The 72,089-nt window shown below is 42.7% G+C and overlaps 1 protein-coding gene across 2 annotated transcripts; it reads left to right on the top strand.

Moving 5' to 3' along the window:
• The first annotated feature begins 26,369 nt into the window (after positions 1 to 26,369).
• IYD (iodotyrosine deiodinase) lies at positions 26,370 to 64,452 on the top strand. 2 transcript variants are annotated; one of them, XR_010662465.1, is made up of 6 exons: positions 26,370 to 26,615; positions 41,730 to 41,921; positions 45,357 to 45,516; positions 50,930 to 51,086; positions 53,529 to 53,922; positions 64,231 to 64,452. XR_010662465.1 is itself a non-coding variant. In XM_065931126.1 (5 exons), the coding sequence occupies exons 1-5, from the start codon at positions 26,444 to 26,446 to the stop codon at positions 53,709 to 53,711; spliced, it is 864 nt and encodes a 287-aa protein (XP_065787198.1). In that variant the 5' UTR covers positions 26,370 to 26,443; the 3' UTR covers positions 53,712 to 56,806. The 2 variants fall into 2 exon arrangements, 1 of the variants encoding a protein (XP_065787198.1); XM_065931126.1 differs by lacking the exon at positions 64,231 to 64,452 and having other exon boundaries at positions 53,529 to 56,806.
• The last annotated feature ends 7,637 nt before the right edge of the window (positions 64,453 to 72,089 follow it).

The raw sequence follows: 72,089 nt of genomic DNA, 5'->3' as shown, positions 1-72,089 counted from the left end.
TAAATTAAGCTTTATTGAGACACTGCGGCACCCACTAGTTCATGAATGATCCACGGCTGCTTTCAGGCCACCACAGAAGAGCTGGGCAGTGCAACCAGAGAGCCAGTGGTGTGCAAAGATTGAAGCACTTGCTATCTGGCCTTTTAAGGGAGTTTTCTGACCCGTGATCTGGAGCAATGGCCCCTGGACCAGTTCTTTTCAAGACCATTGACCCTTGAACAACATGGCTTTGAATTGCATGGGTTCACTTATACATGGATTTTTTTCAGCAAATACATTGGAAAAGTTTTCTGAGATTTGCCACAATTTGAAAAAAATCACACAACCTAGAAATGTAAAAAAATTAAGGAAAAGGTATGTCATGAATGCATAAAATATTTGTAGTTACTAGTCTATCCTCACATTGGCATAAGTGAGTGATATTTAATATAAAATTAATACTGTGTCCATTTTTGTACTGTTTTATCACTTTGCTTTCAAAGAATTACATTACCATACAGTTTATCTCACTTTCTAATAATTGGAGAAATTGTGAATTGGTCTATCATCACAGGTAAGTTATTTTCAAAAAATGTAACAATGTTTCTAATACTATGGTATGAATATGATTGTAATATTGTTTGCCATAAACATTTTATAGCAATTCATTCCTTATTGTAGAGGCTAGGCTACCGTGAAGCAGTTGTATTGATTATACCAGGTAACAATAGGGCAGTTACATTGCTGCTTCTTCATAGTCAGGGCATGAATCATTGTTCCTGTAAATAAATATCTGAGTTTCTTTTTCACATTATCTTTTCATTTTGGATGTCTAGTGTTGGTAATATGTATAATATCTGCAGCATTTTGTATCATAAGACAATATAGATGTCAATATATACTGACAGATGGACAACTCAAACAGATGACATAAATTTACAGTTTGAATAAATACAGAGCAGTACTGTATTTTCTCTTCCTTATGATTTTATTAATAACATTTTATTTTCTATAACTTATTTTAAGAATGCAGTATATAGTACATATATATATATATAATAATAATAAAGGGCTTCCCTTGTGGCTCAGCTGGTAAAGAATCTGCCTGCAATGAGAGAGACCTGGGTTTGATCCCTGGGTTGGGAAGATCCCCTGGAGGAGGAAATGGCAACCACTCCAGTCTTCTGGCCTGCAGATCTCAAACCCAGAGCTTTCTCTTGCAAATGTCTGATTTTTGTCTACTCTTGAAAAACTGAGCAATCTGGTTGGTCACGTTCCTGCATGGCAACCATAGGCTGGAGCCCAGCAACTGCAGCCTTCTTTAGAGGCGGAACATCCTGTTCTACAGACAGTTTCCTACTGTCTCCTTCACAGAAAGACAGTGTCAGCTTCAATTGGTCATGATTCTTGCTCTGCTGGGTTCACACCCCTGGTTGCTTGATTAGGTATGACCTGCTCTTTAGCATGTATTTACAACCCCACATCTAAAATCAAGATTCTTTGCTTTGGGCCTGAATTTGGGTCATGTTATTCTCAAGTCCTGGTTGTGTCATGCTGGTCAGACGCTCTGTTTAACTATTACATTAAAAAATAATACAAATGATACTTCATAATGAAAAGCTGGGGAGCCATCACTGTAAAACAGCTAAGAAAACAAAGTACATTCTTGTGTAATTGAAATCTTTTTTTTTTTTTTTTTTTTACCAACTAAAAGTAAAAGATCAGGGTGAAAAAGCCGACTTAAAACTCAACATTCAAAAAACTAAGATCAATGCATCCCGTCCCATCACTTCCTGGCAAATAGATGGGGAAACAATGGAAACAGTGATAGACTTTATTTGCTTGGGCTCCAAAATCACTGCAGATGGTGACTGCAGCCATGAAATTAAGACACTTGCTCCTTGGAAGAAAAGCTATGACAAATATAGACGGCATATTAAAAAGCAGAGACATCACTTTGCCAACAAAGGTCCATGTAGTCAAAGCTCTGGTTTTCCCAGTAGTCATGTATGGATGTGGGAGTTGGACCATAAAGAAACCTAAGTGCAGAAGAATTAACTTTTGAACTGTGGTACTGGATAAGGCTCTTGAGAGTCCCTTGGACTACAAGGAAATCAAACCAGTCCATCCTAGAGGAAATCAGTACTGAATATTCATTGAAAGGACTGATGCTGAAGCTGAAGCTCCAATACTTTGGCTACCTGATTCGAAGAACTGACTCATTGGAAAAGACCTTGATGCTGGGAAAGATTGAAGGCAGGAGGAAGAGGGAATGAGAGAAGATGAGATGGTTGGATGGCATCACCAACTAGATGGACATGAGTTTGAGCAGGCTCTGGGAGTTGGTGATGAACAGGGAAGCCTGGCATGCTGTAGTCCATTGGTTCGCAAAGAGTGGGACACAACTGAGCAACTGAACTGAACGAGTAAACCATCAACTCCAAGAGGACAGGAGGTCAGGTTGCTTCTGATGGTTTGTCCTCATCCAGGTGATTCATCTGGTTTGCTAGCATTTTCTCCCAGGGATTGCTCTGGATGGGTCCCCCCTCCCCCGCCCCAATACAGATGCCATGTGCCTGCATGGGATTACCTGGATGCTTGTGAAGATGCACACTCCTGCAATCACAGTCTGTTATGACCATCACTAATGCACACAGGATGGAGAAAAAATTAGTAACCCACTCCAGTATTCTTGCCTGGATAATCCCATGGACAGAGGAGCCTGGAGGGCTACAGTCCATGAAGTCACAAAGAGTTGGACATGATTGACCATGAGCACAATGCATGATGCCTCCTATACATGGAAAGTACCCAGAGAGTAACTCCCCGAGGTGGCTTAGAATTTAGACTTAGATCAGGAAGAGAATTTGGGTTTGATCCCTGGGTCAGGAAGAACCCCTGGAGGAGGGCACAGCAACCCACTCCAGTATTCTTGCCTGGAGCATCCCATTGATGATAGGAGCCTGGTGGGCTACAGTCCACAGGGTTGAAAAGAGTAAGACATGACTGAGGCGACTTAGCACACATGCACATGATCTTAATAAGGAAACGGGCGAGGGTGTAGGTTTCTTAAGGAAGAGTAATTTTTAGGAGAGATGAGAAGACTCCCTGGGAGCTGTGGTTGTCTGGGACGAAGTTCAGGTGTTGTGTTAACCTCTAACCTCCTCTCCTGTGATGACTCAGTCCTCTGTGGTCGATAAGACTCCCTAAGAGGAGAGGTGTTGACAGCTGAGTGTCTCTAGACCAAGAAGGGGACCTGGCAGAGAAAGCCTCATCCTGCATTTGCTGTTTCTCAAGTGTCTACAGGTCAAAATAATAAATCCGTCAAAGCCGAATATTTGGGGATGGTATGTCCTGAATCCCTGCAGTCATATTTTGGGGTGGCACATGCTACTACCCTGCACTTACCCTCCTTAATCCAATTTGACCTCTTTTTTTCAGTCTTTTTTTTTTTTTTTTTTTAACAATTTGGGTCCCTCCATTGTTTTTCCTCACCATCTTCGCCCTGATGCCTGTGATGTAGAAAATGCTATTCCTAGGATTTGCTTCTTCTTCCCCCTCCTGTTGAGCCTTCAAGATTTTATTCAAAGGGAACATAAGGAATGGTGCTGACTTTTTCTTCTGGTAACCCTTCTCTCCTCCTCCCCCACCCCACCACCTCTCCCTCCTCCAAGAATATGGGTGACTGTTTCACTGCTTCAGGTTCACTCTTTTCTACTCTAACATATGCTTCCTCCTTCATGCTGAATTCCAGGACTGAGACCATTTTTCTGTTTATGGCCTCATGACTCCAAAGCACCTGCATCCTCATAGACACCTAGGATATGGAGCCTTGAAACCCCCCAAGGGGTTTTCTCAAAAGAAGTCTAACAGCATCACAACTTGCCTCATGATGGGATCCTGTGACACTTGGAACATTGCCTCCAAGTCAGCACTTTTCCACTCTGCAAAATGTCTACAGCCCCCAACCCTTCTATCTGTGAGTTAACAAAAAAGATGAGTTCAAATATAGAGAAAAGCTGGATTTACTGCTTAACAAGTGAAGTGAAATGAAGGTCGTTCAGTCATGTCCAACTCATTGTGAACTTATGGACTGAGGCCCGCCAGGCTCCTCTGTTCATGGGATTCTCCAGGCAAGAATACTACAGTGGCTAGCCCATTCCCTTCTCCAGGGGATCTTCCTAACCCAGAGATCGAACCCAGGTCTCCCGCACTGCAGGCAGATCCCAAATGAAAAGATCATAACAATTAAAAAATAACAAACCAGTTTTGAATTTATAAACAAAAATCTTTAAAACCTTGCTGGATTAAAATTTTTAAAAATCATGAAAAATCTATAGGTCTCTATTCTGGTTTCAGCAGTGACATGTAGCTCTGAGACCTCAGGCGCTGTGCTCCCTGTCTGACTTGGCGCTTTCTTATGACTGTGAAATGGCAGCTAAACATTCTAAGGGCCAGCGTTCTAATTGCCCGTGAAGGTGTCTGAAGAGGGAATCGATCACCAGGTCACTCTCCGGTCTTCTGCGAAGTAGGAGAACCCCTTCTCTCTGAGTCAGAGCAAATCATTTCGTCTGCTTGGTTTTGGCCTCGGTGGAAGTGGCACCTATCACATCATATTAGAGCCAGCTGTTGGCTTGCAAGTTTTCCCAGCCAAATAATGCTCAAGTTCTACTATTGTGTTGCAAGAAAGAGAAAATACAAATCAAGCAGGCTCAGGTAGTGAAGCTGATTCATTTATGTAACTGAAAAATCCAGTTGTCTGCCTGGCTTGAGGTCTGGTTGGACTCAGGTCCCCTGTAGTGTGACTGGGCCCCACTTTCCCTCCTCGGCTCTGCTTCCGTGATGTTGGCCCCATTCCCAGGTCTCAGATGGACTGGAGGGGGCAGCGAGCAAGTCCTGCAGTTAGATCCACCCTCCGTCCCATCCAAAGGGAAAGAGAGCTTTTGCTCCTGTAGTTCCAGTGGAAGAAAGACTTTTTCCCCCCTTCCCCGAAGCCCCCTTAAATCTCCTCCTGCCATATTGACCATTTAAGTCAAGTATCTATCCCTGAACTGATCACTGAGACCAGGAAGAAGAGATAGAGTAATTAGCATGAACCAATCAGGTGCCCCTGCCTCCTGGGAGCTGACATTGACCACAAAGGGGGCATAGGTGGATGTAAAAATAAAACACCAACCAGTAGCCTGGATTCCTTCTCCCAGTGATAAAATTGCCTGCCCTGAGCTTCTAATAGAAAGAGACGGGTGAAAGACGAGTAGAAATTAGCTTCCCCACCCCCATTCTTGAGGTGCAATCTGGCATTTAGCTGGAGGCAGCTACTGTAAAAAGGTTTGTGGCAGTGACTGTGAAAGAGAAATGAAATGTCAGGGTTTCCTTCCCGGCGGGGCTCCAGTGGGCCGGTGCAGATGGCACCCCACCATGCAGTATGCTGAAAATATATTTTAAAGGCTATTTTGTAGACTTCGCAAACTATGCCACTTGAACATAATGAAATACGAGCTAGCTAATAAGATGCTGTGTGAAAATGTTGATTAATATAGATACAGCATTTGAAATAATGCAAATTTAAAAAAAAAAACAACCCACCCAGAACTGAAAATAGCATGAACACACTGATGATCGCTCCATTATACATGGGTTCATTTTTAAATATTTGAAAGAGTGTTTGGAGTATAGTAAATAGACTTTATGAGATTGGAAATCTTAGTTCATGGTTAACTTTAAAGGAATTCTGCAGAATGGTCTTCTTTGGACAAATTGGTGATACATTTTCCAGTAAATTAATTCTGCGGGTCCCAAACCAGCTGGATGTGGGCAGTGGTTTAGTTTAAAGACGAGGGTGGGGAGTGAGAACAGAGGATCAAAGGAAGGGCAGGAGAAAGGAAAGACTAGTTCCTCCATTTCCTTGACCGACGAGACACAAGTTCAAAATGATGGTTTTGCAGTGTTGCCAGCCTGGGAACTTTCTGAACCTGTGACAACAGCTCAGGGTGACTCCAGACAGATTTACGTCCCTGGTCACTGAAGCCCCAGTCTCAAGCAACAGTGGTACATTTATTCAGGATCTACTGTCAATCCTTTGGTTAATAAATGGTGTCCAGCCATGTAGCTCAGAGCTACAGAGGGGACCACAAAAGTGAGTGGGACAAAATGCCTGTCATTAGTACACTTTCTGTCTCATTAGAGGGACAGCTATGACATATTAAGCAGCTGGGAAAAACACATAGAAACGTGCAAGATGGAAAAGTACCGAGAAAATTAAAAAGTACCATAAATGAAAAGGGAGAGAAAGGAATGAATACTAGAGCGATCAAGGAATTCTCCTGCGAGGAGGGGGCAATTATGTTGGGTCTTGAAATGTAGCTATGATTTGGATTATTACATTTAGAAAAAATTAAAGCTCAAAAAGACGGTGAACAAAGGGATCCCAGGGCAGTGAGTCCTACCCAGCCAGGGTAGGGGTGTGATAGAGCAGAGGGGATGTAAAGCTGGCCAGTGGAGGGGAAGTAGATCCCAGAGGGTCATGGGAGCCAGGTGTTTAGGAACTCAGGTGCGAGTCAGTAGGGAAGAGGTAGTCACTGGAGACTTTTGAGGGATTTGCCTGAAAAGACTTGCAGACAAACACCAGAAGGGGCTATGAGTGAGCTGCAGTGATGAGAGAGCAGAGGGAGGAAAGGCCAGGCAAGACCCAGGGTGAGACATTGGCTGTTTGAATTGTGATGATGCAGGTTTAGTTCTTTCAAACTTTAATTTTCTACCCACTAGACATGAGTGTGGCTTTCCTGGTGTCTCAGATGGTAAAGAATCCTCCTGCAATGCAGGAGACTCCAGTTCAATCCCTGAGTCGGGAAGATCCCCTGGAGAAGGGAATGGCTATCTACTCCAGTGTTCTTGCCTGGGGAATCCCATGGATGACTGGCGGGCTGCATTTCATGGGGTCTCAGAAGTTGGACATGACGGAGCGATTAACACTTTCACTTTCAGACATGAGGGTGATACCTCTGATACCCAGGGCTATGTTTAGACTCTTAATATCACTCGAACACTCCCATCTGAAAAACTCAAATTTCATGTAATCTGAAAGATGATTTGCTCACTGGGGAAGGGGTTCCTGGGCCTGAACTTTTGAGTGGCTTGCTCTGTCTGGGACTTGTGGCCTCAGCAAGACCCCCTGAAGTCTGCAGCTGCTCCCCAGGCCCCTGGCAGCACCTGTGATATAGCAGGCCCTCAGTAAGTATCTACTGAAAGGAGAGGTGGAACACCCTTCTACTTGGGCAGAGTTTTGATTTCTCTAAGACTTTTGTCAGGAGGTAGGGCTGAGTGACTGAGATGGTTAGATGGCATCACCGACTCAATGGACATGAACTTGAGCCAACTCTGGGAAAGAGTGTATCCTTCTGGAGGCCACATCTTCTCAAAGATCACCCTACCTTTGTTTAGTAAGAGAGATATACATGGCCAGGCAACATCTACAGTGTGATAAGTGCAGTACGTCGGTCAAATCAGACTCAAAATAGAGTCTTCAGGGAGATGACCCTGCGGATAGTCTAGGACAAGAAGGAAGTACCTGGTCTAACACGGCAGCCGAGGAGGCCCGACACAGTGCAGTGTCCAGGCAATGAGCCAGGCCGTGCACTGACCCCATCCATCAGGCCCAGATACAGTTTCAGCCCCATCAGCAGTGGCTTCTCTGTGTCTCTCAGCTAATCCTGCTGCAGGCCAGATAGAGCTTGGATGGTTTATGGGCGACAGGAGCATCCAGGGTATCATGTTACAACCCATACCTTGGTTGTGATGTCTTGCAAAGGTGCTGATTTTCCAGGACTAGGAGCCCCTTGAGGGCTCTTCCTGCAATGCAAAGTTGGCATAGGGACGGAATTAAAAGCAGCTGATGTCCTGAGAATTGGTGTCCAGAGAAAATTCACACTGCTGTGTTACTCACCATGCCTGAGGTCAGTAAAAACACAGTCACCCAGCTTCAATGCAAATACCTCAGGTTTTACAGAATTTTAAACCCAGAAATTCAGAGAGCTTCTATTCAGTCCTTCCTCTTTTTTTTTTTTTTGTTTTAAACAGATGAGAAAACTGAGACTTGGAAGGAATGAAGTGATTTGTCCAGGGTCACACATTTCATAGCAAAATCCTGATTAAAGTTTAGAGTTTCTAACTTCAGTTCAACTCTTGGACTGTCTGAAATCTACTCCTTTTAAAAAGTTTTGTCCCCTAATATTACTAAAGATACATTTTTCCCCCCAAGATGCTTGTTTGCATGTTGTTTTGAAATGATAGCTGACTGGGATTTTTTTTTCCAAAAATGAATGTATAGAATATCACCACGATCCACCGAGCTATTGAAACCAAAAACCAAGTTATCCTTCATGCAACCCCTTCCCCCATTCCTGGCCCGGGCAACATCTAATCTGCTGAGAGCTCTTGCTTTTTCTACTTTTAAAATGCATTTCAAATCCTTCTACTTCTTTCTACTTCCCTCTCTGTTCTAAGCCCCAATATCTCTTTCTGCACCTCCTGCAAAGCTTTCCATTCATTCTCCCCGCTGGACTCGGAATGATCATTTTTATAAACTTCTTATTCTGAAATAATTATAGATTCATAAGAAACTGCAAAGAACAGTGTAGAAGGAGATCCCATATACCTATCACCCAGTTTCCTCCAGTGGGAAAGTCTTACATAACTATCAAATAGTATCAAACCAGGAAATTGACAGTGGTGCAACCCACAGAGTTGATTTCAGCACTATTACCTCCACTCTTGTGTGTGTGTATGTGTGAATGTGTGTATGCATATTCATGCAACCACCACCACAATCAAGAATAATCTTCAAAAAAACTATAAATCAGTCATGCTACCTCCTTGCTGAAATCTCTCAATGGCCTCCCATCCTTTTAGAATACACTCAAGCTCCCGCCCAAGCGCCTTCTCAGCTTCCTTGCAGACCCCAGCACTGCTGCCTGGCTGGGGCCTGCAGGCCCTCAGAGCTTCGACACCTGCAGCTGCTTTCATCTGGTTTGCTTGTTCTTGACTATTCCCTCCTCTGCCCACGCTCCTCCTTCAGGTCTCAGCCCGCAGGCCATTCTCGGTGACTGCTGGCTATGTCACAGCACCCTGGTCTTTGCCCTGCAGCACTTGTCACAATTGGCACAGCTCCATACGCTGGCTCACTTTGCTTCTTTGTTCCTCGGGGAAATAAATGCCATGAAGTCAGACACCTTGTCAACAGTTATCCCTTTAGACCTGAACACCAAGCCTGGTGATCAGTAAACATGTTGAGGATGAAGATCAGGGGCAGGTCTGCGTCTTAACACCCAGAATGAGTGAGGGCAACTCAGGGACTAAATTTAATTAATGAGAAAAGAAAGCATATTATATATACAGAGGAAAATCTCATATTTAAAAAAGAGTAACTGCCCTATACTGAAAACAAACAGTACTCAAAGAATGCAAAGGTATGAAACTTTGTAATTTTTTTTTAAAGTTTGTATCCAGTCCTTTTTGAACTATGGACAAGAAAGTTGTACTTGCTATTCTTTATCATATAGGCTTTTTTGGTAAATGTTGAAGACAGTTTGTTTCTTTTTACATGTTATATTAATATTTTGTATCCTTAAGAAGACTATCAAACCCATCTCTAGATATACTGAAAGTAAATAATCCAATAGTACAATGTTGCATTGAATAGGAAGTGTGTGCTCATGTGCCTGGGAGTTTGCAGCTACTTCCCACACAGGAAGCATTGTGATTGGTGACAACGGTTAGGCTCAGTCCTGAACCCATGATTGCAGAGGCTCCCGGGTCAAGCAAAACTCACTGAAGACGCCATTTCACCCCGCCAGCAACGTGACATTCAGTACTTCCTACTCACCAGGTCCTTTATAAAAACTTTCCTTTTTAATACCAGTCTTTCGGATGCATTCATGTCATAATATAGAGGTAAAAATTAAAATATATATATATATATATATAGCAGCCACAGAAGGCAATGGGACCTTTGTTGTCCTCTTTTACTTTGAACTTAGGGAATAATCCTAAGTGACATGAGTCATTGGACACATAGGCCCTTCTGCCAGACGGACTGGTCAAGTCTCCTATGGGGACACTCTCCTGTGTAGGAGCCGCTCTGGACAGGACTGAGAAGTGGAAGGAATTTGCCTTTCCGTTTCTCCATATGTTTCCCATTTTCTGTGTCTTGAGGATGTTTTCACTCTGATTCCTGCAGCCTCATCTCCATCAGAAGCCCGCGGGCAGGGACCAGTTGGCTTGCTCCCATCTCCTTAGGCAATCTAGACTTCAGTGCTAATCCCTCATATCAAACACCCATCAACTGGCACTACCATGGGTTAGGCAGAGACACACAGATAAAAGATATCCACTTTCTGGCCAGCTAGAAGGGCCTGCCGTGAGCATGGATAAGTGGGCAGGCCGTCTAACCAGTCAGACATGAAGGCTGGTGCTGGTTGTGTGTGTTATCCCAGCCAAACCAACTGAGGAGGAAAAAGGGAATGAACTCTGAGGGAGCAGCTCCTCCAAACTGTCCTTTGCACAAGAATCAAAGCTGGCAATTGAGCCCTTCTGCTGGGACAGCAGAGGCAATTGAGCTCTGGGACAAGTGGCAGCTCCTTAATTTGTCCCCCCTTTCCTGATCCTGCAGCAGTGAAGTGACCAGAGGGGATGGACAATTCCTCTACCAAACCTCCTGGGCTTTCCTCTCTCTCTTTTTCTTAGTTTTCATTCTGCATTTTTATTTACTAAAGGTAGCATCCCTATTTACAACAATGATTTTGTTTTATTTATATATTTTTAATTTGTTATTGTTAGTTGATTTACAATGTTGCATTAGTTTCTGCTGAACACAAATGCGATTCACTTATATATAAATATATTAATATATATGTATTCCTTTCATATTGTTTCAATGATGGTTTTTCACAGGATATTGAATATAGTTCCCTGTGCTATACAGTAGGATCTTGTTGCCTATCCATTTTATATATAACAGTGTGCATCTGCTAATCCCAAACTCCCACACCACCCCTCCCTCACCTGCCCTCCTTGTTGGCAACCACAAGTTTATTTTCTATGTCTATGAGTCAGGTTTTTTTTCATAGATAAGTTCACTTATGTCATATTTTAGATTTCACACATATATTTAGATTTCTGTCTCTTTCTAACTTGTTTCACTCAGTAAAATAATCTCCAGGTCCTTCCATGGTGCTGTAAATGGCATGATTTCATTCTTTTTTCTGGTGGAGTAATATTTCATTGCATACATGTACTGCATCTTCTTTACCCATTCATCTGTCGATAGACATTTGGGTTGTTTACATGTGATTTCCATATCTTGGCTATTGTAAACAGTGCTGCTATGAACATTGGGGAGCGTGTATCTTTTTGAATTATAGTTTTGTTTGGATATATACTCAGTAGTGGGATTGCTGGATCATAATGGTAGCTCCATTTTTAATCTTTTTGAGGAACCTCCATACTTTTCTCCTTAGTGGTTGCACCATTCCCACCAACAGCATTATCTCCTGCGTTTCGATTGCGTTTGTCATCTTCTTGAGCAAAGCCCAGGTTGCCTGACAGCGAGAGTGGGAAGCCCAGCACAGCCCTGGCGCTGCCGGCTGCGTCAGAGGAGGCCTGGCAGCGGCCCCAAGCAGAGGCCTCACCGCCTTCTCCCTGTGGCTGAGTTCTACCCTATGAAGGGGCTTCTCTTTGCAATGTTTGGGTCACCCCCAGGTTTATCAGGGTGCATTTCATACTGAAGATTTGACTCCATTCCTAACAATGTTTTCTTTCTTTACTTTTTCCATGCCTGATTTTTATTTTTCTTCAGTACTCTATTGTTTTATAATTGGGATATAATTGCTTTATAATGTTGTATTAATTTCCTAAAAATGTTTTCTTAATTGCATTTTAAGAATTAGTTAAATAGTACCTATTTGTACTCCTCCCTTCCCTTCCCCCCACCCCCTGCCTCCAGAGGGCAAAAGAATACAAGTTCTTTCCTGTCAATTTTCCTGCTCTGTCCTCATCCCATCAGTGATTCTGCTGAAGATGAAAATGTCATTATTTGTCACTAATCCACTCTGAGTTGGGAGCTGCCTCTTCTCCATCTAAGGTCACTGAGCACTGTGAATTGCCCAGCAGCTGCTCAGATCCAGTGTGTGTTTATTTTCCTTCAAGCCTTTCAGAAGGACCAGTAGATGCCTCGTGCTGAGGAAGAAGTGAGAACATGGAAGTGACTGACCCCAGGATTCAGGTGACCCCAGGGATCTGCCCCAGGGCCCAGCACTGCTTCTTGACTTCTCTAAGCTTCAGTTTCCTCATCTGTGGAATGGGTGCCATAAGAAGACCCACCTCACTGGGTTATTGACCTGACCTGTGTAGCAGTAAGCCCAGAGTCTGGAGGGTGAAATCTCCTCAAAGATGGTGATTCACAGGTAATGATTCTCATTAATTTTTAAAATTGAAGTAGAGTAAGTGTGCAATATTATACAAAGTATAGGTACATAATTCACAATTTTTAAAAGTTATATTCCATTAATAGTTCCATTGGAACTATTCCATTAATAGTTATTATAAAATATTGGCTATTCTTTTTATGTTGTACAGTATATCCTTATAGCTTATTTTATTTTAATTCTTATTTTTAAAGGAACTTTTAATTTATTTTGATTTAGCTTATTTTTATTTATTTAGTGAAAGTCACTCAATCATGCCCAACTCTTTGCGACTGCATGGACCGCATGCGACCATATAGTCCATGGAATTCTCCAGCCAGAATACGGGAGTGGGTAGCCTTTCCCTTCTCCAGGGGATCTTCCCAACCCAGGGATCGAACCCAGGTCTCCCACATAGCAGACAGATTCTTTACCAGCTAAACCCCAAGGGAAGCCCAAGAATACTGGAATGGGTAGCCTATCCCTTCTCCAGAGGATCTTCCAGACCCAGGAATAGAACAGGGGTGTCCTGCATTGCAGGCGGAGTTTTTATCAACTGAGCTATGAGGGAAGATCTTACTAGAAGGCAGGTGGTTAGTAACTTACAGGAACTGCCCTTGCTCTTCCATTTTACATTAAGATGCAAGCCTGGCTGAAGGATAAGCAATGGGAATAATGATGAGGAAGATGCCCCTATGTGCTCCTGGCACTTTCTCTTTTATTCTTTGATAGGTGCTGATGAGGGGTCGTGGCTAACAGGAAGAGCCCTCTGAGCTTGAAGGAAGTGGGAAAGAGGAAGTGGGGCCATATTTCTTTTTAATCTGCTGGAACTTATTCTGGTGTGTCTGCTGTCCCAGCCATCGATACTCCTAACTCACCCATGTCAAAAGCTGCACTTTAAGTATTTTAAAAAATTGTCAAGTCCCAAGGTCGATCCCGGAGTCAGGAAGATCCCCTGGAGGAGGAAATGGCAACCCACTCCGGTGATCTTGCCTGGGGAATCCCAAGGACAGAGGACCTGGCAGGCAGCAGTCCCTGGGGTCGCAAAGAGTCGGACACGACTGCGCATGCGCGCACACATCTCAAGGGCGTGGTGCATTTTTGTTGGCATCTTCCTGACAGAGACTTGAGGACCTGTCCTCCTGTCATTCATGTCAGCAGACGGAAGTCCCGCCCATAGAGGGGAAGTCCTATAATGTCTTCCGTTTGTAAACATGTCTGCCAATTAGGAGCACTTTCTTTACACATTTCACTTGAGTTTCACACCCACCTGTGAGGCAGAAAGAAAAGAGTTTGTGGTCCTCATTTTATAGAGAAGATAAAGCGGATTGGAGAGGTTGAGTGACTTGCCTAAGGTCAAACACTCTGTCAGTGGTTGAACAGGAATAGAACTCCAGGCTGGGTGGGGAGAATATTCAAGACATCTGATTAATGTTTTAGATCTGCAAGTTTCTAGATGGTGCAGCCCCTGTGAGTCACTTGTCAACGGGAAAGCAAGAGGCTGGGGTCAGCTGGGTAATCCCTGAGGTTCTTTGATGTTGTCTGGTGGGAAGTGGGGCCAGCCACCTTTTCCCTCCCACTGACCCCCGTGAAGTCGTTTTCAGATGTGGGAATGAGGAGCCCAGAATAATACTTTCCTGTGAGATTTCAGTTCTTTCCTCTGAGTACAGAGAGGCTGAAAAATCACTGGGGAATCAGCAAAATCCCTCAGTACCTCCAAACCTCCTTAAGCAATTTGTGCTGCCTAAATCCAAAATTAAGCTCTGGCTTTGCCATGAGCTACTGGCAAGCTGCCTGTCTAATTACAATAAGGTAGGAAACGCTGTGATATCCTGTAGAACCACGATTATTAACTTAACCTGTAATTGTGTCTTAGGAAGACTGTCATTTTAGAGTGTGAGCAGTGAGAGGGCATAACAGAGTCTGAATTCTGGGTATTGTGGTCACTTTGGATTTTGCATTTCTCCCTGTAGTCATCTCCACATTTCCTTCAGTAACATTCCTGCTGGTGTTTTTGACCCCAAAATTCACCTTTTCCCTGTCAGTAATGAGATTCAGTTTCTGAATAGTGTCTTGATTTCTATGGTAACTATGGTAACACCTCCACACACACTGCCCCCAACCTCAAAGAAGAAACCAACAAAGAAGTAAGTTATCATCATACAAGCTCCACCTCAAGTCCTTGAGAGGAAATGGATCTGTTTGGGTGAGGCAGCCACCACCATCCCTCCCAGGAGCCCCTGGTACCACACTTCTGCTCAGCAATGCTCACCTCCTATCCTGGGGCCAACCTGCTTTCAGCATCGCTCTGTTATTCCTTGTTTACTGCAGAGCAGTGGTAATTGATGTCGATGATCTATTAAACAGATGGCGGGATGAGCCGGAAGCATCTTAGTTAAAAGACAATTCAGTTCTATCATTCTTGTTGAAACACTTTAACCTCTGATTTAATTTTATTCCACTGGGATTGAGGGTTATGGTTTCTGGCTCTTGTTCTGTTGTCATTCACATGGACGCACTCTCCAGAAAAGAGACAAGTCCTCTCTCCTGCCCTTCTTCCCACCCAGATTGAGGGTGTGAGGTGAAAACACAAATAGCATCCTCTGAGGGCCTTCTCTGCTGAGGTCTTTTCTGCCAACAGGCAGATGGGGGTGGGTAGCCTCCTTGGCAGGCAACCAGGGAGGAGGGAAGAAATCATTACTGCCAAGTGAACCTTGAAATGGTGGGGAAGCTTGGTCTGATGCTGTGAATGCAAACCCATGAGCCTTCTGGAGTTTTCTCTGAAATTTGATCTGAGCATTTAACCTCTTCCTTCCTGGTCAAACTCTTGCGTGTAGAATGACATAAACGGTACAGCAAATGAAGTATCCAGGCTAAAAAGAAGATAAAGAACGTGTTTTTCTTAGAAGAGTGTCTTTTAAGTGGTTTTCTAGGTGGTGGTTGTTCATTCCCTAAGTTGTGTTGACTCTGCGGCCCCATGGACTGTAGCTTTCCAGGCTCCACTGTCCATGGGATTTCCCAGGCAAGGATAATGGAGTGGGTTGCCATTCCCTTCTCCAGGGGATCTTCCCCACCCAGGGATCAAACCTGCATCTCCTGATTGGCAGGTGGATTCTTTACCACTGAGTCACCAAAGAAGACCAGTTTTCTATTTTCCTAGGACTGTTGTAACAAAGTACCACAAATTGGGTGGTTTAAAATAACAGATTTCTAGTCTGTTAGACTAGAGAGTGAGAAGTGAGAAGAGGTGAGAAGCCAAGAAATCTGAAATCAAGGGGTGGGCAGAGTCATACTTCCTCTGCAATCTGGAGGGGAAGGTCCCTCCTTTCTAGTCTAGTTTCTGGTGTTTGCCAGCATCTGTGGTGTTCCTTAACTTGCAGACACATCACTCTAATCTCTGCCTCCATGATCACATGGCTGTCTCCCTGTGAACCTGTTTCTATGCCTCCCTTCCTTTAATAAGGACACCAGCCTTGTTGAATTTGAAGCCAACCCTTTCCTGGTGGTTCAGACGGTAAAGAATCTGCCTACAATGCGGGAGACCTTGGTTCAATCCCTGGGTTGGGAAGATCCCCCGGAGAAGAGAATGGCTACCCACTCCAGTATTCTGGCCTGGAGAATTAGACAGACTGTATAGACCATAGGGTTGCAAAGATTCAGACTCAACTGAGCAACTTTCACTTTCGCTTTTCACTCCTCCAGTATGCCTTCATCTTGCTTTACTTCATTACATCTGCAATGGCTCTATTTCAAAATAAAGTCCCATCCCGGGGCACTGGGGTTAGGACTTAAGCATACCTTTTGGGGGGACACAAATTAACTCATAACAAGAGAGGATACGGAATCCAAGATTTCCCCGCTAAGTGTCCAGAAAACGTTTAGACTGAAGAGGATACTGTGGAATCCGTGACCTGGGAAACAGACTTGCGAAATGATGCCCTCAGCCCTGTGGAAACTCGTAGAGTTCTCCATCTCACCCCAAAAATGACCCTCAGCACTGTTCTCTTGCCTTTCAGGTTCTGACACCATTGTTCCTCCATTTCCCGGGGACCATGGCATGCCCGGGAGAGGACGAGCTCCTGCATTTTGAGAAGTCCGCACTGGGGGCCTGCCCTGCCAAACCCAGGCATTGTTCTCAACTGACGTTGAGACTCTCTCTAAGCACACACCTGCCACCTTGTGGTGAGCTTTGCCTTCCCCCCACCACATGAAGACTTTTTTTTTTCTTTCTTAAATTTAATTTTTATTTTATCTTGGAATACAGTTGATTTATAAGATTATTTTAGTTTCAGATGCACAGCAAAGTGATCCAGTTATGTATATACATATATGCATTCTTTTTCAGATTTTATTTTTTCCAAATAGGTAATTACAGAGTATTGGGTAGAGGTCCCTGTCTCTCCACAAATATCAAATGGTATCACTTATACGTGGAATTTTAAAAAATGATACAAATGAACTTATGATAGAAGTAGAACAAGACTCACAAACGTTGATAACATATCTGTGGTTACCGGGGGAAATGTAGGAGGGTGATAAATTAGATGTTTGGGATTAACATGTACACACTACTATATATAAAATAGGCAGGCTTTTTATCAAGTAAAACAAGAGCCTTTTGCCTCTGCTAACATCGATGTTGCCTCACAGCCCAAACCATCAGAGATAGCCACTCCCTTAGCTGTGCTCCACCTCTGGGGCTAACCTAGGTACTCTGGTCTTTACATGGTCTACACAGTGCTGTGTGTCAATTATTTCTCAATAAAACTGGATGTGAGAGTTGGACCATAAAGAAAGCTGAGCACCAAAGAATTGATGCTTTCAAACTGTGGTGCCGGAGAAGACTCTTGAAAGTCACTTGGACAGCAAAGAAATCAAACTAGTTCATCCTAAAGGAAACCAATCCTGAATATTCATTGGAAGGACTGATGCTGAAGTGGAAGCTCCAATACTTTGGCCACCTGATGAGAAAAACTGACTCATTGGAAAAGACCCTGGTGTTGGGAAAGATTGAAGGCAGGAAGAGAAGGGGATGACAGAGGATGAGATGGTCGGATGGCATCACTGACTCGATAGACATGAGTTTGAGCAAATTCCGGGAGTTGGTGGTGGACCAGGAAGCCTGGTGTGCTGCAGTCCACGGGGTCACAAAGAGTCATATATGACTGAGTGACTGAACTGAACTGAAAACTGAAAGGAAAAAAATGCCTATGGTTGGGGTTTGAGTGTAATGAATTAATAATTAATCACCACTCTCTCTGCTACTTGGAATTCAGAGAGACTCAGGTGATAGATAAATGGGAACAAAAATATCAGTTTTATTATTGGTAAATGCAGCTGAAGAATGTGGTACCCATGTTGTGACAATCTAGAAGGTCTATTAGCAGTTTCATTATTATCTTGACCAGAGTTTTCAGAATAAGGATGCTCAAGAGTAAGCTCTCTTTTTTTCTATCTTTCCCCCTCTCACTTTGTCTTTCCTTCCTTTTTTTAAATTTTGATTTCTGATTTTAATGATATTGCCTATAGTGTTTGTCATTAAGAATATTATTGATTCAGTTTAAGGTGAATTTTTAAAATCATGTTAAAAGAAAATTTTAGGACTTCTAAAGAAGTTTCTAAAAGTCAGATTGGGTATTAAAGAATACCCAATTTTGGAAATTTTTGAAGATTATTGCATAATTTTAAAATTTAACCAATTTTTGTAGTATAATATATTTAGATTTCCTAATATTTAACTATTCTGTGTTGCTTGGATAAATCTTTTTTTTTTATAAATCTTATTTGAATGTATTTAGTGAAGATATGTTTAAAATATACTGATTCATTTAAATTTCTAATTATTTCTGTAAAATTTACGAGTGGGATTTATAAGTGTGATTGTTTTTGGGTTTTTTTTTTTTTTTTTTTTTGATCTGCTATCTTTGTTGAGCTTTGTTAGTAGAATTATTCCTATTTTTGCTCAATAAATTGAGAAGATTTACATATACTCTGAGGTTTTTTATTTAGCCTGGGTAATATTGTTCTTTGAGTGTTTGAAAAGGTCACCATCTGAGGTAGGACACATCTTTTTTTTTAAACATAACATTCTTTGACAATGTTTTTAATTTTTTATCATAGTAACTGATGTTTTTTAGTCAGTTTGAGAATTTTGCTTGTTTTTCCCCTGGAAATTGCTGATTTTATTGAGCTTTAAAATTTATCCACACTGAATTGTATGAAGTTTGATGTAATTTAAAATGTCCTTTTGTAACTATTTGAGATACAACCTTAGTTCTAATTTTGTTAAATTGCGTTTTTCTTATTTACATTTGCTAGTGTATGCTGTCTTTTTTCTCTAAAGAATCTGTGCCATTATTTATTTAATAAATAAATTTTTTTAGAGAAACGTTTAAAAATTGAAATACAAGACTTTAAGGGTAACTGTAATGGTGGTGCTAGGGGTAAAGAATCAGTCTGCCAATGCAGGAGACACAAGAGATGAGGGTTCTACCCCAGGTCAAAAAGATCCCCTGGAATGGGAAATGGCACCCCACTCCAGTATTTTTGCCTGGAAAATTCCATGGGCAGAGGAGCCTGGTAGAGTACAGTTCATGGGGCCGCAAAAAGTTGGACACAACTGAGCACACACACATTGCTAACTAGGGGGAAAAAGAAATTCCAGAAATGTGTATCGTATAGTGTTTCATTAAGAATCAGCCCGATGTGTTCTGGGCAACTGATTTTACAGTTAGTTTGTCAAACTGAATCATCAATAGGGTTAAAAAGAATAACATGGTACAACAATGTTCATAGGTGCATTAATCACAATACCCAAAAGGTAGAAGCAACCCAACAGATCCATCAACAGGTAAATGAATAAATGCAGTGTATACACCCATGAAATATCATCTGGCTTTAAAAAGCAAAGGAATTCTGACATTAGCCACAATGTTGAGCTACGAAATAAGCCAGACATGAAAGGACAAATATAATTCCAGTTATGTGAGGTACTCAGAGTAGTCAACTCTGTAGAGATAGAAAATAGTATGGTGGTTGCCAGAGATTAGGGCAGGAGGGAAGAGGGAGTTAATGTTTAATGGATATTTTTAATGTTTACTGTTTAGCAAACTTTCTGACTGGGATGATTAAAAACCACTCTGCAGATGGGAGGTGGGAATGGTTGCACAAAAACGTGAATGTCCTTCTCAACTTCGAACTGTTCACTTAAAAATGGCTAAAATGGTAAAGTTTATGTTTTGCATAAACTTTCACCACCATTTTTTTTTAAAAAGTATATTTTGCAATTAGAATATTATGCAATCGGCTTTAGACTTAGTTTAGATGAATCATTCATAAAACAAGAGTATAGTAGCTCACTTCATCTATTAAGGAATAGAGAAACAGTGATGCCTAGCCTGCAGTATTAAAGAGATTTTAAGTCATTATGTTGCAGAAAAGCACTGAATGCCTTTCTTAGTCTGCAGAAATATTCTTTTATGCTAATATTTCAAGGAAATACTAAAATAGGGATATCATCCTGGATTATAGGATGGAGCCCATGGAATCAGAAAAAGAGCTCCTGTCCTCTCTCCCCCTGGTTCTCCCAGTGGACAGAGAGGGGTAGAGGTGGAAGTCAGAGTAATGCAATGGGAGAAAAACTAGACTGGCTATTGCGAGTTAAAGTAATCAACATTAATATCTAATCAAAAACTTAAATATAAGGATAATTAAAAGACATAACTTTTGGACCTCTAGACTTTCCAGAGTCTAGACATATGAATAAAAGAGGTTTCTGATCTCCCAACATTTGTGTTGAGCAATCTCAGCCTCCCAGCTGGGCAGATGAGTCATTGATTACGGACGGGGTGCTTGCCTTAGAGAGAAATGAGTACAATTTCTCCTGCTCTGCCCACTTTACAATCAGATAGACTAAAAACTTGGAGATGAACCATGATTTGATTAATGTTTCACAGTGAACTTACCCTCACCAGAAGAGGAGGAAGTATCTTCATTTCCATTTTACCAGGTGTTATGGGTTGAGTGGTGCCCCAAAGGGATATGCTCGTGTCCACCAGGACATACTGTCTTTGCAGGTGTAGTCGAGTTAGGATGAGGTCATAGGGTGGGCCCGAGTCTAAAATGACTGGTATCCTGGTGAGAAAAGGAGAAACATACAGACGCAGACTTACAAGGGGAAGAGGAACTGAAAACACACTGGGAGAATGCCATGTGACTCCCCAGGCAGGACTAGAGTGACGTTTCTACCAGCCGAGGAGCATCAGCGCTTGTGGCCTCCACCGGAAATAAAAAGAAAGCCCTGGTCAGATTTCCCCATAGGAACCCCGCCCTGCTGAACCCTTGATTTCAGACTTCTGACCTCCAGCACTGAGAGACAGCACATTTCTGTTCTTTCAAGTCACCCAGTTTGCGGGGCTTTCTTACAGCTGCCTGAGGGCTGCCCCGGTGGCTCAGACCCTGAAACATCTGCCTGCAGTGCAGGAGAGCCAGATTCAATCCCTGGATCAGGATGATCCCCTCAAGAAGCATTCTTGCCCAGAGAATTCCATGGACAGAGGAGCCTGGCGGGCTACAGTCAGTAGAGTTACAGAGAGTTGGACATGACTGAGTAACACACACATTAGGGAAGGAACTCACCAGACCTTCTCTTAAACGCCAAGCAATCAATGCCTCTCCTACAAGTCACCTTGCTTTGTTAACATTCTGCCTCGCAATTTCTTCTTGGAGGAGAAATAAGATGGTGATGATAATTCCATCATCAGATGATAATTTTTTTATTGTGCAGAAAAGCAATAATGAATCTCTACTGGAAGCAAATACAGTATTGATAAATGCTAAGGAATGTGGCTCTGGAACATAACATTTTTCTGTTAAAAACTGTTTCTGACTAATATCACCACAGAGCTTTTGTCTTCTTGTCTAGATTGGATGCCACATCATTTGTGGTTAAGCTCTTTCATAAAACGGCATTGTTTTCAAAAGATGATACAATACAGAGGTTGAGGAATTGCTGTCATTTCTCATCTGTGGGCCCCAACCCGTGACCAGGCAGTACTGTTTGGATATTGCTTGAGTGAGAAATAGAAGCACTCGGGAAATCCCCCAGTCTCAGAAGTCATGTTTTGATAGAGGCAGAGCCAGTCTCACTTGATGAACTACGTTCCGGAACAATCCCCAGCTTTGTGAACTCTGTGTTGTCATTTCAACTTTTCCCCTGAGAGCTCTTTATAGCAGTCTCACCACTTAAATGCTCGTTGGGTTAAATAACATGAAGTCCGTGAAATCCCAAAGTCTTTTCCCAAGAGAATGAGACCAAGTACAGACTGGAATATGCTGGGAGAAGGAGGGATGTCATTTCTGATTCCTGCTCTGTAATACCCCCACATCTGGACCTGGTCACTTCCACCATCTCCAAACTTTATGCCACCATTTCTTCCTCCTACTCCCCAAGTTTTCTTCCCCAATGAGTCCTCAGTTAGCTCTCATCTGAACGGCTGCAGTGGTTCTTTTTCGATTATGGTTGATTTACAATGTTGTGTTACTTTCAAGTGTACAACAAAGTGATTCATATACATGTATGTGTGTGTGTGTGTGTCACACACACATATCCTTTTAAGATTCTTATTCCATATACATTTTTACAGAATATTGACTATAGTTCCCTGGGCTATGGCTTCCCATAGCAGAGACATTACTTTGCCAACACAGGTGCATCTGGTCAAAGCTATTTTTCCAGTAGTCATGTATGGATGTGAGAGTCGGACTATAAGGGAAGCTGAGTGCCAAAGAATTGATGCTTTTGAACTGCGGTGTGAGAGAAGACTCTTGAGAGTCCCTTGAACTGCGAGGAGACCAAACCAGTCCATCCTAAAGGAGATCAGTCCTGGGTGTTCATTGGAAGGACTGATGCTGAAGCTGAAACTCCAATACTTTGGCCATCTGATGCGAAAAGCTGACTCATTGGAAAAGACCCTGATGCTGGGAAAGATTGAAGGCAGGAGGAGAAGGGGATGACAGAGGATGAGATGGCTCAATGGCATCACCGACTCAATGAAGATGAGTTTGAGTAAACTCCGGGAGTTGGTGGTGGACAGGGAGTCCGGGCGTGCTGCAGTCCATGGGGTTGCAAAGTGTTGGACATGACTGAGCGACTGAACTGAACTGAACTGAACTGACCGCTTCTCTGGTGGCTCAGCCGTAAAGAATACATCTGCCAAGCAGGAGATACGGGTTCGATCCCTGGGTCTAGAAGATCCCCTGGAGAAGGAAATGGTGACCCACTCTAGTATTCTTGCCTGGAGAATTCCATGGACACAGGACCCTGAAGGGCTACAGTGCATGGGGTCACAAAAGAGTCAGACACAACTGAGGAACTAAACAAGGGAATATGAGGAGAGAATGTTTCTTGAGTCCAGTGGTTCTCAGACTTCAGTAAGTGTCGGCGCCACCTGGAGTGCTTCTTGAAACGGAGGGCTGGGCCCAGCTCCAGTTTCTGATTCAGTGGATCTGGAGTAGGGCCCAAGAGTTTGCTGTTCTAACAAATCCTCTGGGGATGTGGATGATGGGGATCCAGGACTACCCTTTAAGGACCTTGTTTCCACTTGTTCACGGTGCTTTAGCCATTGTGTACAAGCTTTTCATTTTTCCTTCAGGGTAGAGGAGATTGTTTTTTTAATTAAAATATTTTAGGTACAATATATACAACATTAAGGGCTTCCCTGGTGGCTCAGATGATAAAGAATCCGCCTGCAATGCAGGAGACCTGGGTTCCATCCCGGGTTGGGAAGATCCCCTGGAAGAGTGCATGGCAACCCACTCCAGTCTTCTTGCCTAGAGAATCCCCATAGACAGATGAGCCTGGTGAACTACATACAGTCCATGGGGTCACTCAGAGAGTCAGATACGACTGAGCGGCTAAGTACAGCACAGCACACAACACTGAATGTGCCGTCTTCGCTTTTTTCAGTGTACTGTTCAATAGTATAAGTCCATTCTCACTGTTGTGTAACCATCACCACTATCCAACACCATCCAGAACTCCTTTTGTCTTACAAAACTGGAACTCTGCACCCATTAGGTGATAGCTCTCCTTTTACAGTGAACAGTTTATTTTCTGTCTTTATGAATTTGACTACATTAGATCTCATACACATGATTTATACAAGTTTTATCCTTTTGTGACTGGATGTTTTTCCACTTAGCAGATGGCTTCAAAATTCATTGACGCTGCACCATGGGTCAGAATTTCCCTCTTTTTTAAGGTTTAATAATAATCTAGTGTTTCTACAATATTGTTTATCCATCCATCTGCCCATGGACACTTAGGTTGCTCCCATCTCTTGGCTCTGGTGAAAAATAGTACTGTGAATATAAATGTGCAAATATCTCTTTTAGACCCTGCTTTCAATTCTTGTATATATTAATATATATCAAGTAGTGGAATGGCTGGAACAGTGGAGTTTCTTATCAAGTGCCTGATTCCTGTGGATTATATGGGATAATGTAGATAAAGAGTCAACATAGTGATCACACATAGAAACATAAACTTCTGCGTCACACAGTCCTCTGGTCATTAGATCTATATAAACTAAATATCCTTTGATGGTGTTAAAGTTATTAGTGAATAAGGACTGTGTATAGATGAGGCCAGTTAGATTTTAAAACATTCTAAATTTTTTCCCTTAACCTCACACTTGAACTGAGATAAGATTTTGGTGCAGACATAGGCATATCTTATTGTTTTTGTTTTTTTTAGCCATAAGGTTCTTCTTTAAAAAAAAAAAAAAAAAAAGCTTTTTATTTTGTGTTGGAGCATAGCTGATTAACAATATTGTAACAATTCCAGGTGGGGCAGCAAAGGGACTCAGTGTGTACGTGTCCATTCCAAACTCCCTAACTATCCCTTCCCCCACTCCTTCTCTCCATCCTTCCTCCTGGCATCCACAAGTTCATTCTCTAAATCTGTGAGTCTGTTTCTGTTTTGGCTGCAGCACATGGCGTGTGGGATCTTAGTTTCCCAACCAGGGTTTGAACATGCCCCTGGTAGTGAAAGTGCAGAGCTATAACCAGTGTATCACCAGGGAAGTCCCCAGCCGACAGTGTGGATACTTGATATAACACTTGTTAAATAAGTACTTGATAGAAATGCTTGATGACAGGCTGTTTGTGTGAATCATTAGAAACGGTGCTGCCTCACTCAATGTCCTGGGAAGTCTCTTTCCTGGAAAGTTCTCTTTCACCTCATTTCACTTACCCTGCAAATACACTTGCAGGGTGTTACTAAAGCAGAAGGATTCAAGGACGGGGATAATTAGATTCACCACCAGCACTGGAAGTTAAGACTCACATGTGTGTCTTGGAAAAATATGTTCTCTAGAGTAAAGATGTTCACAGTGCGGTCTGCAGACTGACCAATCCATCCACTTATGATCACCAGTCATGAAACGAGACATGAGCACACAGTGGAGTGGAAATTCAGGCAAAGCAACAATGTCACTACCCTACACATTGTCTAGGTCTGCTGACTTTTTTTTTTTTTTTTTGTAGCAAGAGTTTCTCAAGGAAGGGAAGAGTGTGTAGATTAGATTCTGGTGCAGGCTCCCTGATTTGCACTGTCCCAGGTCACACTGAGTTTGATGAGACAGTAGAAGCTACGTCCTCCGTGGGGTCTTGTCCTGTCTCAGATGGAATAAGGAACCAGGCATACTTGTCTGTTATAGCACTCACTGCACTGTACTGTAATGGTCTTTTTTTAAAATATCACATTTATTTAGTATCTATTTTTTAGGTATAAAAATACATGTGCTGTGCCGAGCCAGTTGTGTCTGACTCTTTGCGACCCCATAGACTGTAGCCCTCCAGACTCTGCTGTCCATGGGATTTTTCAGGCAAGGATGCTGACATGGATTACCATTTCCTTCTCCAGAGGATCTTCCTGATCCAGGGATCAAACCTGCATCTGCTGCATTGCAGGCAGATTTGTTACCTGCTGAGACATTAGGGAAGCCCCCATAAAAATATATAGGACCCGCTAAACCATGAAAAAGAATGACGTTCTGATCCATATTAAAACATGGATGAATTTTGAAGACTTTCGGCTAAGTGAAACAAGCCATTCACAAAGAGACAAACACTCTATGGGTCCACTTACAGAAGGCTCCTAGGATAGTCAGAATCATGAGGCAGGAAGTGGGTTTGAGGTTAACAGGGCCTGTGGGAAGAGAAAGTGGGGAGTTACTGCTTCATGGTTAGAGGGTTCCTATTTGGGATGATGAAGCATTTTTTGGAAGAGTGGGGTGGATTTACAACACTGTGAATGTACTTAATGTCATTGAACTGGAGCCTTAAAAAGAGCTAGGATAGTAAATTTTATATTATTATATTTTATCACAATAAAAAAAGTAGAAATAGTTAAAAAAAAAAAAAAAAGTACACACTGGTTGAAAAGAATTCAAATAATATAGATACACATAAGCCAAAATGTGCACGAGAGGCCTGAGATAGCCAATCCTTTGCCTAGTCTCTAAAACCACAGGAAAACATCGCAGATTTGGGAACTGCTCAAAAGGGCCATGGAGGTTGGTTGAGAAGGGGCCAACACTAAGCGACTCCTAGCATCAGGAGACACATCAGTCGAAGACACATTGCTTTCAGCAAAATCTACAGGAGAAAGGTGAAATACCTTCCACCATGGCTGGCAAGATCTAGTGCTTCAAAGTATATCCTCAAATGCTGGCAATGATTGTCTAAGAGTATACTGACTGAGCACACAGTTTAAAAAAGTGCACTCACTCATGCATTGCCAGACCCACAGCACACCCTGATGCACACAGCTGCGATCTTTGCTCCTTGGCAAAGTCCTCGTGGAGTCAGCAGGTTCACTGTTCCTTCCCTGGGCAAACCCCTCCCTCTCTTCACTCATCTCTCAGCGTTCCACACGCCTGTCCCTGTTTGTTTAAACCCCAGCCTGGGAAGCATGGACACCCCTCACGATCAGCCTCACCACCATGTTTCTTCTGACTCCAGTCTTGGTAGCAGTCGTCTGCATTTTGGTGGTGTGGATCTTTAAAAATGCTGATGGAGGCACTGAGAGAAGGAACAGGGAGCCTAGGGCTGAGGCCCGTCCCTGGGTGGATGAAGACTTGACAGGCAGCACCGATGTCCACCAGGAGGAAGCAGGTAAAGACACTGGCTCTGCTGATCGGGTTCCACCTTCTGTATTTTTACAATGAGGGCAAGTGGGTGGCGGGGCTTATGGAGAGAAATAAATGCAAGCAGGTCAGTTTCATCATCAATTTCTATCATGCAAACAAATTAGTGTGTGATGGAGACATCACTTCTCTTGGGTGTCAGCTTGTCATTTGCTGTCACCAAGTAAAAAGCTGGATTGTCAGTAAAAGAACTGTTGAAGGGCTGGCTTTCCCCAGCTCCTGTCCTGACTGGCTGCTAAAATCTTTCTGCAGGGGGCACAGCATGGGCTGGTGTGGCCATGAGTTAAGTAGTCAGGTTTTGATCAAGAACTTTGAAGTAAAAGAAGGGGCAGCTGTGTAGGGGCTCACTACTACTCATTATAGCAACCCTGGGGGTTAGAGACAAGAGTGGCTGTGGTCCTCAAAGTTGAGTGTCTGATTCAGTAGACAAGGCAATGAATGGACAACTAAAAGAGAATAATAGAGACAGGAGGAACTGATTGATTATAAGGTGTTTTGAGAAGGTTCAGGATCTTGGCGAGGCAGTTACAGAAAGGCTGAACCAGGCCTGGTGATTACTAGGATATGAATAATAAGGATGAGGAGATTAAGAGGAACAGAAGGAGCATGAATACAGAACTGCTAGGAAAGATGCAAAGAAGACAGAAGGACTATGCTGACCAGGGAAGGGGCAAAAATGAAGTGGGATGTTGAGGATGGGCTGGGGCATGGTTGACCCAAGAGAGACAAGGTGATGAAGGAGGCAGGCAGGAAGGGAGAGGTTTTGGGGAGCTCTGAGTGATCTGTGTTTGGGGAGGGTCTGAGGTAGTTCTGGGGCTGGATTTGACTTGGACGAGGCTCAGTGACTCTCAGCTGGGGTAGTAATGGCTCCAGTTTTCAGTCGCTCAGTCATGTCTGACTCTTTGCAACCCCATGGACTGCAGCATGCCAGGCCTCCCTGTCCATCACCTACTCCTGGAGTTTATTCAAACTCGTGTCCATTGAATCAGTGATGCCGTCCAACCACCTCATCCTCTCTCATCCCCTTCTCCTCCTGCCTTCAATCCTTCCCAGCATCAGGGTCTTTCCAAATAAGTCAGCTCTTCACATCAGGTGGCCAAAGTATTGGAGTTTCAGCTTCAACATCAGTCCTTCCAATGAACACCCAGGACTGATCTCCTTTAGGATGGACTGGTTGGATCTCCTTGCAGTCCCAGGGACTCTCAAGAGTCTTCTCCAACACCACAGTTCAAAAGCATCAATTATTTGGTGCACAGCTTTCTTTATAATCAACTCTCACATCCATACATGACTACTGGGAAAAACAAAGCTTTGACTAGATGGAACTTTGTTGGCAAAGTAATGTTTCTGCTTTTTAATATGCTGTCTAGGTTGGTCATAACTTTTCTTCCAAGGAGCAAGTGTCTTTTAATTTCATGGCTGCAGTCACCATCTGCAGTGATTTGGGAGCCCCCCCCTTCCCCCCGCAAATAAAGCTCTGCCCTCCCTCCAAAAGAGGCCACCTGGAAGTATATGTGTGCATGTGTGTGTAAGTGTGTGTGCGTGTTCTGAGTTGTCCCAACCTTAGGATTTGGGGGTGGGGTACACAGCTGGTGCTCCATGCTGGAAGCCATGCACCACTGGCCATACCATGAATGGTACACTGAATATACCACACAGGGTCCAAGCCCAGGCAGCCCCCTAGCAGGGCTGCCTCTTACTCTCCTCCCTGGACGCCACTATGCCAGCTGAGAAGCACTTCCCTGAATGAGGGGAGACCCACTCTGAAGCTGGGTAAGGATCTGCTCCGGTAACAATGGGCGGGGCGGTGGGGACAGTGCGATGCAAGAGAAGAGGTGGATCAGAGGGACGGTCAAGGAAGAACAGTGGGCTCTGGCAGTAAGTAAGTTAGACGTTGGAAGAGGAAGAAGAGAGCAATGATTTGGAGACTGGAAGAATCAGAACAACGCTGTCATATGAGGGTGAGGGGAGGGGACCCGGTTTAAAGGGGAAGCTGTTGAGTGTAGTGCATGGGCGTGTTGGACTTGAGAGAACAGTGGCACATTGAAGCAGAAAGGGAGGTTTCTAGGTGAGAGATCCAGTCCACAGACGCTGATTGGAGAGTCACTAGCTTACGGTGATGTTCGGAACTTGGAAAACAAATGAATTCACTAGCGGGTATTGCTAAAGAGAAGGCTGAGGAGAGAACCTGGTGGGGAGCACATTCAGATGAGAGGAACTGCCTCGGAGGAATGGACTTGGAAGACAAGATGTAGGGAAGAAGGACCAGGTTAGTAGTCATAACAAGCCCTCCCAGGTACTTTCTATATCCGAGGTCACTTTTACACAGGGTGAATCACTTAGTCTTCATAATACAGGGAGCAGGCACTATTATCATCCCTATATTACAGATAAAGAAGCTGAGCTCAGATCATCTAAATCATCTGTCCAAGCAGCTAGTGGTGAAGCCAGGACCCAGCACGGGCTGGTTGCAGAGTTCCAGGCTTACAAGCTAGACATCTTCTCCAAAGAATGACCCAGAACAGAGCAGGCAGGAGATGGCCCACAGGGTTAAACATTCCCTGAGAGATCAGAAGTAGTGTGTGCATTGAGGAAATCCCACTGGCTCTGAAGACCCAAGGGTTGAAGGGATACAAAACGATCGATGTGGCTGGTGGGGAACCAGGGACCTGGTTCCAGGGACCTGCGCCTGATGGTTGGGACCAGACACCAAAGCTTTGCGGGCCCTGTTCTGCTTCTCTGCCTGTTGATTCACTTTCCATTCTCTATTCTTTACAAAGAGGAATGAAGTGAACGTGTAGCAGGCCCCTCAGCAGCCATGAGCAAATTTTCCCCGAGTGTAGAGTTCACAGTCTCTTGTTGGGATTTTTACTGTCTACTTAAGTGATATTTCCTGAGGTCACACGGGCACATAGGTGGTAGTTAGGGTTAATGTTTAAACTCGGTCTCCTCTGCCACCCAAGTCCCTGCTCTTAACCACTGGGTGGGTGGACACAGTCTAAGACAGGATACACTGCCAGTACCGTGGCTCCAGTGGAGGAGAGGAGAAGGCTACCATTGCCAAGGAAACACGAGATGGCTTTGATAACAGTGAATAGAGACCAGGGGCAAGCCATTTTGAAAATTAACAGAGACAAAACAGTAAAATAAGTTCTGTAGGCCATTCTAGTGTGAGTTAAGGAAATTATGAGCACCAATCCAACCTCTGGCAGCTGTGACTCACCAGATTCCTGTTCCACATGCACAGATCGGGGAGTCAGCCTGCGTGGGGCAGGGGGCGGGTCATAGAGAGGACACGCTGATTAGATGTCAGACACAGATTTTGTCTGGGGACCAGTCACACATGGTGCCCTGATGGTGATTTTCGGTTCCCTCTTTATCTGTGGCAGAGGCCTGAGGAGGAGAAATGACCCATATTTAATCTCAAACAGGAAACCTCAGATTGCTTCCCCCAAATGAACTGAAGATACTACACAAAAACACTCCAGTCAGTTCCAGATTCTCGAAAACTCATGGAACTGGAAATAGGAGGAGAAGACAGGAAACACATTCAGATGTGTCCATTTTAACGTTAGCGGGGATTTTCTTTACTTGGCTTTGCTAGCCATCCAAAAGCTAGTATTCTAACTGAATCTTTATTGCCCCAGTCACTGCTAATAAAGGCTTTGCCAAAATTTTTATCTAATATGCTCAACACCTGAGAATAAAAATGTTCCTCAGACTTAGGAACAGATGGATTTTTATGTACCCATATGCAGCTGTTTCAAACCTGTTCATTGGATCAATGACAGCTCATTTCAGTAAAAGCTTAACAAGTCAACCATTAGAGATGGATTCATTCCAGTACCAGCTCCTCTGCATGCCAACCAATCAACAACAGTCTCAACCAAGTAACACTGTTCCTACAGACGATATCAACCCTCTTACATGCCTGGAAGTCAACCAATGCCTGAACTCCATGTTTTCCAGCCAAGTGATGTGCAAGAACTAGCCTGAGATCTTAGAGGTTCAGGAAATTTATGGGCCATTGTTCACTTGCTAGTAGCTTGAAGTCAGGCCATGATGGAAGTACTGACTCTATATTATAGCACTGGAGATTGGCCAGTGCTATAATTCAGTGATCTTTTTCTCCCTACTCTCAGAGAGCTAGTTTACCAGCATACCACTGACAAAAACGCTATGTAAGAGCAGCACTCGTGACCCACCTAGCTTTCCTCTGCTATAAGAAGAAAGGAATTCAGCTTCGTCTTTGCCTTTCATCATCTTTTGACACCCATGCATACTTCTGCATGACTAATTTTAAAAGGCTGGTTTACCAGGCCTCCTGTAAGACATTATAGTCCTAGGATAAAGGAGAGGTAAATTCTAATTCAAATGAGAGAAGATTAGGGACAGGAAAGGATTTGATGGAGATGTTATCCTTGGGATCAAATCTGGGTGAGTGCTGCTGGGGAGAATGAAGGTCAACACAGGATACTGGGGACCCCAGAAGAGGTGGAGGGTCTCAGAAAACAAGTTCTGTCCACTTCACCTGGGATAGCATTGCTCTAATTCAGATCTTTCCAGCTGAACACTCCCAGACGCCCCAACTCCTGCCCACCCTTGCTGTTGCTAGTGAGTAAGTTTACACTATAACAAATGGCAGAGAGGCCCACACAGAAAGGAAAGTGATGGCTGAGGAAGTGGGAAGGAGACGTTCTCTGGGCCAATGTTGAGCCCCAGAGCTGTTCCCATTGTCAACTGCAAGAGCTGCGTCACCCAGAGCCTTATTAACATGGTTGCTCAAGGCTCCTCCAAAATTGCAGGGAGGGAACAAGGATGATACAACACAAATTGGCCTAGCGGTTTCATAGCCGGAAAACATTTGGCCCGTTTGCCAAGATTTGGAAGTGGAACTGCAAGAACACAAAAGCAGTTCACATAGAAAAATGCAGCCAGAAAAATGCCTCCAAGTTAAACATTAAAGGATAAACATGACCTAGAATTACTTGGCCATTAAACCTAATTAGGGAGCAATTTGGCTCCCTGGCATTCAAGCCACAATACAAGGCGAGTTGGTTTTGGTGTCAATAGCAAACTCCATGCGTGACAGCACAGGACTTCTGTTAAAAGCAGACCGCAGCAGTGTGCATTTATTTTGAAATATGTGGGCTCCACCACTTGAATGAATCCACCAGAGTGGCTTAGCTGGTCTGGGGTGGAGGCAGAAAAGCCACAGAATGGAGGCTCTTCCCTCTCCTTTGGTGAAGCCACATTCTCTGGGGGGCGGGGGGGATGGTTAGGAGTTCAGGAGGAAGGAGAGAGCCGTGCCTTTTGTATCGGTTCACTGCCCTGCAGTCCCTCGGAGCTTCTCTCCGTCTGGCTCAGCTGACCCCTTTCCCCAGGTCGAGTGTAGACTTTCTGTCCTGGGAGAGGCTCCAGGAATAGCAGCCCCCCTGTGCTCTGCTCAGAAAGCCCTTCAGGACAATCCAACCCAGCGGTGGTTGGGACCGTGTGTCTGCTGGCTCAGAGAGAAGGCTGCGCTGATAAGGCTTGAGAGGCCGCCCCTTCATTCTGCCCGAGTAGGAGCGCCTACCCTGGACTTCAGTGGCTGCAGAAACTGCCGACTCATGCCCCTTCGCTGCCTTTAGTTTCTGCAAATGGTGGACAGACCTGAAGTTAAGGAGGCCTTTCATGCATTAGTCATTTACCATTGAGTGACTACAGAGTTTGCTGGACTTTGGACACACGGTGGGGGAGTATCACTGGTGTCGAAAGTCTTTGCTGATGCATTTGATAAAGTTGACCTGATGACATCTGGGTTTGGTTCAGGGTGGAACGCTAGAAAGCTGGTAGGTGTTAGTGGCCACTCCCCCATCACATCTAGTACCTTCTGATTTAGCAACTGGGCCATCTCATTAAATGTGTACGGTGTGGGCTCCCACTGCCCTGAGCTAGTAAAGTGTAAGAAGTTTCTCACTGCTAGCAATGAGCTACCATGATCCCTACTAGTATTGCAGTTGGGTTCTCAATCTCGCCCAAATCCCCTTTTCTCCCTCTTGCCTTCTTTTCCCCATCATCACATACCCAGGAGTGAAATGCGTGGGTGCTCGCCGGGGCGGAGGACTCTCTCCTACATGAATTCCACCTGGAATGCCCCAGACCCTCAGGGCCAGGCCCTGGATCTTCTTGGATTCTTCTGGATCTTCTGGATCCTCCTTTCTAGTGTCATTCTCATCTTTATTTGAGGGATCCCTAAGCGACATCTCACCTCCTGGACATTGACTGCAGTCCCCCCCCCCACCCTAATCCTGAGGGGCAACCACCCAAGACCCCAAGTGGATACCTAAAACTGCAGATAGTACTGAACCCTACATACCCTAACCTTTCCCTATACATACATGCCTATGGTAAAGTTTAAATTAGACACAGTAAGAAAAGGAGATCAGTCCTGGGTATTCATTGGAAGGACTGATGCTGAAGCTGAAACTCCAATCCTTTGGCCACCTGATGCAAAGAGCTGACTCATTTGAAAAGACCCTGATGCTGGGAAAGATTGAGGGCAGGAGGAGAAGGGGACGACAGAGGATCAGATTGTTGGATGGCATCACCGACTCAGTGGACATGAGTTTGGGTAAACTCCGGGAGTTGGTGATGGACAGGGAGGCCTGGCATGCTGCAATTCAAGGGGTCGCAAAGAGTCGGACACGACTGAGCGACTGAACTGAACTGAAGAGAATATCTGAATTGCCAGCATCATTACTCACGTGCTTTGAGGTCACTATTAAGTAAAATCAGGGCTACTTGAGAACAAGCAGTACCCCAGCAGTTGACCTGATAACTGTGCTGTGCTCAATTGCTCGGTCATGTCCGACTCTTTCCGTGGCCTCAAGGACTGTAGCCCGCCAGGCTCTGCTGTCCCTGGGGATTCTCCAGGCAAGGATACTGGAGTGGGTTTCCATGCATTCCTCCAGGGGATCTTCTCAACCTAGGGATCAAACTCAGGTCTCCAGCACTGCAGGCAGATTCTTTACCCTCTGAGTCACCAGGTAAGCCCTAAGGCTACTAACTGTCTAATTAGGTGGATATGTGAACAAAAGGATGATTCATGTGGGTGGGTGGATGGAGCGGGACATTAGATTTCATCATCTTACTCAGAATGGTGCATAATTTAAAACTTCAGTTCAGTTCAGTCACTCAGTCATGTCCGACTCTTTGCAATCCCATGGACTGCAGCACTCCAGGCTTCCCTCCACCACCAACTCCCAGAGCTTAATCAAACTCTTGTCCATCGAGTTGGTGATGCCATCCAATCATCTCATTCTCTGTCATCCCCTTCTCCTCCCGCCTTCAATCTTTCCTAGCATCAGGGTCTTTTCCAATGAGTCAGCTTTTCGCATCAGGTGGCCAAAGTATTGGAGTTTCAGCTTCAGCATCAGTCCTTCCAATGAATAGTCAGGACTGATTTCCTTTAGGAGGACTGGGTGGATCTCCTTGCAGTCCAAGGGACTCTCAAGAGTCTTCACCAATACCACAGTTCAAAAGCATAAATTCTTTGGCATTCAGCCTTCTTTATAGTTCAACTCTCACATCCATACATGACTACTGGTATAAATTGCTTATTTCTTGAATTTTCCACTTAATATAGTCAGAACACAGTTGAACCTGGGTAACTGAAACCTGCCTCAGAAAGCAAAGCCTCTGTACTCGGGGGGCAGGAAGGGAGGAACATTGATTTAAGAGTTAAGAAATCTAAGCTATAGTTCTGGCTCCATGAGAGATTACTGCATATTTAGGACAAATTAACTGTATTCATTCATTCCATCTCCTACTTTTGCCCCACCTTCCCCAGATGATTTATCTCTCATCCTTCTGACTCACTTAAGAGACTGTGAAGTGTCTTAACAGTTGTGTTCAGTTGATCTACCCTTGGGGTTGTTTGCGTAATTCATTTCTATGGCTTTCTTATTAAAACAAAACACACACACACAAATCCCTTAATTGCAAAATGTAAGGTAGCGGTTGATTTAGTCACTAAGTCATGTTGAACTCTTTGCAACCTCATGGACACAGGGTTCAAACCCGTATATGCTATATTGCAGGTGGATTCTTTATCCTGAGCCACCAGAGAAGCCTGTGAAATGTACTATGCTGGCTGGAAACGTGTATAAAACATAGATGAATGGCTTAACAAATAATTTGAAGGCAAAAATCCATATAATTATCACTTAGATCAAGAAGTAAAAATTTCTAGTACTCCATAAACCCATATATTCCCAGTCACACCTCTTTCATCCCACAGACAGAACTACTATTTTTAATTTTATGGGAATTACTTATTTGCTTTTCTTTACAGACGTATCACCTAAATACGCATTCCTAAACAGTAGCATTTTATTGCTTATATTCTTTTCACTTTGTTCTTTTGCTTAACATTTTATTTGTAAAATTCATTCAGGTTAGGCATTTGACTGCAGTTCATTCATTTTTGCTGCTGTATAGTATTCTGTTTCATGAGTATATCACACTTTATTTATTTTACTGTTGAGGAAGATCTGGGCTATTTCCAATTCAGGACTATGATAAACTATGCCTGTAAGAACATTTTAATACTTATTCCCAGGATATACACACATGACTATCTCTGGGGTATGCATGGGATTGCAGAGTTACAGTGTGATGGGCATGGAAATGTATCACCCTTCAAGGAAAGACTTGTTGCTCCTTCTGTTAGGAGTGTTGTAAACAAATAGCCTTCAACTGTCTGCATATTCCAGAGTTTACCTTTGCTTTGCCCAAGATTCTGCCTTTCCCAGAGTGGTTTATATGCAATGATTGGTTGGCTTAGGGGTATAAAGGCCCAGTCATTTGGGCCTAGTTGCGGACAACTCTTATGGGCTATTTTTCTTCCAAAGATGCCCTATTGTTGGCTAAGCCATCATACAAGGCTTACAATGAAGTATGATGTCTTCTGTCCAATCATGTTTCTTCCCTCTCCTTTCCACAGGTTTTGTTCCCAAAGGTACTTTCTGTAAACATCCTACACACTAGTTGCAGTTTGAAACTGCTTCATGATCTGTCTGATAATTCCAATATCTCAAGTCTTTGTAGGTCTATTTCTGATGCCTGTGGTTTCTATGGTTATTATTCATGACTTCTTATTTTCTTGAATACAGTTATTTTTTATTGTACACTGGTTATTCTTTTGGAAAATTACTCATAATTTTTTTGAGACCTAAGATATAGTTAGGGTTTCCCAGGTGATATAGTTAGGTTTTTCTCAGTGGTAAAGAATCTACCTGCCAAGCAGGAGACAGTGGTTCTAATCCTGGATCAGGAAGATCCCCTGGAGAAAGAAATGGCAACCACTCCAGTATTCTTGCCTGGGAAATCCCAGGGACAGAGGAGCCTGATGGGCTACAGTTCATGGGGTCCCAAAAGAGTCAGACACGATTTAGCAACTAAACAACAACAACAACAACAACAAGATATTATTACTTACTCCAGGGAATAGTCACATTTGCACCTACAAGTTGAGCAACTTTGTCACACTGGGACAACTTTAACATGAGGTCATGTCTTATGGTTCCTTGGATCACTCACAGGATATTATCCTAGGCTCTAAGACACCAGGGCTGGATTACTTACATTTTAGTTTTACTGTTGGAATATAAACCTTCAAGCCCTGGGTGGCCCTGGGGTTTTGACTTTTGTCACCATCTCTTTGTCTGAACTCAGCCTCATGGCTATTTCTTGGCAACTGGAAAATATTCTCTGGACACTGAATTGCTGGTCTACCTCTCCTGGTACTAACCTTCACCTAGATTTTTAACTATGATGTCCTATAGTCACAGATTGGTAGTGGTGGTTTAGTTGCTCAGTCGTGCCACCCTTTGTAACACCATGGACCATCACCTGCCAGGTTCCTCTGTCCTTGGAATTTCCCAGGCAAGAATACTGGAGTGGGTTGCCATTTCTTTCTCCAGGGGATCTTCCCAACCCAGGGATCGAACCCAAGTCTCTTGCATTACAGGTGGATTCTTTACCACTGAGTCACCAGGGAAATGACAGATTAGCTCATTAAGAAAAAATGTTCTCATTAAGAAGAAAACATTCTAAATTATATTTTACTAAGCATTTTAGCTTTTTTTACTTTACAGAGTTGGTTTAAATTATGTAAATAACCATTACTAGAAATGAGAACCCTTTAGTAAATGTCACAACAACCACAATACAATCATAACCCCAACATCAGTTAATCCATGGCATCAAAATGGATTTGAATCTACTCAAGGAAGAAAGTCACAGTTAACTATTTTCTGTCACACAACTGAAGGCATGGGATATAATATGTCTTATCAGGCAAATATTCATTGGGTTTTGGGTTGTGAATGAGAAAGATATATGATAGCATTATATTCAGTTTCCTAAAGGTACAGTTTAGGTAGTACAGTAATAATTCAGGTAAGCCATGCACATGCACACAGATAAATTTCATGGTTTAAAACACTCTTAATCTATTACTTTAATGAATGTAAGTGCTCAGCATTTTGGGGAATTTGATCATAGTGGATTCTGATTACCTGCTGTTATCTAAGTAGGAGTTGCCTTCTACTGGTTATGTGGCTTCTCTGCACCAATCCCCAACAGGCTGAAAAATATCAGATCAGGTTTAGGAAAGACTTCAGCCTTTGTATAAAAGAACTATCTACTCATTAGATTCCACTGATATTTTCAGTGTCTATTTCCTTGGCAGCCTTCTTGGTAAAGCCTTATTTATCTGATTTAAATTTCCCTGAAGAGTCCAACTCACACCAATTTATTCTGATTTGATGTACTGAAGTCCACTTTCTGTACTGGTCTCTTTTTGGCATCTTCTGTCTCCAAGATTCTAGTAGTTGGTGAAGCCCAACAATAACCAGAAGTTCAAGACTAACTCAAGTTAAGCATACGTATACTTGTAGAATATATATATATAATATGGTAGAATATATTATATATATATATAATATGGTAGAATGTATTATATATATGTATATAGATATGTTATATGGTAGAATAAATTATATATATATATGTATATATATTATATGGAAGAACATGGTAGAAGCAGGCAGGTGTAAAGATAAATTTAGTGTAGGTAAGTGGAACAGATTTTTTCCTTATGGTTAATATTTTTGTGTCTTATTTAAAAAATTCTTCTTCTCTACACAGTCATGAAGATAGTCTCCTACATTCTTTCTTAAAAGCTTCGAAAGTTAGTCTTTCATAATTAAAACTCTGGTGAGACTAGGCAATATTAATTCATTTTCAATATCTGATGGAAGAGTTTAAATGTTTCACCATTAACTATGCAGTTGGTTCTGGGGAGTTTTGTTTTCATTTTTTCCCCATAGCTAGACTTTATCAGGTTAAGAAAGTTCCTTTATTTACTTTACTTCCAATTTACTAAAAGATGAATGCCTAATTTTATCAAATACTTTTTCTGTATTACAATGAATGTAATAATTGTGAATGTAACAAACATGGTTTTGCTAACATTGTTAACTTCCATTCCTGGGATAATCCCAACTTGGTCAAAGTGCATTGTTTTTTATATATCGTTGAATTCTGTTTACTAATATTTTGGTCAGGACTCTTTGCATCTATATTTATGAGGAAGTTGAATCTGTAGCCTTTCTTTCTTTTAATGTCCTAGTCAGACTTGGTAACAAGGCTGTGTGCGTCATAAAATGAGTTGGGGATGATGTTTCCTCTATTTCTATTCTTGGTAAGAGTTTGAGAAAATTTAGCAATAATTATTCTTTGTGATAAAGAACCTGCTTGCCAATGCAGGAAACTAAGAAATGAGGGTTCAATCCTTGGGTTGGGAAGATCCCCTGGAGGAGGGCACGGCAGCCCACTCCAGTATTATTCAGGCTTCCCAGCTGGTGCCAGTGGTAAAAAACCTGCCTGCCAATGCAGGAGACATAAGAGACAAGGGTTCGATCCCTGGGTTGGAAAGATCCCCTGGAGGAAGGCATGGCAACCCCCTCCAGTAGTCTTGCCTGGAGAATCCCGTGGACAGAGGAGCCTGGAGAGTCGGACACGACTGAAGCGACTCAGTATGCATGCATGCATGCATGCATGTTCTTTGAGTGTTTGGTAGAACTAACTCCCTTAGGAAGCCATCTGGGCCTCCTCCTAAAGGAATCTTTTTTTTCCCCTCTGGCTGATTTTGAGGTTTTATATTTGATTATAAAAGATGTGGACTTCTTTTCTCATTTACTGCTGCTGCTAAGTCGCTTCAGTCGTGTCCGACTCCGTGAGACCCCATAGACGGCAGCCCACCAGGCTCCTCTGTCCCTGGGATTCTCCAGGCAAGAACACTGGAGTGGGTTGTCATTTCCTTCTCTTTTACTACCTGGGATTGACTGGGCCTCTCGAATCTGTAGATCTGGCATTTTTCATCAGTTTTTGTTTGTTTGTTTGTTTGTTTGTTTGTTTTAAAATCAGACGCATGTATCTGTCTCTGGGATTCTCCAGGCAAGAACACTGGAGTGGGTTGCCACGCCCTCCTCCAGAGGATCTTCCACACCCAGGGATTGAACCTGAGTCTCCTGCATTGCAGGTGGCTTTTTTTCTGCTGAGTCACCCTGGAAGCCCTTTTAACAAATAGTCTCCTTCAAATATGGCCTCTGCCGCATCCTCTTTCCCATCTCCTGCTGTGACTAACATCAGACATAAAATAGACATTCTCATTCTGTTTTATTTTTCTTGATCTTTCTTTTATGTTTTCCATCTTTTGGTCTTTCCTTGCTCTATTCAAGATATCTTCTTCTGAATTATCTACAGTTCATTAACTCTTTCTTTAGGTATGTCTAACCTGCTGTTAAACTCATCCACCAAGTTCTTAGTTCTATTATTTTATTTTTCAATTTTAAAATCTCTATTTTAAAATATTTTCCATATAACTTTTCATTTTTTCCTATACCCTACAGATTTATAAATGCTTGTCTTTTTTTCCCTCTAAACCTAGCCATCAAAGTTTTTCTACGTTTTGAGTCTGACGATTCCATATTTGGAGACTTCAGGTGTCTGATTCTATTTTTAAAAATCTACTCTGCTATAGTTTGTTCAAGGTGTTTTGGTTTTGTGTATGTCTGGTTGTCTTTGGTGGATTGCTGACAACTGTACTTAAAATTATCTCTATGTTGGGATTTGCTTCTGTTGGGTGATGGGGCTATTTTCAGGCAGGACCACATTGTTCCAAGTTCAAGTTTGAGGCATGACTCACAGAAATGCTATAACCCCTTGGGGGCTGACTTATTTACATTTCTTACTTTTTCTAAGGATGTGGCCTTGGGACTCCAGCTTGTTAGACTTCCCATTGTATATGGGTCTGAGCTTTGATTTCTGTCTCTCTTGATCCCTGAAAATATAAAAATAAACATGTAAATATATAGGGATTGGCAGGTACTAACAGGGCAAATGCAGCTTTTGCACTTATTTACCTTCACAGGTTCCTAGTTTCCCTTAAGTTTTGGCCTGGGTATATCTTACTATGCTGTTAGCAATTTAATGATTTTACAATAGGTTTTAAAGTAATACTTTTTTTTTTTTTTCAAGATCTTAGTGATGTTCAATGATTCCTAGTGGCTCAGATGGTAAAGAAACTGCCTGCAATACAGGAGACCCGGGTTCAATCCCTGGGCCAGGAAAATCCCCTGGAGAAGGAAATGGCTACTCATTCTAGTATTCATGCCTGGAGAATTCCATGAACAATAGCCTGGTGGGCTACAGTTGATAAGGTCACAAAAGGGTCAGACATGGCTGAACGACTAACACTTTGGACTTCCCTGGTGGCTCAAACGGTAAAGTATCTGTCTAAAATGTGGGAGATCCGGGTTCAATCCCTGGGTCAGGAGGCTCTCCAGAAGGAAATGGCAACCCACGCCAGTATTCTTGCCTGGAAAATCCCATAGACAGAGAAGCCTGGTAGGCTACAGTCCATGGGGTGGCAAAAAGTCGGACAAAACTGAGCGACTTCACTTTCACTTTAGTTATTTTCAGCTGGTGGGAGATTGCTTCAATAAGCTAGTTCACCATTAACAGAAATTCTCATCTTTGGGGAAGCAAAAATTTTCTATTTCTTGATTTGTAACCAGTCTAGAGTTTGAAGGACAGGCAAGATTAGGGTTCAGGATTCTCAGACCCTTTTCATTTTTTTATGATGTTTTTGAGCTCATATCCTTAGCAATATTTTTGAGAACTTGATTTCCCTTTCCCCACTGGCCACCTTGTGACTCTAAAAGAGAATAAAGACATTTCCCTCTATTCTTCTAGGTTTTTTGCTGAGACATCTCTTCTTCGTAATAAATACAGATATAACAAGAGAAAAACAAACAGAAATTTAACAATAAGTATATTTCTTGTATACATGGGAGAGATCCAGGAAAACTGAGTAACCCCCCTGAAATGGCTCCAGAAAGAAAGTGAAAGTCGCTCAGTCATGTCCAACTCTTTGTGACCCCATGGACTGTAGCCTGCCAGGTTCCTCTGTCCATGGAATTCTCCAGGCAAGAATACTGGAGTGGATTGCCCTTCCCTTCTCCAGGGAATCTTCCCAAGCCAATAATCAAACACAGGTCTCCTACATTGCAGGCAGATTCTTTACCAGCTGATCTGCCAGGGAAATGGCCCCAGCCACCACCTTAATGATCAGTTTCAGATAAAGACAAAAGAAATGTGTTGGGCACTGGGCAGGGTCAGTTATGGGAGGTTATCAGAAAAAGCAGAGTAAATAAGAGTAAAGTTGTTACAGAGATTTACGGCCACACCTACTCTATTGACAAGAGTTTATTGTGATTTAGAATCATCCTTCTCTTCCTGGTGCAGAGAGGAAGATACTTCCAAATGGAGAATTCCTTTATAAATGTAAACCTCTGCTTACCAAAGAGTGACTTCTACTCTGGTTTTCAGAGTTTCTCCTGTGTCTTCTGTTTCCTAAAAATAGTCAACTCAAAAGAATTCTTATGCTAATGAGGCATATGGGGGCGGGGAGGGGGCATCCCCTTTCAAAACCAAGAGATCATTTAATTTGCTGTCTTGTTCCTATTTGCAGAGGCTGATGAATGGCAAGAGTCAGAGGAAGAGGTGGAACATATCCCATTCTCCCACACCAGATACCCAGAGAAGGAAATGGTTAAGAGATCCCAAGAGTTTTATGAACTTCTCAATAAGAGACGGTCTGTTAGATTCATAAGTCACGAGCAGGTCCCAATGGAGGTCATTGATAATGTCATCAAAGCAGCAGGTCTGTACATGCGCAGTGGGTCTTTGAGAATGTCCGATGCAAGAGATAGTAGTAGAGCAATGTTGAAGTTCAAACACAGCAGACAAAGCCTGGAGTGATAGGTTTACCTGTAAAGTCTTGTTAGTGAAAGTTGCTGTGCCTGATGCACAGTGAGGCCAAACACACCAAAATGTAGGAGTTTAGAGCAGAGAAAGGTTTATTGAGAAGGGTGGTTCATTCCCTAAAAGCCCCCTGAGTTCAAACCTTTTTTTTTTTAGTTTTTCTTTTATTTTTTTATTATTATTTTTTTCCATTTATTTTTATTAGTTGGAGGCTAATTACAACATTCTAGTGGTTTTTGTCATACATTGACATGAATCAGACATGGATTTACATGTATTCCCCATCCCGATCCCCCCTCCCACCTCCCTCTCTACCTGATCCCTCTGGGTCTTCCCAGTGCACCAGGCCCGAGCACTTGTCTCATGCATCCAGCCTGGGTTGGTGATCTGTTTCACCCTAGATAATATACACGTTTCGATGCTGTTCTCTCGAAACATCCCACCCTCGCCTTCTCCCATAGAGTCCAAAATTCTGTTCTGTACATCGGTGTCTTTTTTTTCTGTTTTGCATATAGGGTTATTGTTACCATCTTTCTAAATTCCATATATATGCGTTAGTATACTGTATTGGTCTTTATCTTTCTGGCTTATTTCACTCTGTTTTTAAAAACCAGGTGAGGGAGAGAAGTCGCAGGGTATGTGATCCACTCAGGCCCGAGTCTCTGACTGGCTGATGGGTGGTGTCATAGGGGTTAACTTCATCAGACCTTAGGCTCCAGGAGGCCTGAGGCTATGAGCTCCTGGGGTCAAATAGTTAACACCTTCCATTTGGTGGGGGGTTTCACCACAGAGAGTAACACGGAAACTTACATTACCATATGTAAAATACATAGCCAATGGGAATTTGCTGTTTGTCTCTGGGAACTCAAACAGGGGCTGTGTATCAACCTAGAGGAGTGGGATGGGGAGGGAGATGGGAGGGAGGTTAAAGAGGGAAGGAGGGGACGTATGTGCACCTATGGCCGATTCATGCTAATGTTTGACAGAAAACAACAAAATTCTGTAGAGCAATTATCCTTCAGTTAAAAAAGAAATAAACTTAAAAAAAAAGTGATGTCTGGGGTTAAGAAAAAAACCAGCTCTGGAAATTTGCATCAGATACTGTTATCTAGGTACTTCAAGAGGAGCTAAAACAGAGGAGATGGGAAAAGCCCATCCTAGAAAGGCCCCATAGGGTCCTTCTTGGTTACAGTCTTACCCACATGTTGACTGACTTCTAGGGACATAATGACTTCCATTTTCTACAAATTTCTAACTAATGCAGACTTTCTGGGAGCAGATGTGACAACAGTTCAAAACTTCTAAAATTATTCAACATTATAAAGTTTTATGAAAAATGAAAATTTCTGAACATATTACACAATGGAAGAGAAAAAACATCCTCTTACTTTCCCGTCCCCTTAAAACACATGCATACGTGCATGAGCACACACACACACCCAGACACACACTCACACAGACACATACATTTATATATTTCTCTTTTGGGGACCAAATTTCTTATATTACACACCATGATGCTCTGTTCCAATGAACTAGCAAACTTCATGTGAATTCACAAAGTAAATTGAAGCAAGATAAATCCATTTTTAATGTAAAGTAATAAATATCTCCCTAGAAGAAGAGATGAGAATTACAGACAAGGGGAAGGATATATAAGAGAAAGGCACCTATTTGAGAGTTTCCTCTGACTGGGTTCTTACTCCTATACAAAATCACATTTAAGTTAATTTTCAGAAATTATTGCATGACCATTATAAATCCATTGCCCGAATTAAAAGGAAGTAAGAATGAAAAATTTTATTTCAGTTAAGAACACAGATATACTAGATTGGTGAGTCCTTTATCTAACTAATAGCAGTTACTAAATATCCTCTGTGTGTATATCTGTATTTAACTATGCACACACATGACGTTCAGAGAAGTTTGACATAATTGAAAACATTAGGGGGCAACCTATTTCTTGTGTTCAATGGCACCAATATTTAGTGAACAGACAACATGTACAAAGTGAACTGGAATCTCTCTATTCAGAAATTTGGGCTTTATGTTTGATTCAACTTGCATTTAACATTTCAGTTATGCTCTCTCTATCACGGGAACTGGTGGATGGTGAGCTCATGAAGGCCGGCAGGCTTGAGACCCCTTCTATAGAGTTTATGCCATTGAATTACTCATTAGGAAGAAGACTTGCTTCTGAAATATCCCACAACGTAGTCTGCTTCCAGAAACAGTGAGCAGCGATTTCTAGGACAGAGAGGTAACATCCAGACCAGAACGTGGCTCACTCCTTAGCTGAAATCGTAAAGAGAATTGAAGCTCCTTGAGTCCACGATGTACTGTGAAGCTTTGTCAGGGATACCGGGACTGATCCAAGTGTGGTCTGAGGTTTCCCAAAGCCTGTGAGAGCTGAAAGACACACTGTTATGTGTCTGAGCGCCCAGGGCCAAGAAGTTTCATGTATTCACATAGGACCACAACCCCACAGCGCCACTCTCAGAACTGTGATATAGGCACTGAACAATTTATAGTTCTGTTGCCTTTCGGCGAGTGCTCTTTTAAAATCTATTAATTTATTTAGTGGCTGTGCTGGGTCTTTGTTGCTGTGTATGCTTTTCTCTAGCTGAGATGTGCAGGCTTCTTGTTGAGGCGGCTTCTCTTGTTGTGGAGCACAGGCTCCAGGTGCAGGGGCTTCAGATCTTGTGATACATGTGTTCACTAGTTGCAGTCCCTGGGCTCTCCAGTGCAGGCTCAATAGCTGTGGCACATGGGTTTAGTGGCTTCTTCATATGTGGGATCTTCCCGGACCAGGGATCAAACCCATGTCCTCTGCAACGGCAGGAGGATTCTTATCCAATGAGCCACCAGAGAAGCCCTGGAGAGTGCTTTTAACCATGTAAAAATTTTAAATGCTTTTTACCATTTAAATTTTTTGAATTCCAATAACTTTCACGACTTAACACTTTTTTTCAAGAATACTAAAACAAATAGGATTTTGGAGGATTTTGCCTGATAGAGCTTGCCCTCTAAGTTTCCTTACTGGTCACGGTATAGTTTTCAAAGGACGTCTTCTCCCACATAATAAGAGAAGCAGTGATAAACTCCCATAGCCCAGGAACTACTGGCCTTGATCTCAGCCTTAGTTGGTTCAAAGACCCTGACAGCGAGGGGGAACAAAACAGGATGTCAGCAAGACCCCAGAGGCTACCACTGGACACTTTGTGCACTAGATGATCTAACATTATCTTGAGCAAATATGAGTTATAAGAATTCTTAGCTAACAGTCACATTTTCCTGCAGTTTTAATTTGTGATGTTAATTGAATGTGTGATAGGAACAGCCCCAAGTGGGGCCCACACAGAGCCCTGGACATTTGTGGTTGTGAAGGACCCAGACGTGAAGCATAAGATTCGGGAGATCATTGAGGAGGAAGAGGAAATAAACTACCTGAAGAGGATGGGACCTCGGTGGGTCACGGATCTGAAGAAATTCAGGTACAAAAGTGCGGAGAATCAGGCATGTTTGGTTTGGCTTCTTAAAATGAGATAACTAAGATTCAGTTTCCTGGTTTGTTTTAGGGGTTAAAAAGTTTCATTTTACCTGTGGGAGGAATAACGGAAGTGCAGTCAGGCCTCATCTCTGTGTTGCCTTGAGCACACATATTGGGCAGGTATTAGAGATGCTGGCTGGGATCGCATCTCAGTTCATGTCTCAGCTCTGGTTTTTCCAAGTGCAAGACCCTGGGTGTCTGCTTGCTGTCTCCAAGTGCATGGGTCTGGATTCTGCAGAGAAACAGAATCAATGCAGAGAGAGAGACAAAGACAGAGAGAAACAGAAGCACACAGAGAAAGAGATTTATCATATTATTGCATATAACAGATAAAGTATTTATTATAGAGCTTCCCTGGTAGCTCAGCTGGTAAAGAATCCATCTGCAATGCAGGAGACCCTGGTTCGATTTCTGGGTCCGGAAGTTCCCCTGGAGAAGGGATAGGCTACCCACTCCAATATCCTTGGGTTTCTCTGGTGGTTCAGCTGGTAAAGAATCCATCTGCAATGCAGGAAACCTACGTTCGATCCCTGGGTTGGGAAGATCCCGTGGAGGAGGGCATGGGAACCCACTCCAGTATCTTGCCTAGAGAATCCCCATGGATAGAGGAGCCTGGCAGACTATAGCCCATGAGGTCACAAAGAGTTGGACACAACTGAGAGACTAAGCACATTTTATTTATTATAATAGACTATTTATTATTTATAATTGGCTCATAATTATTTAAGCCAACTTATTATAACTGGCTCAAATGATTACAAAGGCTGAGAAATCCCAAGACCTGCACTCAGCAAGCGGGAGGCCCAGCAGAGCTCATGCTGCTGTTCCAGTCTGAGTCCAAAGGCCTGGGAATCAGGGGAACTGATGGTGTATGTTCCAGTCCAAGTCTGAGTTAAGGGCAGCAGAAGACTGATGTCCCAACTCAAAGACAGTCAGGCAGAAAATTATCCCTTACTCCACCTGTGTTTTCTCTACTCAGGGCTTCAACAGATTAGATCAGGCCACCAACATTGGGAAGGTTAATCTGCTTTACTCAGTCTGCCAATTCACATGTTAATCTCATCCAGAAACATCCTTTCGACACACCCAGAATAATGCTTAACCAACTATCTGCATTCCTTGTGCCCCAGTCAAGTTGGCACATTAACTTAACCATCATATTAAGCTTCTATTTTTTTCACCTGAAATAATGTTAAAAACTTGGTATCAGGATTAAATAAGATAGAGGCTAAGAGTAGGGCCTTAGAAGCTGGAGTGCTTGGGTTCAAATATAAGATCTACTATTTATTAAACTCTTTGTGGCTCAGTTTCTTCATCTGCAAAATGGGAATAACTCTAGTGTCTATTTCATTATGAAATCTGGATGTGTTTGTAAGCATGCAGAACAGTGATGACACATAGTAAGTCTAGTAAATAAGTAGGCTCTGACCCAAATAATTATTAGCAAACAAAACTTTGAGGATGTACTTTTCTACTACCTGGAACATAAGACTGTGAAATTCTCAGGATCTTGAATGAATAAATGGCATCTTGCTATAATGATCACATCTTCCACATGATCTCGCTGAGCAGACTTTAGTTTTAGTACATGCTCAATAAAAGTACAAATTTAGTGCAGGTGTAGTATCCATTAGGCATTAGTAACTTTGCAGGCTTTCTTAACTCCAGGGAAAGTGGATTGGAATTCAGTGTAACTGGCTTTACCATGAAGCTTCAATGTATTAGAGCAGACACATGTGAAGTTTCATTTTTTTTCTAGAATCTGCATCTAACTATGCCCTGTTGAGCCCATTTTCCCTGTTGAGGACCAGTCACCCTACATTATATCTAGGATGAATTCAGTAATTTCTCAGTCATTTTCATAGTTAAAAACACTCCATTTTTTTCAGACTAGGCCTTGTTATTTTATTTTTTAATTAAAATGTTTCTTTAGTTTGTTGTTTATCTTTTCAGCTGCACTGGGTCTTTGTCGCAGCACATGAGCTTTCTCAAGATGAGGCACACGGCTTCGCTTGTTGCAGAGAAAGTGAAAGTCTCTCAGTTGTGTCAGACTCTTTTCGACGCCATGGACTATACAGTCCATGGAATTCTCCAGGCCACAACACTGGCTTATGTAGCCTTTCCCTTCTCCAGGGGATCCTCCCAACCCAGGGACTGAACTCAGGTCTCCCGCATTGTAGACAGGTTCTTTACCAGATGACCACAGAGGAAGCCCCCGTCAGCCTCGTCATTGAGAACACTGGTCGCAGGGTCCTCTTTACAAACACTGCACTCCTCACAGGCGTTTCGTTTCCCCTCTGAAGTCTTCTCAGGTTGAGCATGAGGAGGGGTGGAGCACCAACTCTAGCCCTTGGCGTGTAGAAGGTAGGAGTTCTCATGCTGCAGGCTGTCAGCGGTGGGCCTTTAGTGGCCACTTCCAGCACCAGCCATCCAACACCCACTGTGACAGAGGCCTGAGGAAAGGCAATGGGCTCACCATCTTGTGGAGTGAAGCGGGGTTCTCCTCTGGTAGACAAGGCTGGGTGATGAGAAGGCTGGCCTCAGACCTGCTCCTTTCATTTCTTTGGCCCCAGAGGACATTTTTTTTTCCCTGAGATACTATTTAAACCCTATCAAAATGGATGTCTATTGGCAGTGTAACTTATAGTTGTGTTCTGGAATAAGTGCAGGGTATTAATAATAAATACATAAATCTTACGGCACATTCATGAAAAAACAAAGACAGGTAAAGTCCAGTCGAGCCCGTCCCTCTTAGAGAGACGTTTTGCTCTTGTGTGTGTGCAGTACCTACAACACACTGCCAGCCCCGTCTCTCCCCAGTGAAGGCAGAATCGGCTGCGCTCTTGTCTCTATGTGCAAAGCACTTTATACACACCTTCCATGCATCTGAAATAGCCATTACCACACAGGATTTTGGGCTTCCCTGGTAGCTCAGCTGGTAAAGAATCTGCCTGCAATGCAGGAAACCCTGGTTCGATTCCTGGGTTGGGAAGATCCCCTGGAGAAGGGATAGACTACCCATTCCAGTATTCTTGGGCTTCCTTGGTGGTTCAGCTGGTTAAGAACCCATGTGCAATGCAGGGAGACCTGGGCTTGATCCCTGGGTTGGGAAGATCCCCTGGAGGAGGGCATGGTAACCCACTCCAGCATTTTTGCCTGGAGAATCCTCATGGGCAGAGGAACCTGGTGGACTCCAGTCCATGGGGTCACAGAGTCAGACACGACTGAGTGACTAAGCCCAGCACACAGTACTTTAATTGCTGGCTTGCTTTTCTTCTCATTTTCATTTCCGTATTTCAGAAACCTCTGTTGTACACCAAGATACTCATGAGAGTCCAATGAGCATTACGGACTTTCTCTGCAGACAATATGTACACACAGATATGTTCATAAAAACTCTAGGGCCCAGCCTTGTATCACTTAGCACAGTGCTAATATATAGTAGGTAACTGAATAAATGTTTGCTAAATTGCAAATGAACACTCACCTCACTCACCTCCTGATATCCAACTTAGGTCAGTTCTCAAACTCAGGGTTGTCATTAAAGCCTATAATATACAATCTGGTCCAACTTACCTGTCAAGCTTTGTTCTCCTGCTGCTGGCACGAGGCCCTTCCGCCCCAGGCAGAAGGTGTTTTCTTTACAGGCGTCGGCATGTGGCAATATGTATTAGTTCTAATACAATATCATAATACATTCCTGTAAAGTTGAACAAACCAAAAAAATACTAGCCATCAATGTATGCCCTGGCAGATAAGTACGAAAATTGTAAAAAATTACTACCCTGCCTCCAAAACTAGTAAATTGCTTATTCTTCACCTTATATTTTAAAATTGTTTTGAATTATTCACTGTAAAATAAAATATAGTTGTGATAATAACACTAGCCATCGCAAGCATGGCACCATGTCCTGGGTACTATTCTAACCACTTGATTTATTTGCACCAATTTTACCATCACAAAACCTTTTGAGGTGAGTACATTTTACACATGAGGAAGATGAGCCGTGAGAAAGGGAGGGACTTACCTAACATGGCAAAGCTAGTTGACTCCAGAGTGTTCTGGTAAACTAGTAACTTTCTCCCTCCTTCTAAAGAGGAAAAGCATTGATCCTAGTCAAACGTGAGTAAGCTGGTTGAAGTACGGTGAAGTAGCTTTGAACAAGTAACCTACAGTAGTTAAGTAGGGTAAAAGAAACCATAGAAAAATATACATGATATACATATGAGTTTAGTGTATTTTAAACAAGGAAGTATTATACTTCCTAGGTTAAAAATGAAATCAATGGTTACTGTCTCTTGTTTACTGATGACATTATATACCCTAAGGGAAAATTCTAATATATAGCGTTGAATGAGGGTCTTTCCTTTGAATACCTGTGCTAGAATGAAGCATTTGCCAAAATATATGGGCAGGGTAATGAAAGACATGCTCTTAGCTGGAAAACAAAAAGGAAAACTCAGCATTTATACCTCCCATGAGTTATGTCCCTCTCCCACAAAGGTTTCCTTCCTTCTCTCCATAACTGGGCTAAGAGCATCACCATCTGGAGACTTGCTTCAACCTCACTGTCACATTTTCCGTCTCCCTTTGCATCCTTGTATCCTATCTGTCAGCTCCAGCCTTCACAGCTCCCCAGATTCTCCTGGGCCATGGCCATCGTCTCCTCTCTGGTCTTCCCGGAGCTGGTCCACACCAACCTGGCTCTTTCTGAAACAGATCTGATCATGTGATGCTTCTGCTCTGAAACGTGGTAACTTTTCATGCCCTGCTAAACAAAACCCTGTGCAAAATCTGTATGAAAACTGCCAGCCCTCCAACACATGCTCCACCACTCACACCATCCTCCAGCCTATCAGACTTCTGAAATCCCTGGCTGACCAAGGATTTTCCTTCCGACTCTGCCCTTTGCTCATCTCTTCACGAGGGTGCCCTTCCCAATGCCCTTTTTCCACTTGGCCTTCAGCATCCCTCCTCAAGAGAAACTTTGGATACATTCTGACAATCTTCTTTTTTAAAATTAGCATTTCTTTTTTGAGCTCCTAAGGCATTTGACTTATTTTTCTTTCATAAAACTTACCAAGTTTTTATTTTACTAAATGTGACTTATTACCCTCTGGGTTATAGGATCCATCTTTGTGTCTTTTCAGTCTTGCCATATGACTTTTTCTGAATATCTGTTTATTGACTTTGGCTAGAAAAAGGTAAATATGACAAAAGAATAATCCTGGTCTTTTTCAATTTAAACATAAAAGACAAGTAAGTGTTTTTATTTTTCATGTCAGTAAGGTGGTAAGAGGGGAACAAAAGAACCATTAACAGAAAATAATTTTCTGAATCTTTTTCTCTCCTTTAGGACCAACTGGATTAAAGAATACTTGGACACTGCCCCTGTTCTGATTCTCATTTTCAAGCAAGTCCATGGATTTGCTGCAAATGGCAAGAAAAAGATTCACTACTACAATGAGATCAGCGTTTCCATCGCTTGTGGCATCCTCCTAGCTGCCCTACAGGTATGCCGCCCTCCCTCTCAGTCCAAGAGAGAGAAATGATATGTGGGGCCGACTGTGGTTTTATGTGCATATTTCAGCTGAGTTTGTTCAGGGACTAGTACAGTTTCATCTAAAGTTGAATTCCTAAGGCAAGTTACTCTGATGTATAAACTACCTCTGGACAGCTGGACTGGTGAGGAAGATGGTTCAAACAATCCGGAATCCTTCCTGGAAGTTTACTTGTAACATCAGTTAAGGATCAAAAGAATGGTCATTGTGTTTGCCTTCTTTTGTAAGGACATGAAACTTTAAGGGTTTTGGTAAACACACATGAGGAGCTTCGGAACTTGAAAGTTGCAGGGCCTGGCTTCTCAGCTGTGTTCGCTGTTGTCTGAGTCAGTGGGATGATTAAAAAGCCATAAGGGGGACTCTACTACGGAGCTCCTATCCCCAGAAGTTGTTTATATATTGCATTAGAAACATGTCCATGACAAAAAAAAAAAAAGAAAGAAACATGTCCATGTACTTAAAAAAAAAAATTCCATCTATATAGTAGCTATAGTAACACTAAGCATGGAATAGAGCAGGAATTGAGGTCTGCCTTTCACAAGATTCAAGTCATTCATACACCAGATATTTTCTGAGCTCCTTCTACGTGGTAGATTCCAGAAGGCACCAGGAATGGTTGCCTCCTGTGTGAACAGTATACTCTAGTGGGGACTGCGGTCCTGGGAAGGGGTGGAGAGCGATGGTAAACAAGTGAAATAAAGAAAGCAAACAGTATTATAAGAGCAAATGAGCCAGCTTTCAAGGGATCAAGGGACAGTCGATGGCAAAAACCTATGTGCTTCTTCATTATCTAAAAGGAAAACGTGCTTGCTGAAAGCCTGCAAAATAGTCACTGTGGCATAAAAGAGGGGAAAAAAAACATAAAATAAAATATAAAACATAAAAAAAAACACTTTAGATGACTTGAAAAATGGTTACAAAGGAGCTGGCGTCACATCTCCTTCCTGATTCTGAAACAGATAAATAAAGGAGGTGCTGTACAAACGTCACGAAGGTCAGACCGCCGGGCACCGCCGCTATCCTACATAGGGTCCGGGAAGAAGCAGTTTCGCCTTTTGCCTCTGGCTTCAAGCATCGGCTTCTGCGCGTTTGGCTAAGCGTTAAACCTCTCCACTTTAGCGTGGAGTTTGCTGCCCTCTTGCGTTCTGTAAAGTGTGTTGAGTGTGGGTTTTGTGGTCAGTCGTTTTGTGAGAGAGGAAAGAATCCTCCGGGAGCCCCTGTCTGGACAGATTGCTCAAGGACTGTAGATATGCTTGACAATTCCAGAACGTCCTTCTGGCCCAGGCTTCCCGTTGACCATCTAACGGGAAAATCAGGGGGAGGATAGAGAGAGCTAACTGGAAAAGTGGCTTGAAGCTACACGTGATTTTTATCGAATGTTTATTATTCAAGGGGACTGGGCAGAGGCTGGTGGAATATGTCCTCTACCTCTTAACGTACCTCTTGGCCACTGCATCCTCTATCGCTGGATGTCAAGTATTCTCAGCTGGGGTGATGCTTTGCTTCCACTGGTTGATTGTACAATCACAGGAACTGCTTTTTGTTATTCCATTTCTTTGGTGTGAGTCAGTTCACTCTCTCAGTCGTGTCTGCGACCCAACGGACTGCAGCACGCCAGCTTTCCCTGTCCATCACCAAATCCTGGAGTTTACTCAAACTCATGTCTATTGCGAGTCAGTGATGCCATCCAACCATCTCATCCTCTGTCATCCCCTTCGCCTCCTGCCTTCAATCTTTCCCAGCTTAAGGTCTTTTCCAATGAGTCGATTCTTCACATCAGATGGCCAAAGTATTGGGGTTTCAACTTCAGCATCAGTCCTTCCAATGAATATTCAGGACTGATTTCCTTTAGGATTGACATGCTGGATCTCCTTGCAGATCAAGGGACTCTCAACAGTCTTCTCCAACACCACAGTTCAAAAGCATCAATTCTTTGGCTCTCAGCTTTCTTTACAGTCCAACTCTCATATCCATATATGACTACTGGAAAAAACAGAGCTTTGACAAGACAGACCTTTGTTGGCAAAGTAATGTCTCTGCCTTTTAATATGCTGTCTAGGTATGCTGACATATACTATGGTGTCTGGGTATGATTATATACCTCAAATATCTTTCCATGAAATAACCATTCCCATTTTTTAGGCACCAGTGAAGAATAAGACTGGTACTTTCTTCTCTGAGATGCTTCACACTGTGTGGTTCAGAGATGGGGTCTGGGGAGGTCGAGGAGGGTAGGAAAGATTCAAGACACCATTGCCCAACTTGGTAGCCTCTTTTCTGCCCAACTATGGGACAAACAGTCTTACAGGGACTAGAACGTGCCCATGCTACCAGCAGAGCTGGGGTTTTGCCTGCCGACTTTAACATGCTTTTTCTTTTTCTCTCCTGTTGTAGAATGCCGGACTGGTGACTGTCACCACCACGCCTCTCAACTGTGGCCCCCGTCTGAGAGTGCTTCTGAACCGCCCCACCAATGAAAAACTCCTGATGCTGCTCCCTGTGGGGTACCCCAGCGAAGACGCCACGGTGCCCAACCTCGCCCGGAAAGCTCTGGATCAGATCATGGTGACTGTGTAGGCAGGACGCAGGCAGGCAGACGCTGGAAGCTGCCCTGCTCCCCTCTCCGCTTCCTCTTTCCCTGGGCATTCCATCTCCCTGGCACTCCACCCTGCGGGGGTGGCCACTATGTGAGTCAAGAAGCCTTTCCACTTTCTCCAGCACTTTGAGTCTGAGAAGGCCTGGTTCCGATAGTGTGATTAGCTGAACATACAGAATAAGGGATGAACAGGTATGTTCTCTTCTAGTCCTTATCCACTTTGGAAATGCATTAAATGTTTATTAAGAATATGCCCTGGTTTTTAAGTATTTCTAAATTGTTCCAGAAAAATCATGGGGGATTTTTTTTTCCTTTGCTCTTTAAAAATTCATAGTGGAAAGAGTTATCAGAAAATTTAATGTAGTCCCAAGAATTCAGCTGTGTGATGATTTCTGAATTTAAATTTAGATTGATCAAATGGCTTTCCACCCCATGCTTTCTGGTGGTTTTTAAGCAAGGATTATTTTTAAGAGGAAATCTTTCTGAGCTTCATGGATACTCTGCTAGTTTTCAATAAGTAACCTTCATAATATTTAAAACCTCACAAGCACAGAACAGAACAGTGTCTGCTTGTGCAGGTGAGTTGAACTGGCCACCATCTGGGCATATAAATGGTTAGCCGCATTGTCCAGCCCAGTGTGTGTTGGAGCTGACTCGCACCAGCTCGTGGAAGCTGATGGTTAAATATTCATGAATTTTTCATGCCAATTATTAAACCATTTGTAGCTTGAAATTGCCGATGGTGGGAGTACACCTTGGCAATTGGCAGACACACAACTCAGGACTTGCTCTCTTTTTCTTAGAGAGCACTGTTTTCCAGACACTAACAGTGTCCCTCGTCTTTTCCACTCTCCTCCGTGAAACGCACTTATTCTTTTTCTCCAGATGGCAGTCACACTGTTTGGAACCCATGGGGCCACAAGGTGCTGGTGGGGGGTCCCTGCCAGCTCCAGCCCTTCACCCGTCACTTCTGTCTCCCTTCCAGGGGTGCGGCTCACATTGACACAGGAGTAGCTCAGATAATTGCTCATCAAGCAACTGCACTCAGACCTCTCCTGCCTCATGTCACTTTGTATGTGAGTCACACAGTGCATTGATAGGATCATCACTAGTGTCACTGATAAAAGTCAGGGCTGGAGACAAATCTGTATCAGAGAAAAGGAAGACTTTTTTTACCCTTTAAAATATAGAGGGAATTCCCTGGCAGTCCAGTGGTTAGGGCTCCATGCTTTCACTGCTGAGAGAGAGAGAGAGAATTAGGTATTATAAGAACCTGTGCTTTTGACCTTTGAAATCCTTTGAAGTAGCCAGATGTCTTTTTTAGAATGTCCAAAATCTTCCATCTAAATCTTTTTTTTCTCTAGACATTCTTTTCCCCAAGTCTACACATTTTACTAAATACATCCCTTCCTATATTTTGTTTCTATTCTTTTTCAAACAATTATTAGTACTGTGATAGGTGTTTGTCCTGAACTCTTCACTGTAAACGAGCATTGCTTTAACTACATTGTGGCTTTATTAGACCTAATCACGGTACTTCCAGTTGTTTTTAAAAGGACAAAGATACACTTGAGTTCCAATAGGAGAACAATAAACACTTTGGTATCACAATGCAAAGAAACTGAAGTTGTATTTATGAGCTTGTGTTTCTTCTGTTTTGAAGCTGTTTGAAGCCAGGGGGTTCTTTGCTGGTTTCAGTGCACCCTGCTGAAGAGGTGAGGGTACAGGGGAAACTTGCCTCCTGGATGTGGGGTGGAGAAGGAATCCACACCAGTGGTGGTGGGGGTCTGGGTACAGTTGTTCAAGTGCAAAGTCCCTTAAGAAGAAGGGGGAAGTCCAGTCACATGAGTTAGAGTTCCTGAGCAAAGAGTTGATCTGGTTGTCTTCTAATCACGCCATCCAGAAACACAGCCCTGATCTGTCATGGATGCTGAATTGAGTTGCCAAGGTGCAGCTCTGGGAACTGCTCCAGCTAGCTTTCTCTTTGGGGGATAGGATTATTCATAATTCTTAATCTGGATAGCCCAGCATAGACAGGCCTGGATTCGAGTTCCCCTTTGACTTCTCCCCAGCTGGGTGGCCATGGGGAACTGGATCTTTCTCAGCCTCATTTTCTTCATCTGTGAAATGAGGAGAAGTGTAGTGCTTACCTAGGACTATTTTGATCGAGTGTGATGATTCACATTATAGTTCCTGGCATAGGGTACGTGACACCCGGTGCTAGCTTTGACTGAGGGCTCTTGATATTACTTCCCTGGTGGCTCAGACGGTAAAGCATCTGTCTACAATGCGGGAGACCTGGGTTAGATCCCTGAGTTAGGAAGACTCCCTGGAGAAGGAAATGGCAGCCCACTTCAGTACTCTTGACTAGAAAATCCCATGGACAGAGGAGCTTGGTGCAGGCTACTGTTCTTGGGGTCGTAAAGAGTCGGGCACAACTGAGGGACTTCACTTTCTTTCTTGGTATTATTTAGTTATGACTAACCTAAACAGTATATTAAAAAGCAGAGACATTACTTTGCCAACAAAGGTTGTCTAGTCAAGGCTATGGTTTTCCCAGTAGTCATGTATGGATGTGAGAGTTGGACTATAAAGATAGCTGAGTGCAGAAGAATTGATGCTTTTGAACTGTGGTGTTGGAGAAGACTCTTGAGAGGTCCTTGGACTTCAAGGAGATCCAACCAGTCCATCCTAAAGGAGATCAGTCCTGAGTGTTCATTGGAAGAACTGATGTTGAAGCTGAAACTCCAATACCTTGGCCATCTGATGCAAAGAGCTGACTCATTTGAAAAGACCCTGATACTGGGAAAGATTGAAGGCGGGAAGGGAAAGGGACGACAGAAGATGAGATGGTTGGATGGCATCACTGACTCAAAGGACGTGAGTTTGAGTAAACTCCGGGAGTTGGTGATGGACAGGGAAGCCTGGCATGCTGCAGTCCATGGGGTTGCAAAGAGTAGGACACGACTGAACCACTGAACTAAACTGAACTTGATATTATTATGAATGTTATTATTGCTCTGATTAATACTATGTGCCATGCACATTTGACCATGAAAATTAAAATCGTAAAATGACATCCTTCAAGAGTCTTGTCCTTAATGCATTAAATCATCTTAAAACGTGAAAGAACACTGTCTGCTGTCTCAGGAGCCTGTTTTGAGGATGGAGGTTGATTTGACTATATCTGATGAGTTCTGGGAGCCTCTGGATGGGACTTCGGAATCTCTTTAATAGTAAGATCTATAAACAGAGGTCTTTTTTTCTTTGTTTGTTTAACTTTTAATTTTATGTTGACATGTAGCCACTTAACAATGTTGTGATAGTTTCAAGTTCACAGCAAAGGGACTTAGCCATAGACACATATGTATCCATTCTCTCCCAAACTCCCTACAGCATCCAGCTGCCACATAACTTTGAGCAACCTTTCCTGTGCTATATGTAGGACCCAGCTGGTTATCTGTTTTAAATATAGCAGTGTGTACATGTCGATCCCAAACTCCCTATCTTTTCCCCACATCCTCCCCCGCTATCCTGGTAACCATAAATTCGTTCAACAGATATCTATTTAATAGTAGGGAAAAGCATCCTTGGAAAACTTTTTTCAGGGAAGAGACAATGAAGACACATAGTAAGATACCACAATGACAATCAGTGTCAGAAAAAAGAAGCAAATCTAAATGTGGTGTAGATAGCTGCTCCCAAGTTATATATTGTCCCCACTTGTTAAAGAATCTGCTTGCAATGTGAGAGACCCAGGTTCGATCCCTGGTTGAGGAGATTCCCCTGGAGAAGGGAATGGCAACCCACTCCAGTACTCTTGCCTGGAGAATCCCATGGGCAGAGGAGCCTGGGAGGCTACAGTTTATGGGGTCGAAAGAGTCGGACACGACTGAGCAATTAACACATTTGTCAATCATCTCAACATTTTGTCACAGGCTCACCCTATGGAGACTTGCATTCCTTGCTTTTTTCTATTGGCTGTGACTATTTTTTTCCTCTCACTTTTCACCATTATAAATCCAACTGGCCTTTCTTGTTTCTTCTGTCCTCTCTGCTCCCTCTTCCCCATATATTATTCTGATCCTGGTAATAAAGGCCTAACAATGACAGGTGGGGGGAGACCCTTCTTAGCCAGTTGGGAAGAGAGGAGGAGATGCTGCAGCCTCATATGTCAATATCACCATCAAGGTCACATCCAAGAGTCAGTGGTGGCAACGGGTTCAATGGTTGAGCACAAGAGAGTTACTCAGCCTGGGTTTATTAATTCCCTGCTCTGCCAGACATCTAAAGGGAAAAGTCCTTGGTAGTCTTAGGCTAATTGCTTAATCAAGGCTCGTATCTGATGTGTAAAATGGGGTGAGTCATATGTTTCCTTGTGGGGTCTGGCATAGTCTCTGGTACACAGCATTTAAAAGTGATAGCATCTTGATGTGAAGGTGATGGTTGACATCACTGTTGTCTTCAGGCAGCCCTACTTTGGGTTCCAGGTGGGCAAAGATTAGAAGGGTGGGTGAGGGACCCCTTTCTCTCGGATGAGAGGCCTGGCTGGGGCTCAGGTGTCAGCTGCAGGCCAGGTGAAGATGGCCCAGCGTGTCAGCTACACCGCATCAGAGAGCTTCCCAGCAGATGTCACCATTGGGAACCTAAAATGCTTTTTTGCCCCTCTCTTGTAGTTAATGTTATCAATTCGATATGCAGTTGGGTAATTACTCCTTACATGCATTTTTAACATTTTTAATTAAAAATTACAGTGGAGGAAGAGAAAATTGGAAGCGCTCACCCTAGAGATTACATACCTTGGCCCAGGAGTGATTTCCTCACCCCCACAGCCCACTGGCCGGAACTAAGTCATGTGGCCCCGTCAGAAAGCCAGGAAAGGTCACCCTCCTGTGTCCGGAAGGAGAGGGAACTGAGATGGGGCTACGCAAGCATTAGAAGTCTTTTCTTCTCAAACAAGTAACTTCAGACTTCAGAAATAAATTTGGATACAAAACAAACGTGTGGGGAGAGAAAGGAAGGCTGAAGAAATGGACAAAATTAGAATTAGGAAGGTGCAAGGCATAAAGGTTCTCTTCTGAAAAGTAAACATTAAAATTGGTTGGTACTTGTCTGACGCAGCTTTTAAATATAGCATAAATTTAGGCCAAGAAAGTTAATATAAATGTATTGAGAAGGAAACTCAAATTCCCTTCTTCCTAAACATTCCTCCCTCTGCCCACAAAATGAAAACTTCTGTCTCAGAAGTGAACTTCACTGGTGGCTCAGACAGTAAAGAAACCGCCTGTGTTGCGGGAGACCTGGGTTCGATCCCTGGGTTGGGAAGATCCCCTGGAGGAGCACATGGCAACCCAGTCCAGTGTTCTTGCCTGGAGAAGCCCCACAGACAGAGGAGCCTGGTGGGCTGCTGTCCATGGGGTCACAAAAAGTCGGACACAACGGAGTGACTAAGCACATCTCAGAAGTGCTGAGGGAAAGTCCCTATTTTCATGTCGCTTGCTCATCCCTATGAAGGAAGAAAGACTTCTCTGGTTAGTGAAATTGGGGGGAAAACGAGTTACTCTACATGTCCAAACCAAGCAAAGTTGTACTCCATTTTAAGTCAAATGTACAAATTACAAGTGAGTACTCACCTTATAAAGATGATCCACCAGTGAATTTCTCTAACTGTTGGTGTTTTAAAGAGTATTTGAACTAGCATAATAAAATAAAACAATTTTTGGTAAACATTTTTAAGAGTATCTATAACCCTAAAGAAAACAGTTATCAATGAATATTTTGCTTGAGGGACATGAGGAATATAACTGTTATTTTGCCAGATATCAAGAGAGTGCTCACCTTAGAATTTCATGTTGTTGCTGTTCAGTCGCTAAGTCGTGTCCAACTCTTTGCAACCCCATGGATTCCAGCACACCAGTTTTCTCTGTCCTTCACTGTCTCCTGGAGTTTGCTCAAACTCATGTCCATTGAGTCGGTGATACCATCCAACCATCTCATCCTCTGTTGTCGCCTTCTCCTGCCTCCAATCTTTCCCAGCATCAGGGTCTTTCCCAATGAGTCAGCTCTTCCCATCAGGTGGCCAAAGTATGAATTTCATGAAATGGGAACAATTGCAATGTTTCAAACCACACGGATCTATAAATAATGATAAGTCTAAAACAAATGTGGCCCCAGCTCTGCTGTGGTGGCCTCACTTTCAGACACACACACACAGACACACACACACACAAAAGGCCAGACGTTCAAAAAAGGAGGAACTTCTCTAACTTTTAGAGATAAATGAATGAAGAGAACAGGAGGTGGGGATGGTAAGGAGATCAGACCCCCTGGGCTGGAGTGGACTGAAGCACTGATGCATCTGAGGTTGGACCGGATCAGCGCCCCCTTCAGGTGACTCAGATAACACCCAGGATGCACAGTCTGCAGGGATAACAGTGCTCCCCGTCAGACACCCTGTGGGTTAACCGGTAGTTCTGATGAAAAGTAAGGTGCTATAATCTCATGTGGGGAATTCCTGAAAAGTCACAAGGAAGAGGAATGGTTCATGTTATTCTTATGACTTTAGAATCATGGTGCAGAACCAAAAGTTCAGGATTCAATTCAAGACCATTAAAATGTCCTTAGAGCAATCTGGAAGTATGTTAGCAGTGTCTGCAGAGAGCCAAGAAAACCTAGAAGCCAATAATGTAATAGGGGAAGTCAGCTAACTCGGGTGGAGGTGGAGTTGACAACTTTTTTCTACTCTAATAATTAATAATAAAGAATAATAACTAAGAGGTAACTGGAATGAAGCTTCTAAAATCAAATCCCTCTGAAGGTGTCCCCTGTTGTCATGGTAACCACAGAAAGGGTCAGGGGGCTGGCTCTCCTTCTGATTTTGGCTCCTCAGCACCCTTGGCTTATCTGAGATTCCACCATATTGTGGTCATGAGTCCTTGATGAAGTAACTTTGACTCGCTTGAGGTCAAAAATTGGTTCCTTTGTTGAATAAGTGACTTCCCAAATCTGATAATGTTTAGAATCAATACAGAGATGATGAAATAAATCAATCCCATAATATCAATATTCTCAAACTTGCTTATGTTTCTTATTAAGCAATTACATTTTTTTAAACTTATGATTCCAATTTAAAATGTGAAATTGATTTAGGCTTATAATTTTATGTTAAAAGGTGTAAGAAAGTTTACAGTGTAGCTCATTAACAGTATTAAAATAGTTTCATTATATTTATCAATTTAACTTATCAGGTTTAGAAGAGCTGTTTAAGTGTATGAGAACATTTTGGCTTAATTGGTGATAAACTTGCCAGGTCAATTATGTGAAGTGCTAAAACAGAAAATCAACTATGATTAAGTCTATAGAAGGAGTTTAAAATGTTTAAGAGATTATAATAAATGATTCTGGTAAATGAGACAGATGCTTTAAGGGAGTTTTATCTATTCAACTTGAGTTTTAATCAAGCATTAATCAAAGCCCTTCTTCCCAAAAGTAATTAGTTTTAAATTATTTAAATGCACTGTGCTGTGCTTAGTCGCTTAGTCGTGTCTGATTTTTTGCAACCCCATGGACTGTGTCTGCCAGGCTCCTCTGTCCATGGGGATTCTCCAGGCAAGAATATTGGAGCGGATTGCCGTGCCCTCCTCCAAGGGATCTTCCCAACCCAAGTATCAAACCCAGGTCTCCCGCATTGCGGGCGGATTCTTTACCATCTGAGTCACCAGGGAAGCCCAAGAATACTGGGGTGGGGAGCCTCTCCCTCCTCCAGGGGATGCTCCCCAGCCCCTGTTATGTTTGTTATGTGTAACAAACAAATGAAAAAAACCAACTGCAGTGGCTTAAAAAAGTAGAGGTGTATTTGTTCCTCATAATGATAAGTTTGGATACAGGTCCAGAGTTCAATGAAATCCATGACAAAATCATTCAGGACTACATCCCACAATTTTCAATCTTATGAAAGTATAAGTCATTCAGTCATGTCCGACTCTTTGCGACCCCATGGACTGTGGAATTCTCCAGGCCAGAATACTAGAGTGGGTTGCCTTTCCCTTCTCCAGATATCTTCCCAACCGAAGACTTGAATCCAGGTCTCCCGCATTGCAGGCAGATTCTTTACCAGCTGAGCTACAAGGGAAGCCCAAGAATACTGGAGTGGGTAGCCTATCCCATCTCCAGGGGATCTTCCCCACCCAGGAATTGAACCAGACCACGAATTGAATCTCTTGTGAGCCGGCATTTAAATTCTTTTCTGTTCATTCTTTCTCCTTGTGTAAATGTAAATTTCTTTAGGGTATATACATCATCAGAAAATTGCTGGGTCAAAGAGCATTCATATTTCAATTAGATATTTCAACTAAATTGTTCTCCCAAGGTTCCCCCGCCCCAGATTTTGAAAACTCACTTATTGAGCATCTCCCAGGACAAGACTTGACTTCTAAGACGTCTGATCCCCCATGCATGCTCCACCCTGTCTCTGCAGAGCAGTGGCTGTAACATGAGCATTTGTTGAATGGCTGAAGATATGATGGCCCAAGGGGGTACAGTGACTTGTCCAGGGTTACTGACTGTCTTGAGGACAGCGCTGGGATTCAAGCCCAGGCTGCTGTTTCCCTGAAGCCTGAGAGGAAGCAGTTATTGTAAACACAGTCCCTTGGGCTATGGGTCCAAAGTTCTGTCCCCAGGAAGAAAGTCTGGAGTGATATTATCAGAGAAATGCAAATCAAAACCACAATGAGGTACCATTATACGCCAGTCAGGATGGCTGCTATCCAAAAGTCTACAAGCAATAAATGCTGGAGAGGGTGTGGAGAAAAGGGAACCCTCTTACACTGTTGGTGGGAATGCAAACTAGTACAGCCACTATGGAGAACAGTGTGGAAATAGAACTGCCATATGACCCAGCAATCCCTCTTCTGGGCATACACACCAAGGAAACCAGATCTGAAAGAGACACGTGCACCCCAATGTTCATCGCAGCACTGTTTATAATAGCTAGGACATGGAAGCAACCTAGATGACCATCAGCGGATGAATGGATAAGGAAGCTGTGGTACATATATACCATGGAATATTACTCAGCCATTAAGAAGAATTCATTTGAATCAGTTCTAATGAGATGGATGAAACTGGAGCCCATTATACAGAGTGAAGTAAGCCAGAAAGATAAAGAACATTGCAGCATACTAACACATATATATGGGATTTAGAAAGATGGTAATGATAACCTTATATGCAAAACAGAAAAAGAGACACAGATGTACAGAACAGACTTTGGACTCTGTGGGAGAAGGTGACGGTGGGATGTTTCGAGAGAACAGCATCGAAACATGTATATTATCTATAGTGAAACAGATCACCAGCCCAGGTTGGATGCATGAGACAAGTGCTCGGGCCTGGTGCACCAGGAAGACCCAGAGGGATCAGGTAGAGAGGGAGGTGGGGGATCGGGATGGGGAATACATGTAAATCCATGGCTGATTCACGTCAATGTATGACAAAACCCACTACAATATTGTAAAGTAATTAGCCTCCAATTAATAAAAATAAATGGGGAAAAAAAAAAAAGAAAGTCTGGAGTGAGTTCACACTGACAGCTCAAGGGCTCTCCTGCGTGGCTGAGCTGGTATAAGCCAAACACACGTGCCATTGGAGGTGGGAGGTACAGGTCTGAAGATTCTTCAGAAAGTGAGCCTCTGATCCAAGAGTATAGGAACAGAGCTGCCAGGGACCCTGAGGGCTATGGTGACGGGGGGATCTTGGCCGAGGGGACAGAGAGGGGAGGGGGACAGGCCTCTACACTGGCAGAGGGAATGCTGACCCAGTGGAGGCTGCCTTTGGAAGCCTTGAGATCACATCAATCTTTTAAAAGATGAAGAAGGAACGCCTAGAGTTCTTCCCTCCAGCTCCCTGCAAGGGAGCCAGGGGGCTGCTTCGGGCTGAGTTGCAGAGCCCTGGGGGATGGCTCAGACCCAGGCTCAGCCTTGGGAGCTGTTTGTTTGAGGTCTTAAAGTTTGTGTTTATTCTGGCCTTTCTTCCTACTTGGATTTGCGTTTGGTTTTCATCCCACACTGTCTTGGATCCAAGCTGGAATGATACATCACCAAATGAGCCGACAGCAGGGCTACCAAAGGGATGGAAAGTAAAACCCCCAAAGTGGGGATGAGGGGGAGCAATTGGAGACAGGGAGTGATCATGGACTGGGGGCAGAGAGGGGTGGGGATGTGACAGAGGCAGTAACAGGGTCTTCTCGTCCTTGAGAACAGCTCTGCCAGACTGGGATACCTGGAGAGAGAGAGAGTGAACTAGACTGAGCATTTGGCCAGAATACATGAAAGAGAACCAGCCCAAGAATCCAGCCTCGCAGTGTCCCACTGTCACTCAGATTCCTGCTTAATCCTATTGGACCATTTTCTGTGCCCCCCAAATCCCCACGGTTGCACTTCCTGATCAGACCCAGATAACCTTTCTGTATACTTCTCACAGCTTTATCTCCCATCCTTTAAGGCCCAACTTGCTGCCACTTTGCTGAAGAAGTCCCCCAGATTCTCCAATGAGACTTCCAGAGGCAAAGACCGAGGTCAGACCCTCTCCTTCGAGCATCGGTGGTGTCCCTTCCCAGGGCACTTGCCACCCTCCTTCTAGACACAAGCTCTCTACTAGACCCTCAGCTCTTAGAGAGCAGGAACCAAGCTTGGTGTCCCCTGGGCACCTGGCACGTGGCCTGGCCCATGGTAGGTGCTTGGTGATTATTGTCTGATTCGATTCACATTGTGGGGAAGCTCTGCAGTTTGATGTTATCACTCGATGATTGGGAGACCTCACCAAAACCTTTTCTGCATTTTCAGTGGGAAATTCTTGGGGGTAAAAAAAGGAAAGCCCGGGTCTGTCAGATTTGCTGGTGAGATAAACCAGTTACCACAAACCCCACGTAATTATGGGCAGAGTAGAGGTAGGTATTTGGAGAGGGGAGTGGTGGGATGGGATTAAACTAAGTGCTGTCTCTTCACTCTTTGGCACTCTGAGTTTATAATTTAATTTCTGGTCATAAACTGGAGCATTGGACTTACTAAACACCATGTTTAATAAAGAGTTTGGTCTGAAAAAGGAAGTGAAAGCCCATTTTCTGCCCTTGGAAAGGATGGATGCCACCCATGTAGCTGCCTTCCAAGAAAAGTATTATGAAGTGTATCAGTCAGGTCCAGCCTAAACGGAGATCATTTATTTATATAAGTGGATTTAGAAAAGGAAATTGGTTGCAAAGTTGATGGGAGCACTGCCAAACCAAAGTAGATGTTGACAGGGGTGATGGTGAAGGTCTACCCCGAGGGGCCACCTGGAGGAAGCTGGGAACATGGATGGCCTGCCAGGTAGAGACCCCAGAGCTATGCAGCTCAGAACACAGTCTGAGACACACACAGAGAAGTACCCTGACTCCACCCTTCCCCTGATGCTCTGAACTCCCATCAGTGCTTCTCATTGACTGAGACTTCCTTCTTTTCTCCCTTCTTCCTTCTTCCTTTCTTTCCTTTTTTTGGTTTTGTTTTGTTTTTTAGAACAGGGAACCCTTTTTTTCTGGTGCTCACTAATATATCTAGAAAAGAAAAGAGCATATTTAAAATTAAAAGTAAAAAACTATTGATATATGGTCTTCTTTCTTTACCTCTATAGTATTAATTTCTGAAAGAATAAATATTGAGCTAGTGATCCCAGGAGGCTCGATGGTCTTAGGCTCAGCCTATTAACTATTGAAACAAAAAAGGACCATATCAAGCATGTGACTTTCAATGATTCAGTTCATAACATTGAAATGGAGAAACTTTCATTAGAAACTCGTATACCTAGAAGCTAGTGAACTTCTGATCTTCAATTAGGTATTTAAACATAATTAAATAAACACTTCTGCAATTTCCTTAATTAAGGTCTAAGGGAGTGAAGTGATTTAACCTATGCCAGTTTTTATCCACTGTGTGAATATTTTTTTTTTTAATGTTGAAGGTCAAACTCAGAGTTTCCTAGCTTAGAGGCAGAAACTAAACCAGGGACAACGTGAACTCTAGTAGTAACCTATAAAGGTATAAAGGTAAAAATTGTGGGGGAAAAGCTGGAGGGAAAATAAAGCTTAAAAGAGGCAGATGTCCACTAATTAAAACTAATATGGGCATGAATATCAAAGCTAATGGATGGTAGCTTTAATTCTTTATGACTTTGTATCCAAACCCTAGTTTTCAAGGCTACATCCATATTTGAAGCATGTGGTTATTTGTTAAGTGCATGAATCTCTTACTTATTGCTTCCAGGTAGCTCAGTGGTTAAAGAATCCACCTGCCACTGCAGGAGATGCAGGAGACACTGGTTTGACCCCTCGGTCGGGGAGATCCCCTGGAGTAGGAGATGGCAACCCACTCCAGTATTCTTGCCTGGAAAGTCCCATGGGCAGAGGAGCCTGGTGGGCTACAGTCCATGAGCTCACAGAGAGTCAGACATGACTGAGCAACTGAGCAGGCATGCACACACGGGTATTTGTTAAATGCATGAATCTCTCTTCCTTATTTTATAATATATATACTTTCAATAGAGATTTAAGGAAGCTGACACTACTGAGACTTCTTTTTTAAAAAAGCAAACAGAAAATGGGAGCAATAGAGGCAATAAGAAAGGCGATTTCTGCGATATTTTGCTTTTCCCACCATTCTTAGGGGCAAATGACCACATTACATTGTTATCTAAACATAAGACCTTTTGACAATAGTCTGGGTATGGAAAGGCTTTTCTAAAGAATATTTCAGTGTTTGCTCTTCATCACAGAAAACTGAAGTCTTTGACAATTTTAATATGATATATGGCATATTAGTCATAGAAGAAGCTACATATCACAGTCATTGAGAAAAATGGCTCACTTCAAAATGATGAATTATATTGAAGTATTAAACCAACTCCAAGCCTTACAAACAAATAGGTATGATTTAAAATGCCATTTTCCTTTTTCTAAGCCATATTTCTATGATTGATCATAAAAGTAAACTCGAATACGTGCCAGCCAGTTACCAGAAGATCTGTCCTTCTCAAAGTCAAGGTTAGAAGGAGAGATTCTGAGAAGCTCACTGACATTCTTCTAAAATGTATGTGTGAGATTCACTGCTTATCATTTGGAATTATTAATTTATAAGATGAAGACTTAACAGTGAGGATTCTTTGTCATAGCTGACAATTAAGAAGCAAATACAGATAAAACTGTTGAGCCAACCAGGCCAGCCAGGATCGTTAGACTGAAGAAAACCAGCCGTCTCAGGAGCAGACAATCTCTGCTACCCTGAGTGGTCAGAAGCCGCCTATACCAAGAATTAGGAGACAACCTCTAGGCTCTTCCTCTTTGGGGGGTGGGTAATCACTCCTACTGTTTGGTGTTAGAATCAACTGAGATGATTTATATTTTGAGGCTATAAAGTATCATCTATGTATGAGATGTGATAGTCACAGTGAAGACAGAAATGATGGAGATTCATTGCAAACTATTCCTACTCCTAAAGAATAACCCAAAGTATATCCCTCTGAAGTGGATCCATTTATCATTGGTCTCTATTTGGACAGACAGCAAGTCAAATAAACACCTTATAGTGGAGTCACTAATCTCTGAAAATCAAAACTTTTCCCAATGATCTGAAGTCTCAAAACACAATAGATCCAATCATGGGCTTCTTGGGGGAAATATAAACAAATGTATAAAATGTATTTTAAACACTCAACAACTACAATGGTACTTTTCAAAAATCAATCTATAATGTCTAATCTCATAGCTTAATCCCAGGGCTTAAATTGTTAAGTAGACTTGCTCCAAATAAAGCGTACTAGATTAAAAAAAAAATCAGAAGGTTGGCATTCTTCATCTAATAAAGAATAAAAATAGAAAAAAGTTTGTAATGTCTTCACAAAGCTCATGTGTCTTTGCTTTGATTTCAAAACACTATTTTCAGCAGCAAGCAGATAACCTCTTCCACACACCCTCTGAAGGTAAAAAGGAGATGTGTATAGAGTTTATGCACCTTTCCTGGTGGCCCAGCGGTAAAGAATCTGCCTGCCGATGGATGAGACTCTGGTTCAATCCCTGGGTTGGAAGCTCCCCTGGAGAAGGAAATGGCAACACACTCCAGTATTCTTGCCTGGAGAATCCCATTGACAGAGGAGCCCCAAGGGTTACAGTCCATGGGTCTCTAAGAGTCGGACACTACTCAGCGAATAAACAACAACAAAAAAAATAGAGTTTATATAGAGTATGGAAATGACTCACTTCACAGATATTTGGATTTATAAAAAATCTCAATCCTCTGGTTCACAAGTTGAAATCCAGAGGACAACATTCCCCACCTCTCAAGGCCTTCACCAGCTGTCACAAACTCACCCTAAAGATTCAGAGCAGTCCTCCACAACAAAGGTCTTCAGACCTTTGGTCAGGTCTATTTACTCTACAAACAGATCTAAAAAGCATATTCGTTTAATTCCCTAGGATACAGTGAACGAAATAGGAACTTGGAAGGTGACAAAAAAACGGAAGAAGCAACATTAAGAAAGATGTGACCGTTTACCAGTGAGGCAACAGACAGATAGAAGCCTCAATGCACCTAGCTGCTAGCAATCTGGGGACGGTTAATTATCTAAAGTGCTTACAACTTCAGTAGTGTTTAACAGTATCACTGTTTCAGAGCATATAAACCTCTAGATGAATATTAAAACATTGGAGGACAAAAGAGAATACATTAAAGTTCTATTTTTTCCTGTGGAAAATTGGCACATGTATAAAAAATGTGAAAAAAATCTTCCATTGATCTTATGACTTAGAAATAATCTTTGGGAACCTTTTATTTCTTCCTAGTTGCCAACATGTGCAATAAATTTGCAACACTAAGAATGCATATTAGTTCATTTTCTAATGGCCTAGCCTAAGTCTTCAAACAGAAGCTTAATTGTTGGGGCTCCAGCAAGGAGTCCACAGAGCCAAGAGGAATCTGGGTATTCCCTCTCTCCTCTAGTGCTGGGAGGTGAATTGCTGTTCTAGAAGAAATTATATACATTCAGCTAAACAGCCTGAAGTGATTTTTAAATTATGTTTTCACTGATGTACATTAAGCTTGTTGTGATGAAACAGGAAAATCTGTGACCCACCTCATTTAGCCACATCAAAAGGAACTGTGGCATCAGCAGTTTCACATGTATCAGAATTTCCACGTATCTATAGATTTTTGTTTTGAAATATTATTTTGGTAATTTGGAAAATGCAGGCAAGTGCTGAGAACATAAAAACACACATGAATCCAGCACTTTGTATTAGTGAGTTTTTGCATTGTGTAATTTTGTATTCTTTATTTTAAAATACAAGAAACAAAGCATTAGAAATGCATGTTAAGATCTCATTAGACCCTCTATGGTCTCAAGGTCTGAAGTTTTTCCTTCCTTTTTCCGAGGCAACCATTCTCTGTGGGTCACTTTGAGTGGAAGGTATTAATCACCAGCAGGAATCTGTGGATGCCGATAAGGAAATGGATGTTCTCAGTGACACATTATAATAACATTTCATCTCTTTTCTGGGTGAAAGTCTTGACTTCATAAAAGGTGACAAGGTGCATAGCGATTGGCTTTCTGGCTCCATAGTAGACTTGACTTGAGTTTCAATGCTTGCTTGGCTAGTTATTAGACACGTGACCCTGAATGATTTACTTAAATTACGCTTGTGCCACAGCTTCCTCATCTCTAGACTGGGAAATAGTTGTACCTGATAGGTTTGCTTTAAGGATGAGATTTATCTCATCTCATCCATGTAGAATGCTTAGTATAGATCCTAGCACATAGAAAAACACAGATCCTAGCACATATCATTACAAGAACTTAGCAGATGAAGGATGATGTATTAGGAAATGAGTTATTAACTAAGCAAAAGGTATAAATGAACAGCTTTTTCCTCCCTCTTGACCATAGTTTAACATAACTAATTAGTGAGATTTTAGCAAGACAGGAGATGTTCTCATGTGTTTGGCAAGTGGTCTTATCAAAAAAACTCTCAGCTGGCATTTGAAAAGGAGATTCAGTCCAACTCGATTCAACAAAACTTATTGAGTGACTAGTACTTAAAAGAACAATGCGAGTCAAATCTAATAGCGAGACACATGAATAGGTGTTTGAACTGCATAGTGGTGTTGCCTGTGAGAACAGATGCCATCCAGGAGAGCAGGCTGGATGTATGGTTCATAACCATGAATTGATCAAAGACCAATGAAAATGTCTTTCTAATTTGTGATGGGCACAAAACCTAAGAGAGGTAGTTAGTGAAGTGGAAACAGACTCAGGAGTCCAAAAGATTGTCACAATCTTTGGAATTAGAGACTAAAATTTGAAAGATGAGATTTAAAAAGGATAGAGTGCTACAAGCTTTGAAAACCAACTGCCCAAGAACAGGGGAGTGAGAGCAGGTCATTCTAAAAAGTTGGAGGGGTTTTAGCTGATTGGCTCAAACACAGTTTGAGCAAACATATGACACAGTTGCAGAAAGGCATGCAGTCTCAGACTACATCACTAGAGGAAGCACAGCATCACAGCCAAATAATGCTCTCACCGTATTCCCCACTGTCCAGAGCGTGCTGGGCTCATGCCTCAGTGATGCATGTTTAACGGGATATAGACCAATTTTAATATCTAGAGGAAAACATTGGAGATGGTGAAGGAGTGGAATCCATGACTTTATAGGACGGGTAACAATCTGAAGATAGTTAGCTTGATGAAGAGAAATACTGAAGACAAGGACATGCTGCTGCTGTTAAGTCGCTTTAGTCGTGTCCAACTCTGTGGGACCCCATAGACGGCAGCCCACGAGGCTCCTCTGTCCCTGGGATTCTCCAGGCAAGAATACTGGAGTGGCTTGCCATTTCCTTCTCCAATGCATGCATGCATGCTAAGTCACTTCAGTTGTGTCCGACTCTGTGAGACGCTATGGACAGCAGCCCTCCAGACTCCTCTGTCCACAGGATTCTCCAAGCAAGAATACTGGAGTGGGTTGCCATTTCCTTCTCCCACAAGGACATGACAGGTGGTTTAATGGAGTTCAAGATTTTTCATGTGGTCTCAAAATCTACATGATGTTACAAGAAGGCAAGCTAGTCTAGAAGTTATAAATAAAATGGGAAGCCTTGTGAAGAAAAAAGTTCCCTGTCATTGCATGAGTGAAATGAAATGATTAACTGTCAGGTAAATTGTAGAGAAATTTCTACAATTTAGAAACTGTAGCATCAGTTGAGGAATCTTCTCTATTGCAGTTTTCACTCTAAGACTCCGTGATTCTATAAACGCCCTGGTAGCAGAATACTTAGGTAAACAAGCTGGGTAATTATTCTTGTCTGGGTAAGATGAGGGCCAAATATATAGTTGACCTTAATATAGAAACATAAAGTTCTTTTCTATGCCCAAGATCATCTCCTTTGTTTTCTAGTCTGTATTTGCATTAATGTGTGTTGAGTGTGCGCTCAGTCACTTAGTCTTGTCTGACTCTTTGCGACCCCACGGACTGTAGCCTGCCAGGCTCCTCTGTCCTTGGAGTTCTCCAGGCAAGAATACTGGAGAATATATTTCCTTTTCTAGGGGAGCTTCCTGATCCGGGGATTGAAACTGTCTCTTGCACCTCCTGCATTGGCGGGCAGATTCCTTACCATTGCACCACCTGAAATACTCACTCTTAAAGATCAATGATCACTTCACACCCAGTAGGATGGCAATAATAATAATGGCAATTTTTAAACAGAAAATTACTAGTCTTAGTGAGGATACAGAGAAATTAGAGCACTCATACATTGTTGTTGGGACTATAAAATGGTACAGCCACAGTGAAAAGCAGCTTGGTAGTTCTTCAAAGAGTTAAACATACAATTACCATGTGACCCATCAATTCCACTCATACATATAAGTATACACTCAAGGGCATTGAAAATGTATATTTATATAAAAATTTGTATATGAATGTTCATAGCAGCATTATTCACAATAAAGCCAACAGTAGAAACAATCCAGATGTCCATTAACTACTGAATGTATGAAAAATGATGTGTTATATACTCATACAATGGACTATAATGCTATAAAATGGATGAACTTTGAACGTGCTAAGCCAAGAAGCTAAATACCAAAGACCTCTTTCTATATGCTACCATTTACACAGAGTATATAGAATAGGCAAATCTGTAGAGATAAAAAGTAGATTGATTACTGGTTGCCAGAGGCTGGTATGAGAAGAGGGAACAGGGAGTAAGTTATGGGGTGTGGGGTTTTTCTGGGGAGTAATGGAAATGTTCTAAGATTGGTTTGATGTGATGGTTGCACAAGTTTGT

This window comes from Muntiacus reevesi, chromosome 3 (assembly GCF_963930625.1).
Source record: "Muntiacus reevesi chromosome 3, mMunRee1.1, whole genome shotgun sequence".
Taxonomy (NCBI): Eukaryota; Metazoa; Chordata; class Mammalia; order Artiodactyla; family Cervidae; genus Muntiacus; species Muntiacus reevesi.
Note: the sequence above shows the minus strand (reverse complement) of the source record. Positions and strands in the feature narration are given on the sequence as shown.

Bases quoted from the DNA above. Each gene is read 5' to 3' on its own strand.
- IYD (XM_065931126.1), top strand. From the start codon at position 26,444: ATGTTTCTTCTGACTCCAGTCTTGGTAGCAGTCGTCTGCATTTTGGTG. The intron at 41,922-45,356 runs GTCTGTACATGC...AATGTGTGATAG, and splicing joins TAATGTCATCAAAGCAGCAG to GAACAGCCCCAAGTGGGGCC. The intron at 51,087-53,528 runs GTATGCCGCCCT...CTCCTGTTGTAG, and splicing joins TCCTCCTAGCTGCCCTACAG to AATGCCGGACTGGTGACTGT.